The sequence below is a fragment of the Glycine max genome, chromosome 16, assembly GCF_000004515.6.
Source record: "Glycine max cultivar Williams 82 chromosome 16, Glycine_max_v4.0, whole genome shotgun sequence".
In the NCBI taxonomy this organism is placed as follows: domain Eukaryota; kingdom Viridiplantae; phylum Streptophyta; class Magnoliopsida; order Fabales; family Fabaceae; genus Glycine; species Glycine max.
The window spans coordinates 16793797-16865885 of NC_038252.2; the positions used below are offsets into that span (position 1 = coordinate 16793797).

The window sequence follows — 72089 nt, forward strand, 5'->3', positions numbered from 1 at the left end:
AGCTCTCGAGAAATTCAAATGGTCATAAAATTTCACACGAATGTCCAATTTTGGATATAATATATCGAGACGCTCAAAATTGAACATTGAAAGCTCTCGAGAAATTCAAATGATCATAACTTTTCACTCGAATGTCCGATTCGGGGACATAATATATCGAGACGCTCGAATTGAAAAATGAAAGCTCTCTAGAAAATCAAATGCTCATAACTTTTCACATGGATGTTCGATTTGGGGAGATAATATACTAAGACGCTCGGAATCAAAGAACGGAAGCTCTCAAGATATTCAAATGGTCATAACATTTCACACGGATATCCGATTCAGACGCATAACATATCGAGACACATAAAATTGAACAACAGAAGCTCTCGAGAAATTCAAATTGTCATAACTTTTCACATGAATGTCCGATTCTGGGACATAATATACCAACATGCTCGAAATTGAAAGACAGAAGCTCTCGAGATATCCAATGGTCATAACTTTTCACTCCGATGTCCGACTCAGGCACATAATATATCAAGACGCTTGAAATTGAACAGCGGAAGCTTTATAGAAATTCAAATGGTCATAACTTTTCACACGGATGTCTGATTCAGAGACATAATATATTGAGACACTCGAAATTGAACAACGAAAACTCTCGAGAAATTCTAATTGTCATAACTTTTCACACGGATGTCCGATTCGAGGACATAATATACCGAGACGCTAGTAATTGAACAACATAAGCTCTCCAGAAATTCAATTGGTCATAACTTTTAACTCAGATGTCCGATTCGGTGATATAATATATAGAGACGCTCGAAATTGAACAACGGAAGCTCTAAAGAAATTCAAAGCGTCATAACTTTTCACTCGGATGTCCGATTAAGTTGCATAATATATCTAGATGCTCTAAATTGAACAACGGAAGCCCTCGAGAAATTCAAAATGGTCATAAATTTTCACTCGGATGTCCGATTCAGGCGCATAACATATCAAGAAGTTCAAAATTGAACAACGGAAGCTCTCGAGAAATTCAAATGCTCATAACATTTAACACGGATGTCCGATTCAGATGCATAACATATCGAGACGCTCAAAATTGAACAACAGAAGCTCTCGAGAAATTCAAATGGTCATAACTTTTCACACGGATGTCCGATTCGGAGAAATAATATATCGAGACATTCGAAATTTAACAACGAAAGCCCTCAAGAAATTCAAATGGTCATAACTTTTCACTCGTATGTCCGATTCCAACACATAACATATCGAGACGCTCGAAATTGAACAATGGAAACTTTCAAGAAATTCAAATGGTCATAACATTTCACATGAATGTCCGATTAAGGTGCATAATATATCGAGACGCTCGATATTGAACAATGGTAGCTCTCGAGAAACTCAAATGGTCTTAAATTTTCACACGGATGTCCGATTCGGGGACATAATATATCGTGACGCTCGAAATTGAAAAACGGAAGCTCTCTAGAAAATCAAATGCTCATAAGTTTTTACATGGATGTTCGATTCGGGGAGATAATATACTAAGACGCTCGGAATCAAAGAACGGAAGCTCTCGAGATATTCAAATGGTCATAACATTTAACACGGATATCCGATTCAGACACATAACATATCGAGACGCACAAAATTGAACAACAGAAGCTCTCGAGAAATTCAAATTGTCATAACTTTTCACATGAATGTCCGATTATGGGACATGATATACCGACACGCTCGAAATTGAAAGACAGAAGCTCTCGAGATATCCAATGATCATAACTTTTCACTCTGATGTCCGACTCAGGCACATAATATATCAAGACGCTTGAAATTGAACAACGGAAGCTTTATAGAAATTCAAATGGTCATAACTTTTCACACGGATGTCCGATTCAGAGACATAATATACTGAGACGCTCGAAATTGAACAACGAAAACTCTCGAGAAATTCTAATTGTCATAACTTTTCACACGGATGTCCGATTCGAGGACATAATATACCGAGACGCTAGTAATTGAACAACATAAGCTCTCGAGAAATTCAATTGGTCATAACTTTTAACTTAGATATCCGATTCGGTGATATAATATATAGAGACGCTCGAAATTGAACAACGGAAGCTCTAAAGAAATTCAAAGCGTCATAACTTTTCACTCGGATGTCCGATTAAGTTGCATAATATATCTAGAGGCTCTAAATTCAATAACGGAAGCCCTCGAGAAATTCAAAATGGTCATAAATTTTCAATCGGATGTCCGATTCAGGCGCATAACATATCTAGACGCTCAAAATTGAACAACGGAAGCTCTCGAGAAAATCAAATACTCATAACTTTTCACACGAACATCCAATTCAGATACATAATATATCGCGACGCTCGAAATTGAACAACGGAAGCTCTCGAGAAATTCAAATGGTCATAACTTTTCACTCGGATTTCCGATTCAGGCCCATAATATATCGAGACAGTTGAAATTCAAAAACGGAAGCTCTATAGAAATTCATATTGTCACAAGTTTTCTCTCGAATGTCCGATTCGGGGACATAATATATCGAGATGCTCGAAATTGAACAACGGAAGTTCTTGAGAAATTCAAATGGTCATAATTTTTCACTCGGATGTCCGATTCAGGTGCATAACATATCTAGACGCTAGAAATTTAACAACGGTAGCTCTAGAAAATTTCAAATGGTCATAACTTTTCACACTGATGTTCGATTCGGGGACATAACATATTGAGACGCTCGAAATTGAAAAATGAAAGTTCTAGGGAAATTCCAACGGTCATAACTTTTCACTCGGATGTCCGATTCCGGCGATAAATATAGTGAAATGCTCGAAATTGAACAACGGAAGCTCTCTAGAAATTCAAATTGTCATAACTTTTCACATCGCTGCCCCATTCAGGGACATAACATATTTAGACGCTCGAAATTGAACATCGAAAGCTCTATAGAAATTCCAACAGTCATAACTTTTCACTCGGATGTTCGATTCAGGCAAATAATATAGCGAGACACTCGAAATTGAACAACGGAAGCTCTCAAGAAATTCAAATGGTCATAACTTTTCGCTCGGATGTCTGATTCAGGGGCATAATATATCGAGACACTTGAAATTGCACAACGGAAGCTCTATCAAAATTCAAATTGTCACAAGTTTTCACTCGAATATCCGATTCGGGGACATAATACATTGAGACGCTCGAAATTGAACAACAGAAGCTCTTAGGAAATTGAAATTGTCATAACTTTTCACTCGGATTTCCGATTCAGGCGCACCACATATCTAGACGCTCGAAATTGAACAACCGAAGCTCTCGAGAAATTCAAATGGTCATAAATTTTCACACGGATGTCTGATTGGAAGACATAACATATTGACACGCTCGAAAATGAACAACGGAAGCACTAGAGAAATGCCAACGGTCATAAATTTTCACTCGTATGTGCGATTAGAACGAATAATATTGCGTAATGCTCGAAATTAAAGAACGGAAGCTCCCTAGAAATTCAAATTGTCATAAATTTTCGCATGGATGCCCGATTCGGGGACATAATGTATTGAGACCCTTGAAATTGAACATCGAAAGCTCTATAGAAATTCCAACGGTCATAACTTTTCACTCGGATGTCCGATTCATGTGAATAATATAGCGAGACGCTCGAAATTGAACAATGAATGCTCTCAAGAAATTCAAATGGTAATAACTTTCCGCTCGGATGTCCGATTCAGGCGCATAACATATCTGGACGCTTGAAATTGAACAACAGAAGCTCTCAAGAAATTCAAATGGTCATAACTTTTCGCTCGGATGTCCGATTCAGGCGCATAATATATCGAGACACTTGAAATTGAACAACAGAAGCTCTATCAAAATTCAAATTGTCACAAGTTTTCACTCGAATATCCGATTCGGGCACATAATATATCGACACGCTCGAAATTGAACAACAGAAGCTCTTGGGAAATTGAAATGGTCATAACTTTTCACTCAGATGTCCGATTAAGTTGCAGAATATATCTTGATGCTCTAAATTGAACAACGGAAGCTCTCGAGAAATTTAAATGGTCATAAATTTTAAGTCGGATGTTCGATTCAGGCGCATAACATATCTAGACGCTCGAAATTGAACAACGGAAGCTCTCAAGAAAATCAAATACTCATAACTTTTCACACGAACATCCAATTCAAATACATAATATATCGAGACACTCGAAATTGAACAATGGAAGCTCTCGAGAAATTCCAATGGTCATAACTTTTCGCTCGGATGTCCAATTCAGACGCATAATATATCGAGACACTTGAAATTGAACAACGGAAGCTCTATAGAAATTCAAATTGTCACAAGTTTTCTCTCGAATGTCCGATTCGGGGACATAATATATCGAGACGCTCGAAATTGAACAACAGAAGCTCTTGGGAAATTCCATCGGTCATAACTTTTCACTCGGATGTCCGATTCAGGTGAATAATATAGCGAGACGCTCGAAATTGAACAACGGATGCTCTCAAGAAATTCAAATGGTAATAACTTTCCGCTAGGATGTCCGATTCAGGCACATAACATATCTGGACGCTTGAAATTGAACAACGAAAGCTCTCAAGAAATTCAAATGGTCATAACGTTTTGCTTGGATGTCCGATTCAGGCGCATAATATATTGAGACACTTGAAATTGAACAACAGAAGCTCTATCAAAATTCAAATTGTCACAAGTCTTCACTCGAATATCCAATTCGGGGACATATTATATCGAGACGCTCGAAATTGAACAACAAAAGCTCTTGGGAAATTGAAATGGTCATAACTTTTCACTCGGGTGTCCGATTAAGCTGCAGAATATATCTAGATGCTCTAAATTGAACAACGGAAGCTCTCGAGAAATTTAAATGGTCATAAATTTTCAGTCGGATGTTCGATTCAGGCGCATAACATATCTAGACGCTCGAAATTGAACAACGGAAGCTCTCGAGAATATCAAATACTCATAACTTTTCACACGAACTTCCAATTCAAATACATAATATATCGAGACGCTCAAAATTGAACAATGGAAGCTCTCAAGAAATTCCAATGGTCATAACTTTTCGCTCGGATGTCCAATTCAGGCGCATAATATATCGAGACACTTGAAATTGAACAACGGAAGCTCTATAGAAATTCAAATTGTCACAAGTTTTCTCTTGATTGTCCGATTCGGGGACATAATATATCGAGACGCTTGAAATTGAACAAAAGAAGCTCTTGGGAAATTGAAATGGTCATAACTTTTCACTCGGATGTCCGATTAAGTTGCATAATATATCTCGATGCTCGAAATTGAACAACGGAAGCTCTCGAGAAAATCAAATACTCAAAACTTTTCACACGAACATCCAATTCAAATACATAATATATCGAGACGCTCGAAATTGAACAATGGAAGCTCTCGAGAAATTCCAATGGTCATAACTTTTCACTCGGATGTCCAATTCAGGCGCATATTATATCGAGACACATGAAATTGAACAATGGAAGCTCTATAAAATTTCAAATTGTCACAAGTTTTCACTCGAATATCCGATTCGGGGACATAATATATCGAGACGCTCGAAATTGAACAACAAAAGCTCTCCGGAAATTGAAATGGTCATAACTTTTCACTCGGATGTCCGATTAAGTTGCGTAATATATCTCGATGCTCTAAATTGAATAACGGAAGCTCTCGAGAAATTCAAATTGTCATAAATTTTCACTCGGATGTCCGATTCAGGCGCATAACATAGTAGACGCTCGAAATTGAACAACGGAAGCTCTCGAGAAAATCAAATACTCACAACTTTTCACACGAACATCCAATTCAGATACATAATATATCGAGACGCTCGAAATTGAACAACGGAAGCTCTCGAGAAATTCCAATGGTCATAACTTTTCACTCGGATGTCAAATTCAGGCGCATAATATATCGAGACACTTGAAATTGAACAACGAAAGCTCTATAGAAATTCAAATTGTCACAACTTTTCTCTCGAATGTCCGATTCGGGGACATAATATATCGAGATGCTCGAAATTCAACAACAGAAGCTCTTGAGAAATTCAAATGGTCATAACTTTTCACTCGGATGTCCGATTTAAGTGCATAACATATCTAGACGCTCGAATTTGAACAACGATAGCTCTAGAAAAATTGAAATGGTCATAACTTTTCACACTGATGTTTGATTCGGGGACATAACATATTGAGACGCTCGAAATTGAAAAATAAAAGCTTTAGAGAAATTTCAACGGTCGTAACTTTTCACTCGGATGTCCGATTCTGGCGATAAATATAGTGAAATGCTCGAAATTGAACAACGGAAGCTCTCTAGAAATTCAAATTGTCATAACTTTTCACATCGCTTCCCGATTCAGGGACATAACATATTTAGACGCTCGAATTTGAACATCGAAAGCTCTATAGAAATTCCAACGGTCATAACTTTTCACTCGGATGTCCGATTCAGGCGAATAATATAACGAGACGCTCGAAATTGAACAACGAAAGCTCTCAAGAAAATCAAATGGTCATAACTTTTCACTCAGATGTCCGATTCAAGCGCATAATATATCGAGACACTTGAAATTGAACAACGGAAGCTCTATAGAAATTCAAATTGTCACAAGTTTTCTCTCGAATGTCCGAATCGGGGAAATAATATATCGAGATGCTCGAAATTGAACAACAGAAGCTCTTGAGAAATTCAAATGGTCATAACTTTTCACTCGGATGTCCGATTCAGGCGCATAACATATCGCGAAATGCTCGAAATTAAAGAACGGAAGCTCCCTAGAAATTCAAATTGTCATAAATTTTCAGATGGATGCCCGATTCGGGTACATAACGTATTGAGACCCTTGAAATTGAATATCGGAAGCTCTATAGAAATTCCAACGGTAATAACTTTTCACTCGGATGTCCGATTCAGGAGAATAATATAGCGAGACGCTCGAAATTGAACAACGGAAGCTCTCAAGAAATTCAAATGGTAATAACTTTCTGCTCGGATGACCGATTCAGCGCATAACATATATGGACGCTTGAAATTGAACAACGGAAGCTTTCGAGAAATTCAAATGGTAAAAAATTTTCACTCGGATGTCCGATTTAGGTGCATAATATATCGAGACGCTTGAAATTGAACAATGGAAGCTCTATAGAAATTCAAATTGTCACAACTTTTCACACGGATGTCCGATTCAGGGACATAATATACCGAGACGCTCGAAATTGAACAACATATGCTCTCGAGAAATTCAAATGGCCATAACTTTTCACACGGATGTCCGATTCGAGGATATAATATATCGACTTCCTCGAAATTGAACAACGGAAGCTCTAGAGAAATTCAAAGGGTCATAACTTTTCGCACGGATGTCCAATTCGGGGATATAATATATCGAGTCGCTCGAAATTGAACAACGGAAGCTCTTAAGAAATTCAAAGGGTCACAACTTCTCACACGGATGTCCGATTCAAGGAAATAATTTACCGAGACGCTCGTAATTGAACAACATAAGCTCTCGCGAAATTCAATTGGTCATAATTTTTAACTCGGCTGTCCGATTCGGTGATATAATATATAGAGACGCTCGAAATTGAACAATGGAAGCTCTTTGAGAAATTCAAATGGTCATAACTTTTCACTCGGATGTCCGATTCAGGCGCACAACATATTGAGACGCTCGAAATTGAACAACTGACGCTCTCGAGAAATTCCAATGGTCATAACTTTTCACTCGGATGTCCGATTCAGGCACATAATATATCGAGACTCTCAAAATTGAACAACGAAAACTCTCGAGAAATTCAAATATTCATAACTTTTCACATGGATGTACGATTCGGGTACATAATATATCGAGATCCTCGAAATTGAACAACGGAAGCTTTCAAGAAATTCAAATGGTCATAACATTTCACACGGATGTTCGATTAAGGCGCTTAATATATCGAGACACTCGATATTGAACAATAGAAGCTCTCGAGAAACGTAAATGGTAATAACTTTTGTCTCAGATGTCCGATTCGGGAACATAATATATCGAGACGCTTGAAATTGAACAACGGAAGCTCTCGAGAAATTCAAATGGTCATAACTTTTCACTCAGATGTCCAATTCAGGTACATAACATATCTAGACGCTCAAAATTGAACAACGGAAGCTCTCGAGAAATTCAAATGGTTCTAACTTTTCACACGGATGTTTGATTCAGGGACATAACATATTGAGACACTTGAAATTGAACAACGGAAGCTCTAGAGAAATTCCAAGGGTCATAACTTTTCACTCGGATGTTCGATTCAGGCGAATAATATAGTGAAATTCTCGAAATTGAACAACGGAAGCTCTCTAGAAATTCAAATTGTCATAACTTTTCACATCGCTGCCCGATTCGGGGACATAACATATTGAGACGCTCGAAATTGAACATCGGAAGCTCTATAGAAATTCCAACGGTTATAACTTTTCACTCGAATGTCCGATTCAGACGAATAATATAGCGAGACGCTCGAAATTGAACAACGGAAGCTCTCAAGAAATTCAAATGGTCATAACTTTTCACTCATATGTCCAATTCAGGCGCATAAGATATCTAGACGCTCAAAATTGAACAACGGAAACTCTCGAGAAATTCAAATGTCATAACTTTTCACACGGATGTTCAATTCAGGGACATAACATATTGAGACGCTAGAAATTGAACAACGAAAGCTCTAGAGAAATTCCAACGGTCATAACTTTTCACTCAAATGTCCGATTCAAGCGAATAATATAGCGAAATGCTCGAAATTGAACAACGGAAGCTCCCTAGAAATTCAAATTGTCATAAATTTTCACATGGATGCCCGATTCGGGGACATAACATATTGAGACGCTCGAAATTGAACATCATAAGCTCTATAGAAATTCCAACGGTCATAAATTTTCACTCGAATGTCCGATTTAGGCTTATAATATAGCAAGACGCTCGAAATTGAACAGCGGAAGCTCTTAAGAAATTCAAATGGTAATAACTTTCCACTCGGATTTCCGATTCAGTCGCATAACATATCTAGACGCTCGAAATTGAACAATGGAAGCTCTCAAGAAATTCAAATGGTAAAAAATTTTCACTCGGATGTCCGATTCAGCCGCATAATATATCGAGATGCTTGAAATTGAACAACGGAAGCTCTATAGAAATTCAAATTGACACAACGTTTCCCACGGATGTTCGATTCAGGGGACAAACACACATTGGGCGCATGATGGCATTTTCCAAAACTTCAAATCAGCACTCTTACACCAACAAACTTAACCAATTTTAATCATGCAGAACATTCCTAGTATTGAGCACATCACGTTATAGCAACAACAAGCTCGTACCATTATTGATAGTTAAGGCACATCTACATTAACTAAAGATCCACACACATAAAAATTAACAAGCAAACATCAAGGCACATGAATCAACATAAAAGAAAAGGTTAGAAATCCTGGGTTGCCTCCCAGAAAACGCTTAGGACATAATATACCGAGACGCTCGAAATTGAACAACATAAGCTCTCAAGAAATTCAAATGGTCATAACTTTTCACATGGATGTCCGATTCGAGGATATAATATATCGACTCGCTCGAAATTGAAAACCGAAAGCTCTCGAGAAATTCAAAGGGTCATAACTTTTCACACGGATGTCCGATTCGAGGACATAATATATCAAGTCGCTCGAAATTGAACAACGAAAGCTCTCAAGAAATTCAAAGGGTCATAACTTTTCACACGGATGTCCGATTCGGGGACATTATATATCGAGATGCTTGAAATTGAACAACGGAAGCTCTATAGAAATTCAAATTGTCACATCTTTTCACACGAATGTCCGGTTCAGGGATATAATATACCAAGACGCTCAAAATTGAACAACGAAAGCTCTCAAGAAATTCAAATGGTCATAACTTTTCACACGGATGTCCGATTCTGGGATATAACGGATGTCCGATTCGGGGACATAATATATCTAGATGCTCAAAATTGAACGACGAAAACTCTCGAGAACTTCAAATGGTCATAACATTTCACTTGAATGTCCGATTCAGGTGCATAACATATCTAGACGCTCGAAATTGAACAACGGAAGCTCTCGAAAAATTCAAATGGTCATAACTTTTCACATGGATGTCCGATTCTGGGATATAATATATTGAGACGCTCGAAATTGAACAATGAAAGCTCTCGTGAAATTCAAATGGTCATAACTTTTCACTCGGATGTTCGATTCAGGCGCATAATATATATGGACGCTCGAAATTGAACGACAGAAGCTTTCGAGAAATTCAAATTGTCATAACTTTTCACACGGATGTCCGATTTGGGGACATAATATATTGGGACGCTCGAAATTGAACAACGAAAACACCCTCACGGATCACGGAGGAGGCTTATGGTGGTCAATCTCTCAATATTTCCACCATTGTAGATCTTCAACCTTTGGCCATTTATTATCCAACTACACTTTGGGTCAGTAGATGAAAGATCCATCAGCTTAATTGCTCCATAGGGTTTCACATCTTTGATTGTGAAAAGGCCAGACCACTTGGAATTGAGTTTTCCAGAAAAAAACTTGAGGCTTTCATCTTCTGCTTATAAATCTTGGAGGAATCATAGGCATTGAGCCTTATTTCTTCCAGCTCTAGCAGTTGCAACTTTCACTTTTCCCCTGATAAGGATTCATCAAAATTGAGGAATTTGAGAGCCCAGTAAGCCTTGTTCTTCATCTCTATCGGTGGATGACATGCCTTCCCATAGACCATCTAAAATGGGGACAAACCAATTGGAGTCTTGAAAGTAGTTCTATAAGCCCATAAAGCATAATCCAATTTCACAGCCCATTCCTTTCTTGAGGATGTAATAGTCTTCTCCAGGATTTTCTTTAATTCCTTATTGGATACCTCGGCCTGGCCATTTGTCTAGGGATGATAAGGAGAAGCAACCTTATACTTGACATTGTAGTGCCCCAACATATTCTGCAACTGTGCATTACAAAAATGTGACCCACCATCACTGATAAGTGTAGAAGCAAAGCTTCCAAGATTATTTTGATGATGCCAAAGATTTTTAAAAAGATACATTCAAACAAGCTTAAAGAATCAAGAAGATTCAAGTGAAGATTCAAGAGAAGACTCAAGATTTGCAAGAACCTCAAGAAAAGCATCAAGATAAGTATAAAAAGACTTTTTCAAAGAAAAGATTGAATAGAACAATTTGTCCAAAAGAATTTTTTAAAGAAAAATCTTTTACTAGAGCTTTTACTCTCTGGTAATCGATTACCATAAGGCAGCAATCGATTACCAGAAGTCCAAAATAGTTTTATAACTGTTTTACAATGTCATAATCGATTACCATGGGCACGTAATCGATTACCAATGTTTTTGGATGTTGAATTTCAAATCTCATGAGTCACAACTTGTGACAAAATATTTTCAAAATAGTGTAATTGATTACACAATATTTGTAATCGATTACCAGTGGTTTTTGAATGTTGGATTTCAAACCTCAACATGAAGAGTCACAACTTTTGATAAAATAAACTGTGTAATCGATTACACCATTATGGTAATCAATTACCAGTGACTGATTTTGAAAAGTAAATTGTCAAAGAGTCACAACTTTTAAAGTGACTGGTTTTTTTTAAAGAAATTCCAAGAGTCACAACTTTTAAAGTGATTGGTTTTTGTAGAAATTGTCAAGGGTCACAACTTTTAACATGGTGTTTTCAAGAGCCATCAAATGGCTATAAATATGTGACCATGGCACGAATTTCAGATAGCTTATTCTCAACATCTTTCTAAGAGTTTTTGTTCAAACACTTGCTTTGTCAAGAAAAGTTCATTGGGCAAAAACTTGTGCTATTCTATTTTCTTCCTCTCCTTCATTCTTACAAAAAGTTTTTCAAGAGACCTACTCTTGGTGACTGTTTTCAAGAGAAGGTCTTCTTGGTTACAAACACTGAACACAAGGGACCAACATTCCTTGGGTTTATTGCAAGAAACAGGATTTGCTGCTTGGTTTATCACTAGACACAAAAGACCAACGCCTTTTGGGTTCATTACAAGAAGTGGGTATAACTTCTTGGTTGTTATCATTGGACACAAGGGACCAACGTTCCTTGGGGTTCATTGCAAGAAGTGGGAATAACTTCTTGGTTGTAATCACTGAACACAAAGGAGGGAAGTCCTTTGTGGTTCATTGCTTGTAAAGGATTTTACAAGGATAGTGGAAATCTCAAGCAGGTTGCTTGGGGATTGGACGTAGGCACAGGTTATGGCCGAACTAGTATAAATCTGGTTTTGCATTCTCTCTTTCCTTAATCTCTTTTACTTTCTGTTGTGTTTATATTTCTTTAAGTTTACTTCTCCTTATTTGTTATTCAAGTAACTTACAATTAAAGAAATTATTGAATCTAGGGAATATCTAAGAAAGGGAAATTTTCAATTAGGAATAGTCAACAAAATCTTAATTCAATACCCCCTTGTTAAAATTTCTGAGGCCACTTGTCCAACAATAAGCACTCTTGGGACTTGATGATAGTCTTAGCATCATTCTTCTGAGCAGCTACAGCTTCCACCCACTTTGATACATAATCCACAGCCACCAAGATATATTCGTTACCATATAAAGAGGGCAGAGGACCTACAAAGTCAATGCCCCAGTAGTTAAATGTTTCCACTTTAATTATGTTCTACAAGAGCATCTCATTCCTCCCATAAATACCCCCAGTCTGCTAACACTTATCACAATGAAGCATGTGCTCATGGGCGTCCTTGAAAATAGAGGACCAAAAGAATCCATACTGTAACACCTTTGCAGCAATTTGATCCCCACTATAATGTCCTCCATAGGGAGAATTGTGACAATGCCACAATATACTCCTAGCTTCCTTTTTAGTGACACACCTTCTCAGCAAATTATCTGCTCTAAGTTTGAACAATGTGAATCATCCCAAACATAAAAATATGCATTATGGAGAAACTTCTTCCATTGATGCCAATTAAGATCATCTGGAATGATTCCAACTGCCTTGAAGTTGGCAATGTCCGCAAACCAAGGCCTTTCACCCACAGACAATAGGGATTCGTTGGGAAACTTGTCCCAAATTTCTTGCTCCTCTTGAGTGACTTCTTCATTCACCAACCTAGATAAATGATCAGCCACCAAATTCTCGCACCCCTTCTTGTCTTTGATTATGATATCAAATTCTTAGAGCAGTAGTACCCATCTAATCAACTTCGGCTTGGAATCAGCCTTAGAATCATTACATCAAGAGTGTTTAGTTGTTGAGTTCCCAATAATGGGTGGTTTAGCCTCTCATTGACATGACTATCCACTTGATCAAGAGAGAATACATATGTGAATATAGTATAGTATTTGACTCAACTTATTTTAGACATTTTTTCCTTCAAAAAGTTATTATTATTATTATTATTATTATTATTATTATTATTATTATTAAGCTCAAAATTATAAGTTAAGACGTTTTGTTCACTCGCACGTAACATAAAGTTGTTGAGATAAATTCATTAATACCGTTTAACTATGGAATGAACCCAAATTGATCTAACAAAATTGCCACCTTCCTATCCTATTACTAAATGCATATACAAATTTGACACTCTAACTTGCCTAGGTGGGTATAACTTTGTATCATATTAAAGGAAACGATTAATAAGAAATGGCATTATTGAGGATAAAAATGAAAATTTACAAGCTAAAACTAAGCACTACTTCAAGTAAAGTCCTTAAATAGAGTGAAATACAGTTAAAACAATCAAATAAATTATAATCTAGTTTAAACGATTTACCACACATTTTCGTCCCTTGACTCCTAAATACCCCATCTTTTTCCAAGACCTCATAAATTTTACTAAAACAAGTTCAGAATCCTCGCCTGCAAAGAACACGTGTGAATGTGCAAACCTGGAAACATTAGGGCCCATTGGCCCAAGGATAAAATGGGGTTACACACTCAATGATGAGGACATGACCAAGAGCAAGGGCAAGGATCCACTTGAAGGACTTGGAGGACCTATGACAAGGGCTAGAGCAAGGAAAGCCAAGGAAGCTCTTCAACAAGTGCTGTCCATACTATTTGAATACAAGCCCAAGTTTCAAGGAGAAAAGTCCAAGGTTGTGAGTTGTATCATGGCCCAAATGGAGGAGGACTAAATGACACCACTTTATTTCAATTTTAGAGTGTTTAGTTTGTCTAAATAATGGCCCAATCCTTGTAAAGTTGGCTGACCAAAAATATGTTTTGGGTTAATCAACTAAAAGGGCTTTAGTTCAAGTTGTAATAAGGGCCCAATTGGCAACCTAGGCATCAGCCTTTTGGGAGACCAAATGGTGGCTGACTTGTTGGCTGTTGGGGGTGACTTTTGGTTGCCACAATTTCAGTTACACTCAGCCATTAAGTTTGTTTTAATTCCCTAGGTTAATGGCATTAAGTTATTTTAATTCTAGGTTAGTGGGTCATTACTAAAATCTGCTGTAAAGCTTCTATATAAGCTGAACCATTTTATCAATAAACACAAGTTGAGTTTTATTCAGAAAATTAGAGTTTATCTCTTTTATCTTAGTGAGAGTGATTCTCCTAAATTCTTAAGTGATTCAAGAACACCTTGGCTGTATCAAAGGACTTTCACAACCTTTGTGTGTTGCCCTCGCTGGAAAGAGTGATTCTTTCCTTCCTTTCATCATCACCCTTGTTCTTTCAAACCACAATTCCAGAAAATCCACCTCTGCCCAGAATTATCTCGTGGCCATAACTCCCATTTTACGCACTCAAATTGAGTGATTCTTGAGCCTAAATTGACTTTCAAAACGAGACCTTTCACCTCGTTTTGGAATCACCTCATTTAGAGCCCTGTAGCTTCAGTTATTGCCATTTCTATATTTCTGTCCAGCCACCACTTAACCTACATTTTACCATCCCATTCATCCATTTTATGCCAAGAACCACCTTATTAAGACCCACGAAATTAACCACCTTATTTTCCATCCTTTCCTTAATCAATTTCCGCATTTTCCATCAAGGTTTAATCCTAGACGATCCTAAGTCAGCTCTTGTGCCATGAGGGTTCATATCACTCGGTATCAAACTTTCGGTTATAATCACTAACCTTGTGTTTGGATTAGGAATTTCAAAATTTCAAGGAATTTGAAATGTCTTGAATTTGAATTGCTTTGATTTTAATTTCCTTTATTTTTCAAATGTTTTGTTTGGATAAATCAATTCAAATTTCTTCCATTTTAAATTCTTTGTTTGGATAGGGCAATTCAATTTCCTCCATATGCAAAATTTCAATTTTATATTTTAAATAGATGAAATTTTAATATTAAACTTTATAGAAAATAAATACAATCTAATTTTGAAATATTAATTAAAAATATTTTTAATTTTTAATAATTTATAAATACAAAATATTGATAATTTTAACTAGGGTTGTTTTGTTTGACCACAATCAGTGATGTTTTTAAACCGACATCAACCAAGGCTATTTTTCAGTTGATATCAAATAGGGGTTTTTTTTGTCAAAGTATGTCAGGAATATTTGTCAGCTGACATCAGTCGGGGCTATTTTTTGGCTAATGTTGGTTGAGTCTATTTTTCAGTCGATGTTAGCTAGATTTTTTTACCAACGTCGGATAGGGTTTGTTTGGCCGACATCGGCTAAGGTCTTTTCGAACGACATTGACCAAGGCTATTTTTAGCCAACGTCGGCCTAAAAAATCCTAGCAGGCATTGACAAAAAAATCTATCCAATATCGGCTAAAAAATAGCTTAGTCAATGCCGACCAATAGAACCTACCCGATGTCGGCTGAAAAACATCATTGGTCGACGTTGGCCAAAAAATCCCTAGTTGAAGTTGGCTAAAAAATAGCCTTGACCAATGTCGGACATAAAACCCCACCCAATATCGACTATAAAATAGTCTTGGCTGATGTTGGCTAAAAAATAGCTCTGACTAGCGTCGACCGAAAAAACTCTAGTGGATGTCGACTGTAAGAACCTAATCGATGTCAACTAAAAATAGTCATGTCTGATGTCGGTCAAAAATACCTAGCTGGTGTTAGCAGAAAAATCTTAGAGAACATCAACCAAAAAACCTAGCTAATGTGGCTAAGAAATAGCTCTGGCTTATGTCATCCAGAAAACCCTAGTCGATGTCAGCAAAAAAATCCTAACTGACGTCGACTTAGAAAATATAGTTGACATTAGCCAAAACACCCTAGCTAACATCGGCTAAAAATATAACCATAGCTGATATTGGCTAAAAAATAGCTTTGGCTGATGTTGGCTGGAAAAACCTAGCTGGCATTGGCTGAAAAATCCTAACAGGTGTCTACTCAAAAGTTAGTCATGACCGATGTCAATAGAAAAAATCTAGCCAACGTCGGCCAAAAAATCATTGGTCAACATCAACTGAAAAAACCTGGATGACAACGACCAAAAAAATCTTTGGCCGACGTTTACAAAAATTTCCCATGACTAACGTCAGTGAGAAAATAACCCTAACCAACATCATCTAAAAAAAATCTTAACCGATATCGGCAAAAAATAACTTTGATTGACATCATACAAAAAAATTCTGACCGAAAAAACTTCAGCCAAAGTCAATGAAAAATAACTTATGTCGATATTGGCCGTAAAAACTTTGGTCACTCGTAGTTATGAATGTTGAGCGAGAAAGAGTCGTGAGCAAAAACGTGAGTTATAGTAAGCATCTCCGAAAAAAGAATTTCAAATTCTATATTTTTTGAGAGAATTTGAAATCTCACTGTTTTAGTTAATCAAAATTATTCATAAAAATACCAAAACTTAAATCTCCTTCCAAATATTTTATCCAAACAAACTATTTTATCATGAATCATTTTAAATTCCTTAAAAAAATGAATTTTTCTGTTAAATTACTCTATCCAAACACGCTATAAAAGAAAATCAATGCGTCAATTTGTTTAAGTTTTTTTATTTTAAAAAAAGTACTTTTTTAAAAAACAAAATAATTAGCTTTTTGTTTATTTTGTTTGTTTAAGGTGTTTTTCTTAATAAAAAATATTTGTCAAAAATAAAATAATAAAAATTACTTTTCTACTTTTTTTAAAAGAAACAACTCATTTTTTTCTTTTGAAAGAAATGGAATTATTTGATTTCATTCATAATAGTAGCTGAAATACATTGTTGAATAGTATGATGTGTGTTTGGACTAGCATAGTTTGTGGCTTGGAACGGCACGAGCGGCTACATTTGTCTGTCGCCTAGCAAACTTTACATGGAAGTTTGCGAAAGCAAAAAGGAAGTTCTTACAATAAAAAGATTACTAATAAACAACTACTGCTTAAAAAAATTACTTTTCAAAAATCACTTTTTTATGTTTAAGCAAAAATTACAATCAAATTTAGTTTTTTAAATTATTTTTGTTTTTTTATTATGCAAAAAAATACGAGAAAAGTCTTCTAAAATGTCCCTCAAACAAGATGGCATTTAGAGGTTTGAGAAGGAGCATGCCAAAAATCATTTTTTTTTAAAAGATTAAGCAAATTAATTTAATATTTACTTTCTTTATCATGTATATCAAATTTCACATAAATTAAACATATTCCTGAAATTTCATCTAACTAAATATTTTACTTATTTCACATAAAAGACATAATATATTATCTATCAAAATAAAGCATATTGATTAAGTATCAATTAGTTTTTGTTTTGTATGGAATTGTTTAAACTTAATCAATGGTGGAATTAGTTAATTTCGTGTAAATTATTAAGTGATGCAAGTGTTAAAGTTTTACGCCTAGTGTCAAATTGATCCTGTATATAAAATTTAATTCCATGCTTGAAAATATAGAATCAAAAGAATATAAAACAGGTAATTAAAGAGGAAAAACTCTTGGACAAGTTATAAACAATGCCACTAAATAAAAATAACCTGTATACTTCATTACAAAGCTATGGCAAGCTTAATGAAATTGTTTGTCAGTTGTAGAGCCGACGAATGGTGGGGACTAAAGATCTAACAAATACTATGATTCTCATTACATAAGTCAAAACAAAATCATGTATCCCCCCCAAAGAAGAGCTATAAGATTAACTAGACCCCGCTGGAAAGAAACACTAAGGTGGTGTAATATATGCATGTCAACAAGAGCAAAAAATAATTGCAGTATCAACTTCTATATCTGCCAGATATATTACAGAAAATGAGGTAAATCCCAACATTAAATATGGGTGAGAGACAACGTTAGTAGTCAACAATTTACGCCTAACCTTTAGTTCTTGTAATTGTGATGCTACCTTTTCCACCTTCGGTGCGAATTTTTGTTTTACCAACCACAGGCTTCCCTGAGAAGGCTGACTTGGGGTAAGCAGATGGATCATCATCATTGCTTTGCTTTGATTTCAAAGGAGGCGGTGTTTGAATGTGCTGATTTATTTCCTTCAGAGTTACGTCTCCATGGGCACCACTTGGTTTAATGAAGGCAAATGGATAGGCCACAGAAGAAGCCAACTTTGTCGGCATATGTATAAAAGATTTCCTACCTAAACATGGAAAAGAAGCCTGAATTTGTTATCATGACAAAAGAAAACAACTTTTGTAAATCATGCTTGCTTCTCACATCTTCTTGGAGCATTACTGTATACATACTTTATTTTTGGAATAAAATATGGGGTAGAATGCGGAGACACCCCCAATACTACCAGGCAGGGTGCCAATGGCATGTTGAAACGGTCAATAGAGGCCTGTAGAGGCCCACCCAAAAGATTATTACACAAATCTAAACCATAAATAATTTTGTTGAGTCCCAAAGACTCAGCTAGCTCTTGGGCGCTGAGGGATCTCCTTGATGAGGGTTACCCACCACCAAACAGAATTTTAGTGGTATTAGAGGAAATCAAATGCACGTCCATGGAAAGGATGAGAATTAACTCTGGATCCTTGACCACATGTGTCAACCTGGCCTATATATCATATATAATAGGATAGGATACCAGAGAAACTAAGTAGATACTTGGTAGAGTTACAACTAAAGAGGTACTATGTCAAGAAAAAGTCAAACCTTTGAAGATAATATTACGGGTGGTTCGAGGGATATGCGTTTGTTGAACCACATTTTGTTCACGTGATGGTTTGATGGCACTAACCTCTGCAGGAGGAAAAAAATATTTTGAATAAAACCCAATGCATGGAGGAAAAAGTAAAGAATGAAGGAAAAAACAAAATTAGCAGATAATAGTGGGTGGAAAACAATGTAAGCTACCTGTACCATCAATTTGAACATCATCTGCCACTGAAAATTTCCTGAGTCAAATAACATAATTGTCAGGTTACTTTGTATAGCCAAATTTTCAAAACAAATCAATGGTCCAGAGAAGCATACAATTCCTCGGGACTGATATCCATCTCAGCATCATTAAAGTAATCCGCAAGCCACGTTTCAGTTGATTCCAGGTCCACATAATCAGATGCAGATGCATTTCCTAAAGTGAAATCTATAATGATTGGGGAAACATCAGAATTAAAATAGAAATAAATTACAGAAGATATCTCTGAGTAAAATCATAAAACAGAATCCTGCCAAAGGTAAACCTGATGCCCCTGACACCCATTGCGACACCTCTGGAAAAATCTCCTTAACTGGGTCTTCCTTCCCCTGTATATGTAATGCAGTAACAGTCATAAATTAAAGCAAATCCACAAGAATAAAGATTGTTGATCAAGCCAACAAACAGAGTTTTCCCATTATTTAGGGTCAAATATCAATAGTCTCAAAGAGGATTCGTGTAAAACAGAAATCTACCTTAAATAATGATTACTAGAAACAAGATAAAAAGATTTCAAGCAAGCACACAATTAACAAACTCTGGTACCACATAGGCTTAGCAGTCATCCCAAATGTTTAAGTTAACATTATATGTTGACATTGAGCCATCATGTGCTTACAGTATACATACAGTGGAATAGTGAATAAGCCTCAATTCATATCTGAATCAGTGGAAGGAGGTAACAAAATGAAATGGTAAATTATTTCCCAAATTTCATCAAGGATGGTTCTGAAGTCTAACACCAGAAAAGATAGATCTAACAAAAAGAACAAGGATAAGCAAGTCAAAACATTGAACATAATACGTATTCGGCATTCCTTTTTCAATCATTTATAAAATATTAATATCAGTATATAATTTACTAGAGGAAAAGTTCAAAATGTTTGCAAGTTTTGCACAATAATAACAAATCTATATTTCTTAAAGCCCCATTTGAACCATTCAACATGCTACGAATGTGAAAACTTAATCCAAAAATAGCGCTACAACCACTGACATTTTTTAAATATGACAAAGACATCCCTTCATTGGATAGAGATTGATCGCTCTCTTGGCTGTTGAACTGTAGCATCCGCCGCCTCTTGGCTTGCGAATAAGTCTCCCTACATTCCTCCAGTTCCTTTTGCATATTATCTGGATTTAAGAATCAACCATTGTTTGAATTAGAAAAGGATAAATAATAATAATAATAACAACAAAGGAAAAAAGACAATTGATCGAGTTGGACATATTGTCAAGACGACTGTCTTACCAGCATTATTGACATTATATGCCAAATCACCACAAGCCTTAACTGGAGTTGTTTCATCATCTAACATGTATGAAAGATCTTCTTCATTTTGAGGGACATCATTCCACAGCTCTTCTGAAATTTCTGCTCAAAACAACACATTTTCCTCAGGCATCGGGTAGGTGGTAGTTACTTAAGTTGTGGTGGGACTTACCAAAATCAAAAGTCCTTCTGAGACTATATTTCTTTCCTTGCCAGTCCCATGGCTCCCTAGCACCACTAAGAATGAGGGCAGACAAGTCAATACCATTGTTGTGATTCAACATTGGTAAAGATTAACCAACAGAAAAGAAGACATGTGATAGCAAACACGAAAGAAGCCCACCACATTCAAGAACCAAGTAAATGCCCATTCCACAATGCATAAAGATTAACGCAGTCCGCAAACAATGTTTCTACACATCATAACTAGTACCATAGACAATGGAACATTGACATCATGGTAAACTGAAGCAATTACCACCAAACAAAAAGTTAGAAACATAATCATTAGATTATACATTAGAAATCATAGCAAGTACTTAAGCAGATTTTCTTCCATCTGTTGATTATATCAGCCAAGGAATAACATAAAAAGCAGAAAAGAGAAAAGAGAGAAGAGGCAAAAACAAAAAAAACATCAACACGGAAAAAGGGTAGAAATGATGACCCACCAATTTAATCAAACAGATGCTACATCCCAAATCCTATACATTCTTTATCCATAAATAACCCAAAAAAATCAAACAATCTCTCTCTATAGCAAATCAAAACCACACACCAGGAAAAAAGAAACAACACAATCAACCAAAATAAATCATCTTCCAGCACCTGATTCCATTAATCAAAACAAAATGTACCTTGCAACACTAACATAAACACCTCCAAATCATACCATCTGAAGAGGCTAGTCTCTCACAATCTGACGAACCAAGGTCGAATTCTCGGCTAAGAGAGGTGCCGCATTTAGTGTCCGACGGTGTCTCAAACAAGATTACCTCCCAAAATGGATAGACGTAAATGAAAAAAAAAAAAAAAGAAAGAATCCCCATTCCGTCCAAAAACAAAATCACCCACAACCAAAAATTCACTAAAAAACACACCAAAAAAAAAATCAAAACCCACAACTATAATCTCACAAATTGACTTCCTGAACCACCTAATATCCATTAGCCATACCAATCACAACAAAAATAAAAATAAAAAGTAAAATAAATAAAAACAGATAAACAAGAAACAAATGATTTACTGGTCATTATTGTTGTAATCCATCTGAGCAGCACAGCAAGGATGAAACCAAACTCTCCGATCGCTCACTGATTAGAGAGCCTCTACTCTATTTTTATTTTCTTTTTTCTTTCTTCTCAGACACCAAAAGTAAACGTTAAAGAAGAGATCTGTGTGTTGTGTTGTGGTGTGCCTATCAACTGAAACACGCAAGTCGGTCCACTCTGCCTCTCTCTCTGCCTGCTTGAGATGTGTGCAGTGTGCTGTGCATCGGATATCAATATTTATATTTATATATTTATCATAAATAAATAAATAATATAAAAAGTGGTTTTTATCAATTTGCAAGCCAAATACTCCTACCCTTTCTTCACTCTTAGACATGGAAACGGGACGGGTCGGGTACGGGTATTGTCTTCCCAATCCCTTACCCCGACTCCTTAACATATTCTCATACTCGTACCCGATACCCGATGCCGTACCCGTTGGGTATCGGATATCTCCAACCCCGTTCTACACACCATTTAAAAAAATATTTTTTTTTTTGTAAAAAAATATTAAAAATTTGATTTTAGAAAAAAATAAATTGATTGTTAAACATTTATTTTTAACTACTTATATATCAATAAATTTATTATAACGCGTGTGTCTACATAAATAGTTAAGAAAATAATATTAAATTATGTAAAAAAATTAAAATAAAATTAACTAGTAATAAAAATTATATGTCTTTTAATTAAATTATGCAAAAATTCTAAAGATTTTAAGTGGTGGGGCGGGTTCGGGTTCGGGGTCGGGACGGGTCTAGTAATCTCATACCCGTACCCGTACTCAACTTTTGGTTATCGGGGAAAACCCGAACCCATACCCGGTCAACTCGGGTATTACCCGTCAAAGTCGGGACGGATTCGGGCGGGTACCCACGGGTACGGGTTTTCTTGCCATATCTATTCGCTTCCTATATATCCTCGCTATCTAGTGTCCAGCTTTACTATTTTCCCGGTTTTCTCTTTATTATTGTTTTTATTTATTTAATTAATTCCCTTTTTTCAGCATTAATTCATTAAAAAGCGGAAAAGAAAAAAAGGGGAATAGTTAGACCAATGTTATGGAGTCATTATTATAGCGTGTTATTAACTTGCTCCGAATATTGGGTCGTGTTATTATTGGTTCAATCACGTGAATAATGAGTATTATTATTAAAAAAATTTAAAATGTTTACAAGTTATAAATTTCTTACTTTAAAAAATTATAACAAAATGCATATTGTACTTTAAATATCCCAAAATATTTATAATACTCCGATTTACTTAGAAGCGTTCATGTTGATCCATATTTGAACGTTTGAGTCATTTGGTTTGATAAAAAAATAAAAATAAAAATAAATTATAATTTTAATCTTTTTATACTTTTAAATTTACGATTTTGGTCTATTTATTTTTAAATCAAGAAAGGAGTTAATATGTTAATCAAATATACAATTTGTTTTTTTTTTTATACTTTTAAATTTTAGTCATTCTATTTTTTAGAATAAGTAATTTTGATAAAATATCAACAATCACACTTGAAAGGGGTTAATGTGTTAATCAAATATACATTTTTTTCATAAATAAGGAGTTTTATCACAAGTTCAGAAAAATATATGCATTATTGATAAGGAAAATCAACTTTGATGAAAATGGAGGTTGATCGTCTAGTAAATATAAAGCAATATTTTTTAAAAGGTTTTTTAATTAAACACTTGGTGAGAAAATAGTGACAAAATATGTTAAGAGAATACTTAATAAAACTGCTTAAGAAATAGTAGAAACATTTTGTTTATACTGGTTCATTCAAACAAAGTTACGTCTAGTTTCTCTTTACATAATTATAAAGGGTTTCACCAATCAAAACATTGATTACTAAACAAGTATTTTTTCCTATCACTCCTAGCAATACAAATATTCTTCTAGTCACTTCTAACACATCCTTAAACTCCCCATGAATCTAAGAACACTCAAGTATTGTTTAACACTAAGTCACTTCTGGCTTTGACAAAAAAAAGTTTGGATGAATACAACAATTCAACAACACTCAAGGAGTGAATAAACAATTTAAGCTTGAATACAAATAACTTTACTTAGCAAATGATAGACAATATAATCTCAAGTGTATCGTCTAGTGATTGTTGGACAAGCAGCCTTAGAAATATTAAGAAGGGGGGGTTTAATTAAGATTTCGTTGACTATTTCTAATTGAAAATTTTCCTTTCTTAACTATTTCTTTGTTAACAAGTTACAGAAATAATAAATGAAGGAAAGTAACTTAAATAAATATAAACACAACAGAAAGTAAAAGAGATTAAAGAACTGTAAAGACAATAAAAAGTAAAAGAGTTAAGGGAAGAGAGAATGCAAAACCGGATTTATATTGGTTCGGACACAACCCGTGCCTACGTCCAATCCCCAAGCAACCTGCTTGAGATTTCCACTATCCTTGTAAAATCCTTTACAAGCAATGAACCACAAAGGAATCCCCTCCTTTGTGTTCAATGATTACAACCAAGAAGTTATTCTCACTTCTTGCAATGAACCCCAAGGAACGTTGGTCCCTTGTGTCCAGTGATAACAACCAAGAAGTTGTACCCACTTCTTGCAATGAACCCAAAAGATGTTGGTCTTTTGTGTCCAGTGATCAACCAAGAAGTAAATCCTGCTTCTTGCAATGAACCCAAGGAACATTGGTCCCTTGTGTTTAGTGTTTGCAACCAAGAAGACCTTTTCTTGAAAACAGTCAACAAGAGTAGGTTTCTTGAAAAGCTTTTTGTAAGAATGGAGGAGAGGAAGAAAATAGAATAGCACAAGTTTTTTCCCAATGAACTTTTCTTGACAAAGCAAGTGTTGAACAAAAACTCTTAGAAAGATGTTAAGAAAATCCATAATGAAATTCATGCCATGATCACATATTTATAGCCATTTGATGGCTCTTGAAGAAACCATGTTAAAAGTTGTGACTCTTGGCAATTTCTTCAAAACTAGCCACTTTAAAAGTTATGACTTTCTTCAAAACTAGTCACTTTAAAAGTTGTGACTCTCTTCAAAACTAGTCACTTTAAAAGTTGTAACTCTTGACAAATTCTTCAAAAACCAGTCACTTTAAAAATTGTGACTCTTGGAAATTTATTTTTCAAAACTAGTCACTGGCAATCGATTACCATTATAGTGTAATCGATTACACATCAATAGTTCTGACTCTTCATGTTTAGATTTGAAAAAACCAACGTTTAGAAACACTGGTAATTGATTACAAATGTTGTGTAATTGATTACACAAGTTTGAAAATGTTTTATCACAAGTTGTGATTCTTGAAATTTGAAATTCAATGTTCAAAAACATTGGTAATCGATTACATGCCCATGGTAATCGATTACTAAACAGTTATAAAACTGTTTTGGACTTCTGGTAATCGATTACGGCCTTCTGGTAATCAATTACTAGAGAGTAAAAACTCTGGTAAAAGATTTTTCTTTGAAAAATTCTTTTTATACTTATCTTGATGCTTTTCTTGAGGTTCTTGCATATCTTGAGTCTTCTCTTGAATCTTCACTTGAGTCTTCTTGATTTCTTTAATCTTGTTTGAAAAATCTTTGACATCATCAAAATAATCTTGGAAGCTTTGCTTCTACAGTGATTTCGCAGAGTTTCGCTTCAAAGATTTTGCTTGTTTCTTTTATGATTTTTTCGTGTTCTGCTTTTGAGTATAGAGGTTGTCTTTTATAGACTTCAATGAAAGATTTGTTATGGGATTAGCGTTGAGTCTTGATAGGATTGTTTTCTTACATGTGGAGGCAAGGCAACGTAGCATATTTTGATTGGAAAGGAAGGGAATAATAGTACAGATGACAACATGTGCTCCTTTTCTGCATTGAAAGCGACCTCTAGAAGAATATTTTGTAAATACTTTCTATTCTCTTCCATTTTGTCATTTCCTTAAATTCAAATGTTAGCAATTAAAATATTTACAAACAAAATTGAATATCGTAAAGAGAGATCGTCCACTTCCCTTGTGGCTAACATAGACTATTCGTACTCAATTGGACATCACTTCTAAGAGTATAAATGAGTATGTAAGTGATATATATTGTGTTCACAAGTGAAAAACAACTCAGTGTATAGACACAAGTTTTTACAATAAGCGGGTGCGATTGATTCTATAGTGCATTGGACGTTGGATGTATCTTAATAAAACATTTTCCACTTTAAGTATGGATGTGACTTACTAGAGTTGTAGATGTTCATTAAGCTCTTTTACAAAGATATTCTTGTGCACTTAACTATAACTCATTAGTTTATCAATAATATATATTTTTGTAAATATCAAAACTAAGGAGTGGTAAGTCGTCCAGTTTACTGAATCATTAAGACTTAACAATCTTCCTTTTTTTTTATGATGACAAATAGTATAAATTTTGACTAACATAAAAAATAATCAAGATGATAAGAAGATAGTAAGGCATGATTATGAGATATGTAGGGAAACATATATGTGTGAAGCCTTTATAAACTCCCCCTGAGTTCAACAGCTTTAAAGCATGATAAAAGATGAGAATGAGGATAGATTATGCAAGCATGTGTGTGTGCGTGCACATGTGTATGTGTGTGTATATGTATAGAAACAATGGAATAAAAATAAACATGCACCAAACCACATTTTCATTTATCAAGTTGCGCTTAAAATCAAAAGTTCTTTTTTTATCCCTCTTTTGTCACGATAAAAAAGACAACAAGTTTAAAGAAAGAAATATTGATAGACCATCATAGTCACTCTTGAACTTGGGGTGGCGGTAAAGGTTACGTAGGTGGTGGTGAAGATGGTGGTAGTAGTGGTTGATGGACAAGATCATAGGATGTCGGGGCAACAACTACTCCTAACATAGTTGTCGCAACCTACCCTTCGGCGGGAGGGCGACGCGGGTGCATCTTCCAAGGAAGGAAAACGCGCGGAGTCGCCACCGACGTTTATTCGAGGAAAACGTCGGAAAAATCGGAAAAGACGTGGTCTACGAACTTTAAGTGTGAAAGGTTCGGGAGTTGTATTTACGCACGAGGAAGGTATTAGCACCCCACGCATCCGTCACAAGGGACGACAACCTTTAATCAAGTGTGCAAATATAACTTCAATTTGTATTATCTTCCTTTTTTTACGCTTTTTATGTCTTTTTTATGCCTTTTATATTTTTTATCTTTCTGTCGACAAGGGTGTTTCCCTTGCTCCTACGTATTCCTCAATTGTGATAAGGAAATCAGACCTACATAGTTCTTTCAGAACTAAACGTTGGTTAAGTTGTTTTTATCTTTTTTGCAAGATATATTTTTGATTGAATAAAAGGTCATTTAAGGCGTTGGACCATCAAATGATCTTTCGATTCTTTTGGAAGGAGAGAAAACATTAAGGCATTGGACCATTAATGATCTCTTGGTTTTTTGAAAGACGTGACGAAGCTATGTGTTGATTTTAGGCTTTTAAAAATCCACGTTTAACCAATAAAAGCGAAAAGGACCATTTCAAGGCGTTGGATCTTTAAAAATGGTTTTTAGGTGATGATAAAAGTTTGATTTATGAATTGATTTTAGCCTTAGTTTCACTTTGGTTATTAGTCAATTCGATTAAGAAAGAAAATCCCTAAGAAAAAAAACGTCCGATTAATTTTTTTGATTATTTTATTTAAAGATATTTTTTTATTATTATATTATTATTTTGCCTCTTTTTGGTTTTGAATGTGGTTACGGCGTGAAAGATCGGTCGGATTTTATTCTAACAGAAATTAAAAGATGTTACAACTCAAATGATCGGTGGAAATTTATTTTATTTTTGATCAGGCGAGAAAATGACTTAAATAAATGATTAAAACACGTCAAAAGGGGTACGGAAAGCAAACAAAATAAAAATAAAAGCACGCGAAACAAGTGGGGACCACTAAGGGTACATAAAATGAATTGAAAGGTTCGATTTCGGGAACTTACCGGTTGAAGACCGAACAACGACGAAGAACGGTGGAAAATCTTCGCGAAATCGTCCACGGAAATGTCTCGGAAGCGCTACGGAAGCGCCTCGGCTTGAATTTTCTTCATGGAAACAATTTTTCTCTCTAATTTTAAGTGAATCTCAGATACCAGGAGGGTTGAACAAATTTGTTCTACCCTCCTTCCCCTATTTATAGGAGAAAAGAGGGAGGTGGTTGCCGCCCAGCTCACCCAGGCGAGCTGGGTTGCTTCCACCAGAAGGCACCGCCTTCTGTTGGAACATCCTGGAAGGGAAGGCCCAAGTGGGCCTAATTACTATTTGCGCACCCCTGTTTACTAAATACACCCCCTTTTTTCCTTTTTTGCTAATTCTTTTTCTGTAACGTTACGGAACTTTATGAATTACGTAACGATACTTGTTTTCTTTCCGTAATGTCACAAAACCTTACGAATTACGCAATCGTCCCCTCTTTGGCATCTAGAATGTTACGAAACTTTACAGATTGCGCATTAATGCTTCCTTTCGACTCCCAACATGTCGCGAAACTTCACGGATTGCTTAACGATGGGTGTCAAGTACCTCGAAGTGGTCAAGCGAAGGTCGCATCCCACCAAACAGATGGTCCCCAGATGAAATTAGGGTATGACAATAGTCATTTGAGCTTGTTGTAGATTTTGGAGTAGAACAACACTAAGGTTAGAGAACTGTGTGGTGATGACATTTTGCATTGAAAGCCTAAAATGCTCATTTTCTAGCATGTATTGTTCGACAAAGGAATCAATTGCTTGACCTATCATCTCTTGTACTTGATTTATGGTCACAATAGAGGGAGAAGCATAATTGAGTGAGGTAGGAGTTGAACTAGTTGAGTAGACAATAAAACATCAGGTGCACCCTTCTCCCTTGGCGTTGCTTCATTTTGAGGTTTTGGACTGCTTGGACACAGGTTCTTTGTCTTGATGGACAACCTCATTGGCCAAAGTTGTGTTGGGCACCTCTGGAGTTTCATTCATAACACCAGTGTTCGTGAGATCAATAATGACCTCATTAATAATGTTGTCATCCACAGCTTTGATAGAAGCTTCAACTTGGATTGTAGCAGCTTCCTACTTAGTTGTAGCAGTAGAAGCTAGTTCTTCTTCCACATTGGCTCTTTTTTCTTTCTTTCTAAGCATCATGGAGCTTAATCACATGATCTCTGAACTCTTCTTCTTGCATTTTGTTGAGATCGTAAGTGATCTCATAAAGAATGGTAGGAAGTGATGCAATCCTATCCCCCAAGGGTATTGGATAGAAGACTCCAAGAGGATTGGGCTAGAGCTGCTAAAGAAGGCCTTAGGATTCTCATGAACCTCAGGGTTTTTTTCTAAGCCCATGGGCCAAGGTTGGGTCCACTCTTCTTTGTAAATATTAGAATAGGTTTTTCCATGTTTTGGGCCTTGTATTTTGGCCATTCTATTAGTATAGGGTTTTAGTCTTGTATTTTAGGGCATTTTGAGTAGTCTTTGTAGTAGGGTTTTTTTTTTGTATTTTCATGTATTTTGGCATAGGGGTGAGCTTAGCTATTGGAGGGTTGTGTCTAATCCCCCCCCCCCCCCCCCGTCTAGCTTCTCATGGAATATGCTAAGATGCATTTGGCATGTTCTAGGAATTTTCCTTTGGCATATTCTTGTGGCATATTTTTTTCCCATGTGCTAGAGTCACACCTTCCCTTCTTGTGGCATCTAAAAGCAATATGTTAAGATGCCTTTGGCATATTCTTGGAATATGCTAAGATGCCTTTGGCATATTCTTAGAATATGCTAAGATGCCTTTGGCATATCCTTGGAATATTCCTCTTAGATTCATATGAAATGAAAATGAAATTCACAATTAGTTAGTGACCTAGGCTATAAATAGAAACATGTGTAACACTTGTCACAACTTTGATGAATGAGAGTCTTGTGAGACACAACTCAAAGTTCAACTTCTCTCCCTCTTTTACTCCTTCAATTTCGTGCTCCCCCCTCTCTCTTTCTTTTCCTCCATTGAAGCATCCTCTCTAAGCTTCTTATCCAAGACACATTCTTGGTGGTGAAGCTCTTTCTTCCATGGCTTATTCCCTAGTGGATGGCGCCTCCTCCCACCTCTTCTCCTTTGTCTTCCGCTGCATCTCCATGGTGGAAAATAACTATTGAAGGACCTCATTGAAGCTCAAAGATCCAGCCTCCATAGAAGCTCCACAAGCAAGCTTCCATCAAGTAGTAATCAGAGCACAAGAGCTTCAAGTATGTGCTTCTTAAACCTCCATTGATTTTTAGTTTTACATTTTCCTCCATTGTTGTTTCTTCATTTTTCTCTATGTATCTCCTCACATGTCTTGTGCTAAATGTTGTTAACATGATTCTTTAGAATTTCCACCGATTAATCTTGCTATAGAAGCTAGATTTGATTTTCTATGGTTCAAATTTATTGTTCTTGTTCTTGAACCATGAATTGTGTTGAGTTTAGGTTCCTTTGAGTTTTGTCTTGCCATTTTTTGTGGCTGAAACCTAAGCCATAAAATTCTTACAAAAACATTAAAGTAGAAGAAAACCTTAAAAATCTAGAGTGACTTGTTCACCTACTGTAGTTTTGTCATAAAAGTCATGTCTAGTCATGAAACTTGTCACATAAGATTTCTTATGTTGTGCTGAATTTTATTTTTCTTGTTTCTTTGTCTAACTCATTTATTGATGAGTGTATGAAATTATTTTAGCCTATTAGTTGGTTTGAGTTAAATCTTGCATGTTAATTAGTCCTTAACATGTTAATGCAAAATTCTTAGAGAGTCTTTGATTGTGAACTTTTTCTTGAACTTTTAGGTTTCTTTATGATTGTGTCTATTGTGAATTTGAGTTTTGGTGATTGAATTGCTGGCTGAAATTTTGATCCTAAGTGAATATTGAAGTCCTAAAACTGTGGTAAACAAGCCTAGTGAGTTCAACATACATAGGAAGGTTGAAAGTAAGCCCAAGGCAACCAATATTCCATGCTTAAAAAAAAAATTCAAAGTCTGAAATCGTTGGTGCTGGAAGCTTGAACATACGAACTTGTAAAAATTATTGAGAATTGGTCACTGCGAATTTTGAGCTGAAATGTTTACTGAATTTTCTAGACATCTGGAAAAAAGTTATAAAAAAAACCAAGTTATTTGGATAAAAGAAAAAAAATATGAAAAATCAATATCCAGGAAAAAAAAGTGAAAGGGAAGTGTGCTTGTAGTTTTGGCTCGAAATTTGTTCTATAATTGGTGCCTACTTTATACCAATCTTAGTCCTGAAATTTCAATTGATAATTAGTGTGAAAACAAGTACCAATCTTAACTATAGGCTTGGCTTAGCGCATAGATAGGGTCGCTTAGCGAGGTCTGCAGATCAGAAAAGCTGTAACTCTCGCTAAGCCGGGCTCTAGGTCGGCTTAGCTAAAATGATGCATCTTGAGTACAAAGAAGTATGCGCTTAACTGATAAGGACTCACTTAGCGCTCACATTGCCGCAAGGAATTCAGCTTAGCCACCATGATTGGCACTTAGCTTCATGAACCCCAGTTCTGGCCGCAAAGAACTGAGCTTGGCAGAAAGGACTCGCGCTTAGCCAAAGTGTATGATGGGCTTAGCAATCAGACTGCAGCTTAACCGAATTCAAATCGAATTAAAGTTGGCTTAGCTCAGCCTTAGCCAGCTTAGCGGACCAAATCAGCCTTAGATGCAAGGGTTGGGCGCTAAGCGCTTGAGACTCTCGTCTTAGCGCATGACCAAAGATGCGCTTAGCGCGAGGCTTGCGTTTAGCGAAAGGACTGTTTTTCAAAAAAATGTTTTCTAAGTTATTTTTCAGTTCCTTCCTCAACAAATTAAAACCCTTATATCTAACATTCAAGGATAAGCTAATATACTCCAATGTACAGATTAAAAAGCAAGTTCCACATGATATATGCATGAAAAACAAAGATAGCAAAAATTAAAACTGGGTTGCCTCCCAGGAAGCGCTTCTTTAACGTCATTAGCTTGATGCATTTACCTCACTAGGTGATCTTATGTTTTGGTTCTTACTGTCAGAACCTCTTGTCCTCCTTCCATTACCTGTAAGCAAACATTTTGTTTTGGAGCAGGCTTGTCTTCATCAAATAAATCAAAATCAATTTTCTGATCTTCAAAACCCAACTCCAGCTTCCTCCTACCCATATCAACTATGCAGCTTGCGGTCAACATGAATGGCCTTCCCAATATTACAAGAATGTCAGTATCTTCACAGATATCCATTACCACAAAATCTGTCAGAAAGATAAAATGTTTCACTCTGACCAACACATCTTCAATTACTCTATATGGCTTGGTAATGGAGCGGTCAACTAGTTGTAAAGTCATTCTAGTGGGCATCATCTCGAACTCTCCCAATCTTCTGCACATGGGGAGTGGCATTAGATTAATGCTGGCTCCCAGGTCAATAAGTGCTTTTCCCACAATGACTTCTCTAATTGAACAAGGAATAGTTACATTCCCAGGATCTTTATGCTTGGGTGGAAGGATCTTTTGAATCACTGCACTGCAATTTCCTTCCACTATAATGTTTTCCTGGTGAATATACTTATGTTTCCTTGTTAACATATCCTTCAAGAATTTGGAGTAGAGTGGCATCTACTGCAAAGCTTCTCCGAAGGGCATGGTTATTTCCAGTTTCCTGAAAATATCTAAAAATCTTGTCAGATGACGATCTTTTTCCTTCTTGGAAGGTGTTGGACCTTGTGGCCTCAATAATCTTAAGAGGGATAGGCTTAGAATGCAGAAGAAGCAACGACAATCAATTTAATAATGTTCTATAAACATGCAAGGCAAAATTGATTGCAATAACATAAACAAGATAAGGGAAGAGAGAATGCAAACACAGTTTTATACTGGTTCGGCCACAACCCGTGCCTACGTCCAGTACTCAAGCAACCCACTTGAGATTTCCACTATCTTTGTAAAATCCATTACAAAGTCTGAACCACACAGGGACAACCCATCCCTTGTGTTCAGGAATCCTTTACAACAAGAGACTCACAGTCTCTTAACCAATCTCATTGAATAAGAAGAATGGAAGAAGAATTCTCTCTTCAAGAGAAGAATATTACAATGAAGATCATGTAAGAATCCTTATAGATTTTGCAAGTGTTTGATCAAGGATTTCTTGAGAGAGCATTTGACAATGAAGTTCTTTTGGAATCTCTCTCATTGTCTTTTGAGAGGATAAGACATTTTTTTCAAGCAAAACTCTCTCTCTAAAATTTGTGCCCAAGTCACCTATTTATAGGCCTTTGATGGCCATTCACAAATCTAATGAAAAGATGTGACTGTTGGCAGATTTTCTGAAAACTTTCCACTGGTAATCGATTACAATGTTTGTGTAATCGATTACACAGTTATAATTTGAAGGGTTATGACTTTTGAATTTGAATTTCCAAAGTTTCGTTGCTGGTAATCGATTACAGACATATGGTAATCGATTACATGTTGAAAATTCAAATTCAAAACATTTTTCAACAGCTATTTCTCAACCCTGTCTTCTGGTAATCGATTACACTTCCTGGTAATCGATTACCAGAGCCTTGCATGTCTTGAAAGCACTTTGTTTTAAGGCAAGGCTTGGTCTTTAGTGAATCTTGAAACAAGGCTTTGTTTGTTGAAGCAATCTTGAATTATTCTTGAAGCAAATGCTTATCATTTGAAGCAGCCTTGTTAGATTCTTCTTTGACATCATCAAAATCATGTATACATACATTCACATTCTCCCCCTTTTTGATGATGACAAACATGTGATTTCTTCTCGACACCATCAAAGCTTGCATGATTTACATCTCCCTCTTTCTCAAGCAAATTCTTCTTGATATCATCAAAATCTTCATGATTTACATTCTCCCCCTTTTTGATGATGACAACCACCTGTAGGTTAGGAGCAACAACAAAGAAAATATCTATTTGCATATAGTTTACTCCCCCTTGGTTTTACAATGATTGCTTATATGAGACAATTGAAGATTTCATATTTTTCATATATAAAAAGTTGTCTCATAAAACAATAGATAATTTTTCTTACTATTTTATCTTTTATCTTTCTCTCCCCCTTTGTCAACATCAAAAACAAATCATGAATAGAGAGGAGAAAGATGTTACCACTTGTTGCAATGTATGAGAATCAAGTGATACCAAAAGGCATTAAAACAATCATTCAATATTAATCAAGCAAAAACAAGTACAATAACACATCAATCAAACACAATCAAATACAATCAATCATCAAATATTTCAAATCAAATTAATTAAATTAACAATCAACTAACTATACACAATAATTTCTATTATTAAAAAAAATTCAAATTTCAAATTTCAAATTTCAAATTTCAAATTTCAAATTTTTAAAATTTAAATTTTAAATTTTAAATTTTAAATTTTAAATTCCAACTTCCAATTTCAACTTTTAGTAACTTCCCCTTCCAACTTCCAACCTTCATTTTCAACTTTCAACTTCCAATAACTTTCATTTCCAACTTCCAACTTCCAGTAACTTCCACTTCCAACTTCCAACTTCCATTTTTAACTTTCAACTTCCAATAACTACTTCCAACTTCCAACTTCCAAATTTTAATTTCAAATTTCAAATTTTAATTTTCAATTTTCAAATTTAACTTTTCAAATTTCAATTTTCAATTTCAAATTTCAATTTTCAATTTCAAATTTCAATTTCAAAATTTCCTTTTCTAAATTTCAAATAGTTTTCTTAAAACATGAAACTAATTTGAAAAGTTTAATAGATTCTTTAAAAACAATCAAAAACTCAATCAGGAGCAAACATCAAAGACAATCAAACACACAATAAAAAATACAATCAATCAATCATCAAACACAGTCAATCAAATTCAATCACAATCATCAAGAACAGTCTAAACTCAAGTAGAAAACAAGCATAAAAAGTAATCAATCAAAGACAAGTGACCTGTTGGTATCATTTGATATTACTTGTTGGGGTTTTTGATCAAGTGGTCTTTGTTTGTTGTCTCCATATATCACATATTCACTTTTCTTGGGGAGAAATATGGCCTTCGTTTGTTGTCTCCATAAATCACATATTCATTTATCTTGGGGAGAAATATGAATAAACTTTGATGCATGCCATGTGTTTGGAGAAATTGCTATCAATGTATCGACTTTGTTCTTCTCCATTTTCATAGTCTTTCATCATGATACCCAAACTTATGATTTTCTTTTCTGAATCACTTGAATAATTTATGACATTATCTTCCCAAGTGATATATCCTTTCTTTTCTTTCTTCTCTTTGAAATTCATCTTGTCGGATTTTTCCATTCTTCTTTTAAACACAGGACAATTGAATCTCATGTGCCCAAGTTGATCGCACTCAACATTTTGGGGCTAAAGAGGAACCTTCTTCTTTCTTCTTTCATCATCATTTTCTTTCTTCTCTAGTTTTTTTTTTTTTTATGTAGTTGCATTTCTCTCAACCATTGTAGGAATGAATGAATCAAATTCAATGGCTTCCCATATCTTTAGATCTATGGCTTCTATAAAGATCTGCATTCAGGTTTTCCAATAATGATAACCCTCACCATTGAACATAAGAGCCTATAGATAGAATTTTCCTCAGAAAATGGAAATTTGGATGAGGCCATATCTATTCTTGAAGTTTTTAAACTTTATACAAGAATCCTGCTCTGATACCACTTGTTGGACCTTGTGGCCTCAATAATCTTAAGAGGGATAGGCTTAGAATGCAGAAGAAGCAACGACAATCAATTTAATAATGTTCTATAAACATGCAAGGCAAAATTGATTGCAATAACATAAACAAGATAAGGGAAGAGAGAATGCAAACACAGTTTTATACTGGTTCGGCCACAACCCGTGCCTACGTCCAGTACTCAAGCAACCCACTTGAGATTTCCACTATCTTTGTAAAATCCATTACAAAGTCTGAACCACACAGGGACAACCCATCCCTTGTGTTCAGGAATCCTTTACAACAAGAGACTCACAGTCTCTTAACCAATCTCATTGAATAAGAAGAATGGAAGAAGAATTCTCTCTTCAAGAGAAGAATATTACAATGAAGATCATGTAAGAATCCTTATAGATTTTGCAAGTGTTTGATCAAGGATTTCTTGAGAGAGCAGTTCTTTTGGAATCTCTCTCATTGTCTTTTGAGAGGATAAGACATTTTTGCCAAGCAAAACTCTCTGCATAAAATTCGTGCCCAAGTCACCTATTTATAGGCCTTTGATGGCCATTCACAAATCTAATGAAAAGATGTGACTGTTGGCAGATTTTCTGAAAACTTTCCACTGGTAATCGATTACAATGTTTGTGTAATCGATTACACAGTTATAATTTGAAGGGTTATGACTTTTGAATTTGAATTTCCAAAGTTTCGTTGCTGGTAATCGATTACAGACATATGGTAATCGATTACATGTTGAAAATTCAAATTCAAAACATTTTTCAACAGCTATTTCTCAACCCTGTCTTCTGGTAATCGATTACACTTCCTGGTAATCGATTACCAGAGCCTTGCATGTCTTGAAAGCACTTTGTTTTAAGGCAAGGCTTGGTCTTTAGTGAATCTTGAAACAAGGCTTTGTTTGTTGAAGCAATCTTGAATTATTCTTGAAGCAAATGCTTATCATTTGAAGCAGCCTTGTTAGATTCTTCTTTGACATCATCAAAATCATGTATACATACATTCACAGAAGGTACCACAGGATATGATACTTCCACACCTTCATCCACAACTTTTTCACTTCTACTTTTCTTTGCATTCTTATTTTTTTCTTTTTTTCATTTTTTTTCATTTTCTATTTCTTTTTCTACTTCTTTTTCTTTTTCTTGGTCCTTCAATTCTTTATTCTGGACCATTATTTGTTTCCCTTTTTCCTGATTGCCTTCACCTCTCACATCATTTTTCTTAACTTCAGTACCTTTCTTTTCAGCCGCTTTCTCCTTCTGCACTACACTTTCTTCATCCTCAGCTTCCACAAACCTCTTACTCCTTGTCATCACAGCTTTGCATTCCTCCTTGGGATTCTATTCTGTATTTGGCACAAAACTGTTGGATAACTTGTTAGCTATCTGCTTGGACAGTTGTCCCATCTGAACCTCAAGGTTCTTCAGTGCTGACTCAGTGCTTTTATGATTTGACATTGTTACCTGCATAAACTGAGTCAAGGTCTCCTCCAGCTTAGTAGTCCTCTGGAATATGTTAGGCCCTTGTTGGATTGTCCTGTTTGAAGGCCCACTCTGGTCTTTGTTGAATTGGTTGCCAGGGTGTGTCCTCCACTGTCCTTGTTGATTATAGGGACCCTACTGGAAGCCTGAAAATCCTCCTTGAGTATAGCCTTGTCGCTGTTGATTTCCCATATAATGAATTTCTTGAGTGTTTTTTTCAGTGGGAATACATTGGCTTGTTTCATGAGCCTCACCACAGATGGTACAACCTATAACTTGCAAAACAGAAAAGTGCGTAGGTTGACCAATAGACAACTTAGTTGGCAGCTTACCGAGTGTTTCTGTTAAAATCTCAAGTTGCTTAGAAAGCAACTTATTCTGTGCCAATAAAGCGTCATGTGATGATAGCTCTAACAAGCTTTTCTTCATGGGTTGATGGGTTCTGTCTCGTAGAATGGCATGATCATTGGCTGACATGTTCTCAATTAGCTCAGTTGCTTCTTCCCGGGTCTTCAATTTTATCTTTCCCCCTGCAGAAACATCTAGTAGTTGCTTGGTTTGTGGTCTCAGCCCATCTATAAACATATTCAATTGAATTGGCTCAGAAAACCCATGGGTAGGAGTTCTTCTCAATAAACCTTTGAACCTCTCTATTGCTTCACTCAGAGATTCATCAGGGAATTGATGAAATGAAGAGATTGCAGCTTTCCCTTCTGCAATCTTGGACTCTGGGAAGTATTTCTTTAGGAACTTTTCAACAACTTCATCCCAGGTTTTCAGACTGTTACCCTTAAATGAGTGAAGCCACCTTTTGGCCTCTCCTGCCAATGAGAATGAGAATAGGCTGAGTCTAATAGCTTCATCTGGCACATCGATAATCTTAACCGTGTTGCATATTTCAATGAACATTGCCAAATGTGCATAGGGGTCTTCATTAGGTAATCCTTGGAATAAATTCCCCTGTATTAAATGAATTAAAGAATGCGGGTAGTTGATGTTGTGAGCTTGTGCTTTAGAACGTGCAATGCTAGTAAAGAATTGTGGTACTAGGCTACTTGAATAATCCTCAAGGATGATCCTCTGGTGTTGCTTGTCTGCCATGCTAGTGGTTCCAGGCAATTGAGTAGCGGATTCCCTTGATGATGGTGAATAAGGTGATAATGAATTAGAAAAATGAGTTTCTTCCTCAAGAATGGATGCAACTGTTCTGTCTTCTAGAAGTTTCCTTCTCCTCTTGGCCCTGTTCCTTCTCAATGTAGCAAAATTTCTAAGTCCAGAGGAACTAAATTGCCCGTGGGAGATCTATGCATATAAAATACTAACAGACACACCGGTTATCCAATCCAATAAGAAAAGACAAATATGAATTAAGAACAAATATTAACAAATAATCAAAGAATAACTAATAAAGAATAGACACCTAAAAACGATCTAACTTTCCAAATAAAAAGAAGTTCCCCAGCAACAGTGCCAAAAACTTGTTCACTTCCGGCAAGTGCACTGAATTGCACAAATAGTATAAAACGGTAAGAACCAAGTATCAAACTCTCGGGGAACTTGTGTTACTTGGTAAGCTATTTCAGTGAATAGGTGTCTGGTGTGAAAATCTAAGTGTGAATATGAACAGGTATTTAAACTATCTATGCAAAAAGGAAAATCACACGAGAGAAATGATGTGTAAAAACAAGTAGAAAACACGTTGGTCTTCCTAATAGGTGCCTGATGCTAAATGGATATTTTCTATCTAACAATGCTCATCTGTTCCAATAGTGTCTCCTGAGATGCTAAACCCCGATTCCTCATGATAGTTTAGCCTATTCCTGATCAAGCATCATCCTCAGATTCCTCTTGTTGGACTAAACTCAACCAGGACCACATTAAGACAAACAAACATACAACAACTAAATTATCGCACCCCGATTCCTTGTGATAGTACAACAACTTATCCCTGTCCTATCAGGGTCCTCAGAATTAGACTAGTTTCCACTGTTGAATGACCCTAACAAAGCATGCATCTATGTGATCAAGGTAAAGGCATACTAGAATGAAAAGCTGATAGCACAGAGAACACACAAAACATCATTAAATAAATAGAAAAATATTTACATCAAGTACCTACAGGGAAGATCCAATAGATGATTTTAGCTTTCCATAACCAGGAAGCCTCCTTTACAACAAAGAATAGAACAAGATGAAAGATTGCAAAAATACAAGTGGTGAGGATGTCTCCTTCACCTCTAGGATCTCACAACCACTCACAAACTCATCTCAAGCTCTCAGAACAACTTCCTCTTCAAGCTTTGGTCTCTGCAGATCTTCACATAGCAAAATCTCTCAAAACTCTCTGGAACTTGGACCTTTCTCTCTCTAGAATCACTAGACATGCAAAGCTTCAGCTCTCAGCCCAAACTCCCTTCACAAAATCTGATTTTAGGCTTAAATAGGTGGCCTTGTTCGTGCTCGTGCGCTTAGCGCAATTCTGAACCGCTTAGTGCACATTAGTGAATTTCGGCTTAGCGCGTGCGTTTCTCTCTCAACGGATGGACTGAAGCGGTGCACTTAGTGAGATGAAGCGGTGCGCTCAGTGAACCTGTACAGCTCATCTTCTTCCAGATTCTTCCTCACGCTTAGCCAATGAGTGTTGCGCTTAGCGGACGCTCGCTAAGCCAGCAGATTGGCTTAGCGAGAAGGTGAAAAGCAACACTTTTCAAAGTCGCCTAATTAACCTGAAATTGAGAGAAAATGATTACTAAACACACAAAATGGAAGTCATAAGTATTTATTACCTATACTTAACAGAAAGTACTTATAACACTGCAAAATAACCATAAATTGGGGAAGTTTGATACAATTTACATAGGTTTTATACACAAAAGTTAGTCGTATTCATCAACTAACATGGAGCGATAAGCTAACTGGAGGGTCATGTGTGTGGGCATTATCTCTATCTCTCCAAGTCTCCGACACATGGAAAGAGGCATTAAATTGATACTGGCTCCCAAGTCTATGAGAGCTTTGCCTATAACAACCTCACCAATAGAACATAGTATTGTGATAACTCCCGGATCTTTGTGCTTGGGTGGAAGAATGCGCTGAATAACAACAGTATAGTTACCTTCCACAACAATTCTATCACTATGGATGTACCAGTTCTTCTTGGTTAACATATCCTTCAAAAATTTGGCATAGAGGGGCATTTGCTGAAGTGCTTCTCCAAATGGAAAAGTGTTGACTCCCCAATGCAATTACTTTTTGTTCATTTATGTCTCAAGGAAATTTCAATGGGGGTTTACCAGAAAGCGCACCAGATCATTAAGTATTTAACATTTAAAATGGATGAATCCGAGTATCGAACACAGGGAACTAATGTTAGCCTGAATTAAGTTCAGAATTGAAGCATTATTGAGAGAACATGTATGAGTGATAATTTCAAACAAAATTTAAACTAAACTTTTATGCTAAAAACTATAAAATGCAAGGTAAATAAAATGACAGCAGTAGGTAGAAATGTTGGGTCTTTCTAACAAACAAGTTGATGCATAGAAATATATTTCTCTAATCAATCGTGCTCTTGTGTTCTATGTTGTAGCCTAAATTACTAAACCTTTGATCCCTTGTCAGGCCGAATTAATCCAACCTTCATCCGTAGATCCCTTATTTAGAAAGCCCTCTTAGGTTTAGACTAACTTAAACTGAGTTTCGTTCGCAGATCCCTCATTTAAGACTAGACTCAGCTCAAGTAGCTTACGAAAGTTTAGCCTAATTTAGCTCAAGCTTCGTCCGCAGATCCCTCATTTAAGACTTGGCCTAAACTAAACAACATTATTGTAACAACATAATTAAAACCAAAACTTAACTCGTTGATCCCTCATTTAAGACTAAGTTTCGATCCTGCTTCAATCAAGTTCAAAGGCAACAGTACATTTCCCAATGCTAAAGTCACCTAACTGTACACACAAATTGGTTATCAGACCAAAAGCATACAAACATTAAGCATTGAATGAAGCATTGAACACATAAAACACAATCAATTAGATATTATGTATTTACATCAGCTGTTCGTTAGAAATCCCCAACTAGAGTGTTTAGCCAGCCATTACAAATAAACCCTAACAATAAATGAGATTAAAAGTAGAGAATGATAGTTTCTTACACAAGAAGGGGGATTCCTCCTCCTCTTCTCAGCATCTCATACTCACTCTCTACTCAATAATCTCTCTCAAATGAAAAAACCTAGGCTTCAATGCACAAGTTGTTCCTCTTTGCTGCATTTAGGGCTCTTTTCCCAAAATGGGCACTGTGGTTGCTATGCCAATCATCTGCTTACCCTAAATTTGCACAAAACAAGCTTTAAATAGGCTCTGAATTTATGACGTTGCGCTTAGCACCACCATCATGCTTAGCGCGAGTAAGTGAAATTGGACTTAGCGCCAGTCTCGCGCTTAGCCTGGCTGAAGGCACCTGCTGGGCTTAGCGCACTGATCTTGCGCTAAGCGTGCGACTTTGATGCTGATGCTCTGCCAGATTCTCTTTTGCGCTAAGCGCGCTGAAGCTACGCTTAGTGGTGGATATGCGCTTAGCCCAACTGCTGAGCTTAGCCTAACTGTTACTTTTTGCAATTCAAAACTTAGCCTCTTTTTCACCTGAAAATGCATAGATTTCATCATTAAATCCAATGGAAATGTTCTAGAGACAACATTAACCATAAAACAATATTTATTTACAAAATTTACTCCAAAATAACCATAAATTGGGGAACTATACAAGCTTTGGAAAATAATTTCTATACAAAAGTTAGTCGTATAAAGCAACTAACACAAAGTAATTTCCAGTTTCTTGAAGATATCAAGAAATCTGGCCAAATGGCACTCTTTATCTTTCCGGGAGGGTACCAACGAATAAGGCACCTCCTTGCATTCAATAGGAATAACCTCTTTCTTCTTTTCTAAGTTAGCCTCACTCTTGCCCTTATTCTTTTCAGTCTCAACAACCTTCTCTTTTTGTTTTTCATTTTTTGACTTTTTTTCTTTTTCTTCTTTTTCTTTAATTTCTTCTTCTTTTTATTTTTCTTCCTTCTTCTTTATTTTCTCTTGACAGTCTCTTATTGGTGTCTCTCCTTCTTCATCACCTTCTACTTCCTCAACAATTTCTTCAAGTTCAACTAAATCATCAACTGGTTCCAGTGCCAATTCATCTGCCAGTTCTTGTTTAAATCCCTCCACCTTTTGATCAGCTCTACTTTCCTCCGCTTGAATCGCCATTTTGCTTCTACTCATCACAGCTTTACACTCTTCTTTAGGATTTTTCTCTGTGTTTTCTATAAAGCTATTTGATGATCTTTCAGCTAACTACTTTGCAAGCTGGCCCACTTGGACTTCCAAATTCTTAATTGCAGACTCAATGCTCTTTTGGTTAGACATTGATACTTGCATGAATTGAGCTAGAGTCTCTTCCAGCTTCGTGGTTCGGTCATAAAGACTTAGCATCTGCTGTTGTGCCCTTTTAGATGAACCACCCTGGTCTCTGTTGAATTGGTTACCAGGGTGATTTTGCCACTATCTCTGTTGTTGATATTGATGGTTGTTTTGAAATCTTGGAAATCCACTTGTATTGAAATTGCCTCTGGGCTGATACCTCATATAATTGACTTCATGTGCAATTTGCTCTTCATTAGGGATACAACATCCAGATTCATGAGCTTCACCAAAAATTGTACATCCTGTAACCTGCAAAATAGAAGAATGTGAAGTTTGTGCAGAATGAAGCTGAGTCGGCAACTTACTGAGTGTTTTTGTTAATGTCTCTAGTTGCTTGGACAACAACTTGTTTTGTGCCAACAGAGTGTCCTGTGAGGTTAGCTCCAATAAACTCTTCTTGGTAGGAATGTGGGCTCGGTCTCTCAAAATGGCAATGTCACTAGCAGCCATGCTTTCAATTAAGTCCATTGCTTCATCTGGGGTCTTCATTTTGATCTTACCCCCAACTGAAGCATCCACGAGCTGCTTAGATTCTGGTCTCAACTCATCTATGAATATGTTGAGCTGTATTGGTTCTGAAAAACCGTGAGTGGGAGTCTTCCGCAATAAACCTCTGAATCTTTCAAGTGCCTCACTCAACGATTCATCTGGAAATTGGTGGAAGGAAGAGATGGCAGCTTTGCCTTCTGCAGTCTTCGATTCAGGGAAGTACTTCTTCAAGAACTTTTCTACTACTTCATCCCATGACTTCAAACTGTTTCCTTTAAAAGAATGTAGCCATCTCTTAGCTTCTCCAGATAAAGAAAATGAGAGCAAACTCAACCTGATTGCATCCGCAGGCACACCCGCCAACCTAATAGTATTGCATATCTCTATATAGGTGGCCAAGTGAGCATAAGGGTCTTCATTGGGTAGACCATGAAAAAAATTACTTTGAATCAGCTGTATCAAAGAAGGAGGATATGTAATTGTCTGAGCTTGAACTTCTGGTTGTGCAATACTAGTGAAAAATTGTGGCACAGTAGAACTTGAATAATCTTCCAGGGCTACTCTTCTTGGCTCTTCAGCCATGATTGGGTCTTCAACAGGTTCTATATGAGAATGACCTGCAATAGGAAAACTAGAAGATGCCTCGGAAGATTGAGGTTCTTCTTCTGGAGTTGCTACTGCTTCTAAATCCTAAAAAAATTTTCTAACTCTCTCTGAATTACGCCTTCTACAGGTGGCGTTAATCTCCAAATTGATGGGAATCAAATCACCTATAGTAGATCTTCTTTGCATACAAGAAAACAAAACAAAAATTATCCAGGTCAAAAGAACAATGAATGTATGGTAACTAAAATATGAACAAAAAGAATCAATGAATTTAAGAAAAAAAATAAATCAATGTCGTAAAACTGAACTATACTCTTCTTGAATCTAGTTCCCCGACAACAGCGCCATAAATACTTTGTTGGATTTCCCCTGCAATTGATTTTTGGTTCACTTTTTCTTTATACAAATATGTTCAAGGGAAATCCGGTTTGCCGGAAAGTGCACCGGATCGTCAAGTATTTAAAATTAAAATGGATGAATCCGAGTATCGAACTCAGGGAACGAGTCTTAGAAAAGGTTAAATTCAGAAATAAGGCATTGTTGAAAGAAACATTGATAATTAATGATTTAGAATAGAATTAAACTAAGTCTAGGCTAAAAACAGTAAAAATGCAAGTAAGATTGACAACAATAGGTAAAGATGTTGGGTCTTTCTAACAAACCAACTGATGTATATAAAGATGTTTCTCTAATCAATCATGCTTTTGTGTTCTATGTTGTAGCCTAAGTTACTAAACCTCGATCCCTAGTTGGACTGAATCAATCCAAGCTTTGTCCTCAGATCCCTATTGTTGGACTAGGCTTAATTTAGACAGCCCTCCTAGATTTAGACTAGCTTAAACTAAGCTTTATCCGCAGATCCCACTTGTTGGACTAGACTTAGCTTAACTAGCTTACGAAAGTTTAGACTAATTTAGCCTAAGCTTTGTCCTCAGATCCCTCTTGTTGGACTAGACTTAGACCAAACAACATTATTGTAACAACATATTTAAAACCAAAACTTAATCCGCAGATCCCTCATTTAAGACTAAGTTTCAATTCTACTTCATTCAAGTTCTAAGGCAACAATACATTTCCCAATGTTCAAGTCACCTAACCAGACACACAAATGGTTTATCAGACCAAGAGCATACAAAATTTAAGCACTGAAAGAAGCATTGAATACAAGAAACACAATCAATTAGATATTAAAGTAATTAAATCAGCTATTCTTTAGAAATCCCCAACAAGGTTGTTTAGCCAGCCATTACAGAAGAAACCCTAACAATAATGAGATTACAAAACCTAGGTATCTCTACAAAAGCTGCTCCTCTTGCTGCCTCCAGAGCTCTTTTCCCCAAACAGGCATTGTGGTGTGCTCTGGAATTCTGTGTTCAAGGTGTCAAATATGTACCCAGGGTGTACCATAATTCTGCACAAGACAGGCATTAAATAGGCTCAGAATTCATAACATTACGCTTAGCACGAGTAAGTGGATTTGAGCTTAGCGTCAGTCGTGCACTGAGCCTGGCTGAAGACAACTATTGCGCTTAGCGCACTGATATCGAGCTTAGTGCGCGGCCTTGATATTAATGCTCTGCCAGATTCTTCTATTGCGCTAAGTGCGCTGAAGCTGCACTTAGCGGTGGATGCACGCTTAGCCCACGGATGAGCTAAGCTCAACTATCACTTTTAACCCTTCATGACTTAGCCTTTTTTTCACCTGAAATTGCATATATTTCATCATTGAATTCAATGGAAATATTCTAGAGACAACTTTAACAATAAAACAAGATTTATTTACAAAATAACCATAAATTGGGGGAACTATACAAGTTTTGGAAAAAATTTTCTATACAAAAGTTAGTCGTATAAGACGACCAACAAGCTTCTTGGGATTTTCCTTGTCTGCTGATTGCTTGCAGACATATTGCTCTTTCTCGTCCTCATTGCCGATCTCGAGTCACCCTTGGTCTATCATCCGCTGCAACAGTTCCTCCACCGTTGAACATGTTTCAATATCATGCGGTACGCCCGAATGCATCAAGCAAGGGTCCCCTTTATGCCCACCGAGAAGAACCATGCCTGTCTCTTGCAGGGCTTCAAACATAAACCTCCTAGAGGTCATTACGTCCTTTAAATGGTTAGGCTTTTGTAGTTTACACGCCTCAATCGCATTTACATCTGATCCTCCATGGTTGGTGAGTGGGTTCGTCTTCACATTTGGCCCGTCTTCTGAACGTCAACCATCCCGCCTCGATCAAACTCTGGACCTTGTGCTTGAGGTCCATGCATTACTCGACTGAATGCCCTGGTGTTCTCCCATGATACGCGTAGGTCGCGTTGGGGTTGTACCACTTTGGGAAGGGAGACTGGTAAATCCAACCAGGGGTCACCACTACCAATTGTTTGGCGATTATGGATGGCAACAGGTCTTCATATGTCATTGGGATTGGGGAAAACTTCAAAAGCTTCTTCATCGAAGGGTTTCTTCCCATGTTAGAGCTCGTGCCAGGATTGGCATTGTTGGTAGGGCGAGGTTGCATCGAAGCTGAGGTTTGAGCAGGGGCCCTTTGCGATGGTGCAGACGTCCTTGGCTGGACGGGAGCTGAGCTGGAAGAGTTTTCGGCGCGGGCCGAAAAACTCGGGTGGTGTTGAGCGTACTGATAAGTACCATGCGAGGCTTGTTGAGGCTTCGGCCAAACAGGTGTCGAGGTGACGACATTGGCATCCCCTCCTTTCTTTTTGCCTTGGCTGCTCCGATCCTTCTATTTCTTGTGCCGATAGGGGAGACATAGTCAAATTTCTCTCTCTTCAAGCCCACTTCAATCCTCTCGCCCGCGAATACAAGATCCACAAAGCTAGAGGGCATGTAGCCCACCAACTTCTCATAGTAGAACACCGACAGAGTGTCTATTATCATGGTAATCATCTCTCTTTCAACCATGGGAAGTGCCACTTGAGCCGCCAAATCCCTCCACCTTTGGGTGTACTCCTTGAAGGATTCGTGTTCCCGTTTGCTCATGTTTTGTAATTGAGTCCTATCGGGAGCCATATCAGTATTGATGCGTGATGCTCCAAGTTGGTGCACCAAATGACTGTGACTCCGGCCAAGTTGTCTTAGAAGAAGTGCATGAGCCATTTCTTGTCCCTCGAGTATGCCCCATCTTTCGGCAGTACATCTTTAAATGATTTTTGGGGCAAGTCATCCCCTTGTACCTGTCAAAATCAGGTACCTTGAACTTTGGCAGGATGACGACATTCGACACCAAGCATAAGTCGGCCATATCGATGAAGGGGTAGTCACCAAACCCTTCAACAACCCTCAATCTCTCTTTGATGAGATCAAACTTTTCTTTTCCTTCCACTGCTAGAGGCGGCCCCCCTACGGAGAAGAGTAGTGGTTGCATCGGGCGGGGTTGAGAGACTCCCGCGATATTAGGTTGAGGCAAGGCATTGGGTGCCGGTCCCTCGGTGTTGAAAGGGGGGTATGAGTCGTTGTCCCCTTCGGCACGCTCCCGAGGCCCATCGCGGGTGCCCCCTACAGGCTGGGGAGGCTGCCTTTCGAAGGTAAAGGGGATGGCATGGTTTGTGTTCTGATGCATGGCAGGTGGCATAAAGTTAGGGGGTAGACCATAGGGGTAAACACTTCGGTTGTATCCCAAATGCGGGCTGTTGGTATTCCCTAATGTGTCTCTTCCTCATCCCACCATATCTGAGGTGAGTTGATGTGCTAGATTTGCTGTAGATGGAAGGACCAGGTCTACTTCAGTGGCGGTGCTGGCGACGGCAGCTGTGGCTGCATTACTCTCTATTAATCTTTTCATACCTAGCATGGCCTCCATCATAGAGGCCATTTGATCTTTCAGAGCCGACATGTCGACTTTCACTTGTTTTTACGCTTCCTCTACATCACCCATAGCCCTAGACTTAGAACGGGTTCGATATGGGTGCCTTGGAGCATGCTTAGTTATGGTGTTACTCCCTAAAGAAACAAATGTGATGAGTAATATGACAAGGAAATAAACATGAATGCATGTTAGAGATAAATCATCAAAGCATTGGATTCACACAAGTCTCTTAAGTAAACTCATGGGATTAGATCAACCTCATTTCATTTAGGGAACAAAAGGGGCCTAACTAGCCAAAATCAGAGCGACAATACAAATGCCTTAACGGCTCCTAATTATGTGAGCCATTAGGCCAATCATGTGCTGACAATAGTTGAGGAGCCCGTGAATTTCTTCGGGGGTCGGGTAGACGTCCGCCATTGCTTTGGCCTTAGCTAGCAGTCGGGGAAGCTCTTGACTCCCATTCAAGGTGGAGGCAAATCTATCCATCCACATCATTGCCTCTCCATGCAATGAATCGATTACCCTTCCCCTTGCTTCCTTTTCTGCTGATACCTTGGCGTACTCATCTACTAGCCTATGCTCATGAGCTGCCAACAATCAGAGGACTGTTCCTATGGGATTTGCAGGTGGTAGTAGTAGCAAATCCAATGCTTTTCTCACTCACATCACTTGTTAAAACTGTGGTAAGCCATGGCACATCTCCTCGATTTGTCCTGATAAAGGCACGACCTGTTTTAATTGTGGACAAAAAAGACATATTCAAAGAGATTGTCCATGCCCCAAGAAGGAGCGAAATGGTGGCGGCCTGAATGACCAAACTAGACATCCGAAGGCCACTAGAAGAGTCTTTACCCTTAATGGTGCTAAAGCTTCGAAATCCAAAGATCTAATCCAAGGTAGATGTTCTATAAATGGGATTCTATTACTTGTGTTGTTTGATTCCGGTGCATCCCATTCCTTTATATCCTGTTTGTGTATAGAACAACTTAAGCTTTTTGTGTCTTCTTTAAATAAAGGTTTGGTGGTAGAGACCCCTACTAGTGGTTCTGTGTTAACTTCTGATGTGTGTTTGAATTGTCCTATGGAAATTTCTGGTAGAACATTCTTGATTGATTTAATTTGTTTGCCTTTGAGCCAGGTTGATGTTATTCTTGGTATGAACTAGTTATCTTCCAACCATGTCTTGTTAAACTGTTTTGGTAAAAATGTGGTGTTTGATGATTCTGGGGTAAGTAAGGGTATGATGCTTATCTCTGCCAACCAAGTGGTTACATCTTTAAAAGAAGATGCTCAAGTGTACATGATCTTGTCTAGCCTGGAAGTAGAGACAAAGGTTTCCATGTATGACCTCCCTGTTGTCAAAGAGTTTCCTAAAGTGTTTCCTGAGGATATACCCAGTCTGCCACCCGAGAGAGAGATAGAGTTTTACATAGACTTAGTATCTAGTGCTGGACCCATATCCATAGCCCCTTATAGGATGTCTCCTATAGAGTTAGCTAAGCTTAAGAAACAGATAGAGGAGTTGTTGGATAAGCAGTTTGTTAGACCTAGTGTGTCTCTGTGGGGAGCCCCAGTGTTATTATGAAGAAGAAAGATGGGACCATGAGATTGTGTGTGGATTACCACCAGTTGAATAAAGTGACAATTAAGAATAAGTACCCTTTACCTAGAATAGATGACCTTATGGACCAGCTGGTAGGAGCTTGTGTGTTTAGCAAGATAGACCTTAGATCAGGTTATCATCAGATTAGGGTGAAGTCTAAAGATATACTGAAGACTGCTTTTAGGACCCGTTATGGTCACTATTAATATCTAGTCATGCCCTTTGGTGTGACTAATGCTCCAGGAGTGTTTATGGACTACATGAATAGAGTCTTTCACCCTTACCTTGATAGTTTTGTGGTAGTGTTCATAGATTATATTTTGGTATACTCCAAGACTAGAGAGGAACATGAAGAACATTTGAGGATTGTGTTGCAAACCCTTAGGGACCGACAACTTTATGCTAAGTTGTCCAAGTGTGAGTTTTGGTTAGAGAAAGTTAGTTTCCTAGGGCATGTGATATCTCAAGGGGGTATAACTGTAGATCCATCTAAGATAGAAGCTATTCTTGAGTGGGAGAGTCCTAAGTCTATTTTCGAGATTAAGAGTTTTCTAGGTTTAGCCGGATACTACCGGAGATTCATAGAAGGTTTCTCCAAGTTGGCTCTACCTTTGACTAAACTGACTTGTAAGGGTCAAGCTTTTGTGTGGGATACCCAATGTGAGCATAGTTTCCAAACCCTTAAGGAAAGATTGACGACCGCTCCAGTGCTAGTTTTGCCTAACCCGAGAGAACCTTTTGAGGTGTATTGTGATGCATCAAAGATGGGTTTAGGAGGAGTGTTGATGCAAAGTGGCCAAGTAGTGGCCTATGCTTCTAGACAACTCAAGACTCACGAGAGGAATTATCCCACCTATGATATGGAGTTGGCTGCTGTAGTTTTTGCCCTTAAGATTTGGTGGCATTACTTGTTTGGCTCAAGGTTTGAGGTGTTTAGCGATCATAAGAGCCTTAAGTAATTGTTTAGTTAGAAAGAGATGAACATGCATCAAAGGAGATGGTTAGAGTTTCTTAAGGATTATGCTACCATCTTGGCAAAGCCAATGCAGTGGCTGATGCCCTGAGTAGGAAATCGCTACATATGTCTGCCTTGATGGTTAGAGAGATGGATCTCCTAGAACAGTTTAGAGATCTTAGCCTTGCATGTGAGGTTACTCCTAATAGTGTGAGATTAGGAACTTTGAGGATCACTAGTGAGTTACTAGGAAATATCAAGGAGGGCCAGAAGATTGATCCTTTTCTAAGGACTTAGTTAGAGGCTATAGAGTCAGGAAGGGACAGTAGTTTCAAGGTTGGATCGAATGGAGTTTTGAGGCTTCAAGATAGGATTTATGTTCCCAATGTGCCTGAACTTAAGAAGATGATCTTAGAGGAAGGACATAGGAGTAATCTGAGCATCCATCCTGGTGCTACTAAGATGTATCAGGATTTGAAGATGATACTTTGGTGGCCCAACATGAAGAGAGAGGTTAGTGAGTTTGTCTATGCATGCCTAGTTTGTTAGAAGGCTAAGATAGAACATCAGAGACCTTTAGGGAAGTTACAACCTTTAGAGATACCTCAGTGGAAGTGGGACAGTATTTCCATGGATTTTGTGGTAGGACTACCTAGAAGCCCTAGAGGTTTAGATTCTATCTAGGTTATTGTTGATAGACTGACTAAGTCTGCTCACTTCATTCCCATTAATATCATATTTTCCTTGGAGAAGTTGACCTCTCTGTATATAAGTGAGATTGTCAGATTACATGGTGTGCCATCTAGCATAGTATCTGATAGAGATCCTAGGCTTACATCTAGATTTTGGGAGAGCTTGAACAGAGCGTTGGGAACCAAGCTTAGACTAAGTTTAGCCTACCATCCTGAGACTCATGGCCAAACTGAACGTACCATTCAGTCATTGGAGGACCTTTTGAGGGCTTGTGTCTTAGAGCATAAGGGAAGCTGGGAGAGTTTTCTTCCATTGATAGAGTTCACTTATAATAACAGTTTTCATTCTAAGATTGGCATGGCTCCTTATGAAGCTTTGTATGGTAGAAGGTGTAGGACACCCTTATGTTGGCTAGAGCCCGGAGAAGGCCTTACCTTAGGACCTGAAGTGCTACAACAAACCACCGAGAAGGTCAAGTTGATCCAAGAAAGGATGAGGACTGCTCAGAGTAGGCAGAAAAGTTATCATGATAAGAGGAGGAAGGATTTGGAATTCGAGGTTGGTGATCATGTATTCTTGAGAGTCACTCTGTGGACGGACTGGGGTTGGTCGAGCATTGAAATCCCGAAAACTCACACCTCGCTTTATCGTTCCTTTCCAAATTCTTAAGAGAGTTGGCCCTGTGGCATACCAAATTTCATTACCCCCGTCTCTTTCTAATCTTCACAATGTCTTTCATGTGTCTCAAATCCGTAAGTATATCCATGATCCATCCCATGTGATTGAATTGGATAACGTACAAGTGAAGGAGAATTTGACATATGAAACATTGCCTTTGAGGATCGAGGATAGGCGAACAAAACACCTAAGAGGGAAAGAGATTCCGTTGGTCAAGGTGATCTGGGGAGGTGCATCAGGAGAAGATGCCACGTGGGAACTAGAGAGCCAGATGCGAGAAGCTCATCCATCCTTGTTCGAGTCAAGTAAATTTCGAGGACGAAATTTCTAAAAGGGTGGGAGAGTTGTAACACCCTGAAATATTATTAGTAATTATATTTGATGTTTGATTATATTTGTTGTGTTATTTTATCCGTAATTATTTTCAAAGAGGTGAAATTAGTTAATAGAGGGGTGTGAGTAGATAAAAATCTAACTTCTCAAAGAAGCCTCTCGAGAAAGCTTCTCAAAGAAGCCCACGAGAAAGCCTCTTAATGAAGCTTCTCAAGGAAGCTACATGAACCTGTCTCGGTAAAAACGCTGCCCAGCCTTCGTTAACCATTGGATCTTCTCGAAATTTGGTTTGGCAGTTCATAGGACATAAGTCCACGATCTGACCGTTGTGATCTTTAATACAATGTCTGGTGTGTGAGGAACGCTTCCTTTCCCGCGAGTAGAAGCACTTGAGTGTTTCAGCCTTTGCTTTTCGTGTAGCCTTGGAAAAACGCCATTTCTTTCTCCTCCTTTCTTCCAAAACCATTTCCAACGTCCCAAGAACTTTCTCCATCACCCACAGCCACCAGTAGCCACCACAAACTGTCATTGTTCTCTGTTGAAACCCCACACCGAGAGGAACCCTTCACCCGAAGCGGAGTCTTCCAACTTGCCTCGCGGTTTCGGTTGAGAACGAAGCCCCGATCTGACCTTCGTGGCTTTCCTTGAGGTAACCGTGATTCTATGGTTGTTCCTTGTTAGTTTCAGCTTGTCATTGCATCTTTTCTAACTTTGGAACCACCATTGTATGTTTTGTTCTTCCTTTGAAAAACCATAGAGAAAGAGACTTTGTAAACGTTATCTTTTCATGAAATGGGTGTTATTTTCGTGACCTTCACTGAACCCCGGTCACATTGGCATGATCGGAATTTCAAAATGATGTTCCTTTTCTAATACCCGAAACGCCCTTTAGTCCTTACATTTTGACTCAGAATATTGTCACTAGCTTTATTTCTGAAATCCATAGTAATTTCCTTCATTTTGGCGTAATAGAAACTCGCGTTGGACCAACAAGCGTGAACGAGAAAGAGGTCTCTAAGTGACGCAAAGAGAAAACCTACAGGAAGCTCACAATAGGTGAGGGGAGTTTATTATAAAAATTTACCGTTTTAATACCATAGTTAGGGTCAGGGAACCTAGCTATGAGAATAAATGCTTGTCCCTGTTGCATGCTGATTTTTCCTTTATAGAAAATAATGTTTTTAACTAATGGGATGCAATATAATTGTCGTTGATGTGCATGCAGGTTTTCCAAGAGAAACGATGTTTTTAACTAATGGGATGCGATACAATTGTTATTGATATGCATGCTGGTTTTCAGGAAAAACTATGTTTTTGATGAATGCGATGTGATATATATCTATTGTGATGAATGAAATTGTTGTCTTTATTTGACTTGTGTTGTTTCAAGACCTGGGGAGTGTGAATCTCAGGCATGAAAGAAATATGTATGCGCGGAATGCGATTTCTTGTTGATGTTGCTATTGATGATTTTAATTGATGTATGGTGATGTTGATAATTATGATAGTATTGATTTGAGATTACGTCGTTAGTAAAGACCAAGTCAACATGAATTGGTGTTATTTTTTATGATTATGTGAATATGAAATGAGGTTGTTGTTCTTGTTGATAACGTCATTGAGACGAGATGATGTCTATGTTGAGAATGATATGAAAATGGAATGTTGATTGATGTTGGAAATGCATTGGCATGTGCATGTTGTGTATGTTCATGGGGGGGTGCATTGACCTTGTCGGACGGCCCACTCATGGGGGACTAGTGTGGTTAAAGAATCTAAGCATTCGTTGTGGGGATGCTTAGGCGTTTTAATTTGTCCATGGTCATAGCATTGGATGGTGCCCATGTTCGATACGTTAGATGTTGTTTATGTTCGTGGGGGGGGGGGTGCATTGACCTTATCGGATGACCCATTCGTGGGGGACAAGAGTGGTTAAAGAATTTAAGCATTTATGAGGGGAAACTTAGGCACTTTAATTGGTCCATGGTCAATGCACTTAATGATGCCCACGTTCATACGTCGTATGTAGTGTATGTTCATGGGGGGATGCAATGACCTTGTCGAATGGCCCATTCGTGGGGGACTAGTGTGGTTAAAGAATCTAAGCATTCACTGCGGGGATGCTTAGGCGCTTTAATTTGTCCATGGTCATTACATTTGATGGTGCCCATAATTCATACCTCATACGACATAGGAAATAGAATAATTGTGGCAGAGTGTACTTCGTACTAAGGGGACGCGTCACCTGGTAAGGAACTCTTTGTGGCCCCAGGCTGATCACCTAGGGGGGCAGGGGAAGTTACGATGCACGACTGGGTGGTCTCAACGAACTCTGCATGGCTTCCTAAGTGAGGTGTTGTGTGGACACACTTAGGCTATTTCCTAGGATTAGGTTGTTGGTTTGTACCACATTGCATCTGAGAGTTGAGTCAGGTGCATGCATCATTCCAAGTAGTATTGATTGGATCTAGGGATGGATGTTGAGTGATTGTGAAATGTAGGTGTTGAATAATGAATGTTGTGTGAGCTCATTATTTTTGGCTATGTTGTATGTTAATTGAGAATATTTGGATTTGGTATTGGTTCTTTTTATAATGAACTCACCCTTGCAATTTTGTATCATGTGGTTGATACCTGTGATGATCGCGAACATTGTTCGTGGGAGCAGAATGACAGCAATAGGGTGCAAGATGGTGAGATTCTGTTGAGGAGCCACCGAGCCAACGTGGTGACATTGGAATTAATTGGGAGAGAGTTGTATTTTGTTTGTCAACTCCTCCATAGTTGGGTCATGAGTCATTTTGTTGAATCAAAGATGCAAACTTCAGATGTTAATTATATGTATGAACAGATTTAAATCTTCCATTATGTGGATGACATGTACTAAGTTGTTGTTCCTATATATATATATATATATATATATATATATATATATATATATATATATATATATATATATATATATATATATATATATATATATATATGTATTCACCTAAGAATATGTGTATGGTTTAGCGAATGTATGCTGGGACAAAATTACTTCTATTTTCATAAGCAAATTAAGGGAGTTTATTTTTATAAAAATTGAAATTATCGCATATTATTTTGTGTTGATTTTAGGTTCTATCATTTTTCATTCATAATATTCTTGTGCTGAACCTTTAAATCTAAATTTTCTTCCAAAATATTGATTAGAAAAAAAAACACAAAAATCTAAGTGTAAATCACTTAATCCATGTTGTCTTAGAGTCATGTTTAGTCATAGTAATTGTCACATTATGTTCTAAGTTTGTGTTGAATTTTTATTTTGTTGATTGATTCTAGATACATTTGTTCATGTATTCTTGTCATTCTTAGCCTATCTTTTTAATTTTGAGTCTAATTCATGAATGTTATTTAGTTCATAACATGTTCTAAATCAATTCCTAGAAGTAGTCTTGTTGTTGAACTCTTTTTGTTTTCTGAGTTTCCTACATGATGCTTATGATGAAATTGAGTTGTGGTGCTAAGTTGTGGCTGGATTTGTGAATCAAAATAAGTCTTAAGCTCTCTTGAATTGTGTTATTCAAGATAATTGAGCATAAGCAAACACAAATTGTTACTATCCAAGCCTTAAGCAACATAAACACTACTCTTGATTTCTAGGATGAAATTGCTAGTGCTGGCAGCTTGAACATACGAACTTGTATAAATTACTGGGAATTTTTCACTACGTGTTTTGAGCTGAAATTTTTACTGAATTTTCTAGACATCTGGACTAAAATTATGAAAAAATAAACAAGCGATTTGGATTAAAGTAAAAAATAAGAAAAATAACACAAGTTGGCAGAAAAATAAGTGTCCAGGAAAAAAAAAGTGAAAGGGAAGTGTGCTTGTTGTTTTGGCTCAAAATTTGTTTTATAATTGGTGCCTATTTTATACCAATCCTAGTTCTGAAATTTAAATTGAAAATTAGTGTGAAAAAAAAAGTTCCAAAACTAGAGGTTTCTTGAGTCTTTTTATTTTAGTTTTTTTACTCTACTCTGGAGCCATTCTAATATTCTCTTTGAGTCCTAGCTTGCTTTTATATACTTTTGATTGCTTTAATTGTTGAATAATCCTTGAAAATTTGTCTTGTTAAAACTCTATTGGTTTAACTTTCATTTCATTTTTTTGGTCTTTGGTTATTGCTTCTCTCTTTGTTTCCTTGTTTGTGAGTTGCCATATAAGGAATTGGAAAGGAGGATTGGTGTCATCCCTTGAAGAATTTGAGTCAAGAAGCAAGGGGAAACCACCTTAAGAGCTATTGGACTAAGAAGCACTCCAAATTGAGTGAATCACCAAAGAGAGAACAACCACCAAAATTGAGGACCTTGTTGTAATTTTGTAATTGACAATTTACTTACTTTCATTGCTTTCAAATTTTGTAACAAAAAGGCCTTTCATTGGAAGTGTGTTGGGAGCCTCCAATAGGTTACCAAACTTCCATTTGTGTGTAATAATTTTAGGCAATTTTTCCTTAGGATAGTGAGTGTTTTGTTGGGAACCTTGAATGTGGTCATCCAAACACTCTTAGGATTCGCCTGGTTTACATTTCTTGCTTACTTTCATAGCTTATTTCCTTTACCTTCCATTGTCAAACCGCCTAGATAGCTTACCTTTTACCAATTAGTTTTTACCTTATCTTTCACACCTCTTTTAGTGTTTATTTTGACTAGTTTCAACCATAGTTTCTTTTACCTTTTATTTTCAAATCCCCAACAAGAAAGAACCATAACTTAGGAACCAACATGAGTCTTTATTCTTCATCTAGTATTAATGGTGAGGGTTCTACTCCTAAGGACCCCTTGTATAAAATATTAGATGAGTTGAGATCCATTAAGTTGTGGAAAGAAAAACAAGAGAGAAAAGAAAAAGGAAAGAAAAGAGTGGAAGAAATAAGTCAAGATGAAAGAGAGAAAATAAGAAAGGAAGAAAGAAGAAAAATAATGAAAGAAATGAAAAGAGAAAAACATGCCTCCTATAGTAGTTATAACTCTTGCAAGAGCCTAAGTGAAGAACTTCGTGACTATTATGAAGGAAGGCATAGGTCACATCTTAGACCTCACTCCCATAGGAGAGAAAATGAAAGAAAGCCTCAAGAGGCTAACATTAACCTCCCATACTTCCATGGGAAGGACAATGTAGAGGCTTACTTAGATTGGGAAATAAGCGTAGAGCAAAAACTTAAAAGAAAGTATACTTTAAAATCTTATGGCTCTCATTCTTATCCAAAGAAAGACCAAGGTCTAGGCATCTTAGTGGCAGCACCTTCTAAGCCCAAAGATGATAAGGGGAAGACAATAGAAAAGCAACCCCCCAAGGCTAGTATGCAAGAAAAGACTAGCTCTATAAAGTGCTTTAAATGTCTTGGAAGAGGACACATTACTTCTCAATGCCCCACCAAGAAAACCATGATTATGAGGAGCCAAGACATTTATAGTAGCCAAGATGAGGCTACTACTTCACCTTCCTCTAGTGAAAGTGAAAAAGCAAAAGGGGAAGAATCTAATGAAGAAATCTACCCCCAAGAAGAAGGACAATCTTTAATGGTTAAGGAGGAGTGTGAGGAGGTAAGTGTCTCCTCCACAAGATTAGCTAAGAAGGAAAGACATTTTGAAATAAAGACAAATATTAAAGAAATTTCCCCTCTTAGACAACCTCTACATTTTCTCCTTTGTAAAAAGACACTTGTTAGCATTGCCACACCTCTTGGGCTTGAGTTTATTCCTCAAGTAAAGGAGTTGTTGGATGAGGTTTGGTTCGTAAGAGCTTCAATCCTTATGTTTTGTTGGCGCCCAAAATAGGTATTATTAGGCACCAAATCCCTAAAATAGGTGGTATGATGAATGTTTTGAGTGGTGCAACCCTCTTTTGTAAAATCACTCGTGCACCCAACATCTTTATGATTTGTGTACATAGGGACTCATTAGGTAGGTTTGTTCTTATCTTTAGTTTCAATACAAACTTAGGTACTCATATGGGACACCTTTAGTTTCAACATGAAAATATAGAAAAAGGTATGTTTTGTTGCATTAATTTTCTTAATTTTTTAAATAGTGATCAAAGGGTTCCCATGTGTGGCGTCCCCAAGATAATGATTGGTTTATTAGTAATGATTTAAATAACAAAACATGGGAATTTTTTTTTCCGTTTCTTTCTCTATTTCACAGTAATTAAGTTCAGAAGGAAAATCATCGCCATGGAGTCCTGAATGGCCAGTTCACAACTCTATTCGGAGTCATTTCTTTCTGATCATGCATAACATCTAAAATATTTTGCTTTTTCAAAGGAAAGGTATGCCAGCCATTACTTTAGGTCGTCACGTGAAAACAATAAAATAAAATACGGTCGGTAAACTCCTTTGCAAATAAAGTTTGCTAATGCTTTCTTTTCAAATAACAAGATTAAACATAAGTGCATTCATCATTTAAAGATGTCCAAAATATGGGAGTTTTGCAAAATACATAGTGTCATCTAGAGCAAAGGTGTCCACTGTGGTGGCTTCAGCCACATGTATACAATCATCAAATTCCTATACAATAGGTCTACCCATACAAAAACAAAAGAGTAAACCTAACAGTCAGTCGTAGATACACCCACCCTCAAAAGGTATATAAAACTGGTCCAATGAGTTGTCTACTATGATGAAGAGCCTCCACTAATCGCCATCTCTCCAGGGCCACTATTCTCCGTAGAGTCTGCCTCAGATGCTGACATGACGTCCTCGGGAGAATCCACCTCAGGGAGTGGGTCCTCATCACCCTCTAGAAAGTCAAGAGCATCCACAGCAGGCTCAGGAGGTAGCTCCTTAGGATCCTCCTCAGGGTCTTCCTCGGATGACGTCACCTCGATCACCTGGACTGGCTCCACTAGACGGTATGGTGTAGGCGTGGGTAGTATCCACTCCACAGTGCGCTGAAGCGTGCGCGCGGGTTCATCTGGATGCACCAATGAAGTAGTCGTGAATCGAATCGTGCCCCGAAATCGGCACCTCGCATTGCCTTCGAGGGTCTCCCAAGCTCCCTCTAGGCACTTCATCTCCACTCGATCATGGATTAGTTGCGCCGCCATCGCGATCTACAAGAAAGAAAATGAAAGGGGTAGACTCTTTCAAGAGAGATCTAACTGCGGTAGCCACACAATGCATCCCATAACCACTACATGCAAGTAAAAGGGATATCTCAAGGCTTTTCATCTCTGGTAATCGATTACACCTCATTGGTAATCGATTACCAGAGGCCAAACTCGAATTACATAGCTTTAGGACGTGAAAACCTGCAAAATGCACTGTGTAATCGATTACACATGACTGGTAATCGATTACAAGTGGCTTATTCCTCTGTGTAATCGATTACACAGCCTGGTAATCGATTACCAGAGGCCCCTTCAACATTCCAGTCCCATTTCTGAGCCTGGTAATCGATTACCAGAAGCCCTCCTAGCTTCCTTATCTCGTTTTCAAGCCTGGTAATCGATTACACTCCCTTGGTAATCGATTACCAGAGGCCATCTTAGCTCCTGTCTTCACTTTTAAGCCTTGTAATCGATTACCTACCCTTGGTAATCGATTACCAGAGGCCATATCCCAAATCTCACTCAAGACTCATTGCTGGCCAGCCACCACACAAGCCTCCCTGCTTTGTGGTCTTTGTTCTTTTATCGGTTGACTGCCAGGAGCTCGCCTGTTTAGGTACATCATAGGTTCTCACTGATTGACTATGCCCGGGTTGGGTCGGGATTGGTCAAGCTTGGTTTTGGGCAATAGCACCCCACCTGACATCCCCAAGGTCTCCTGACCCCCGCGACATATCTCCAGGTACCACTCTGTGGTCAACGAATAAAAGTAGGAAGTCTCACCCTTCCACACTTCCTCATTTCAAGCTTGTAGGATTATGGGGTACCCATCACATGTGGTACTAGGTGGCGGTCGGGCGATGGTGCAAAAAAATTCTCCACATCCACAAATCACGTATAAACCCACCATCCCCTGTTGCCCACCTCAACTGAGCTCACGTACTCCCACGTAGCCCTTATCCTCGTTCCTCTCAACGCCGGGTCCCCATCAATCCTCCCAAGCTTCCACAACATCCAAGTAATTCAACATCCAAGCATCATGAACTAACACAGCCAAGAAAACAGGGCAGAGGCAGAAAACTCTGCCTAAAACACAAACCAACATCATAGCTTTTCACACTCAAATACCACAGTAATATTCTCCTCGTTCCAATTCGTTAACCGTTGGATCGACTCGAAAATTTTACTGGAAGTCTCTAGCACATAAATCTACATTATGACCGTTGGGATCTGCTAGAAAACGTTCAAAACCAAATCTGTACTACTCTTTCCACAACCAGCAAATACACAACACTTTTTGCACAAAGCCAAAATTCTGCTGCACCTATTTGACAGCAAAATTCTGCATAAAGTGCAGATTTTCGAAATCACACTTTCCCTCATCCAATTTTGCCTAAATTGAATCCTACAAGTCCCAAATCATGTATCAATCATGTCTAAACCAAGGACAAGCTTTAGACCAAAGCAACTCAAAATCTAGGTATCTAAAACCCCTCAATTTAGTGGATTTTCAAGGTTTGAGAAGTGAAAATGAGAATGGGGTAAATTTTGAGCAAACTCTCACCTCACACAAGTCTATAACCTTAATCTAAACTTGCTCAAACTGGTTTTATGCCTAAAATTCCACCAAATCAAAATTTGACTCCTCAACACCCAAATTTTACCCTAGAAATGGCTCTTGCCTTCACTTTGGGTCTTTTGTTTTTCTCTCTTGCACAGCCCAAGCTTTCTCATAAGTCCTAAATGACACTTCAAACTAGGACTAACTCACTTTAACCTCCAATTTCTACTGAATCCAGATTTAGCCTTTCAAACCCTCAAAGCATCACACTTTTTCCACTCATAACACTACATTCTCACTTTCTAACCCTGGGTTAACTCTACCCTTCATCCCTAGCAGTTTTCCATCAGCAATTTCAGCACATAAACATCACAAGCATCATCATAAAAACCCTAAAACAGAATGGGTAAGCTTGACTCACACCAAACATGGCAAGTTCAACATGCTTTCAACAAATCTCTTCACAAATAACTATCACAAAGCATAAACCAAGTAAAACTACCCATCATATCTCCCAAAGCCCCATACCCATGAAAATTTAGGTGAGAAGAAGTCTACCCAAACCTGAGATTTCGAGGTCCCACACGTAGAGATGCGCTTCACGACTCCGAAAATGCCTTCCTTTCGCGATTTGGAGCAGAAATGGTGACCAAAGGTTGGAGCTTTAATGGAGGCTTCAATGGAGAGGAAGAAGAAGAGAATGACAACGTGAGAGAGAGAGGGAGAAAGGCTTCTGAAATTTTGGGGCTGAGTGAGGAGAGAGAGTGTTGCTTTTTGGTTTAAAAAAAAGGCTTTTCTCTTTTCTTATTATTTTATTTTTCAAAAGCACTTGCCACTTGTCCCATTTTGAGTGGAACAAAAAGGGCCCACCTTTTTCTCTTGATGTGACTCATGCACAGTCACAAGAAGAAGAGAAAAATCTGACCTTTGAAACGCTAAAATCCTGCCTCGGTTTGCGTGCCATTTCTCTGGTTCCAGTCCCTCGCGTTTCTCTGCACCCGTCGGGGCCAGTTTTCGAAAGTAGGCAATATATATATCAAAACGCTTAGAATGAAACCCCGAGCGTGGTTCAGAGGTTGGTTTTGTTAAATTTTAAGTTGCACGCAAAACGATGATTTTTAGACTAATTAATTGAGGGTTAACCCATAACCATCCAGTTATGGATTTATCTTCGTTAATTAGCCTAACCCGCGTATCTTTTCCCCCAATATACTTACTTCTACCAGGAGTATATACATATATACATACGCTGAATAATACTCATATATATATAACCATCCAAAATGCACTGTTTACAAAAATTCCGGGTAGAAATTTTCAGGATGTCACACCATGAACCCTAAGAGAATAAAGGTTATTCCTGAGTGGCCCACTCCACCAAGTATAAAGAAAATTTGGGGCTTCCATGACTTAACGAACTTTTACAAAATGTTTGTCCCATATTTTTCTATACTTGTATCACCACTCATTGAGTTGGTGAGGAACCATGTTCCTTCATGGGAAGATGCCCAGGAAATGGGTTTTTAGACCTTACCTTACTTCAACATACCAAACACCATAATATATATGTTTTTGTTCTTTTTACTGGCGTTGAGGAAAAAAGCCCAGAGTTTCAAGAACCTCAGGATTTGAGGTCAAATCCTTTTCAAGGGGGAGGGAATGATGCAATCCTACCCCGCAAGGGCATTGGATAGAAGACTCTAAGTAGATTGAGCCAGAGATGCAAGAGAAGGCCCTAGGGTTCTCATGAGCCTTAGGGTTGATTTTGGGCCCATGGGATAAGTATGAGCCCACTTATCTTTGTACATATTATATTAAGGTTTCATTATTTTTGGGCCTTGTATTTAGGGTTCCATAATGTAGGTTGGGTACCCTAGAAATGTAGGATTTTCCAGCCCTTGTATTTTAGGGCACTTAGACTAGTTTTTGTATTAGGGGCAGCTTTGTAATTTCACATGATTAAGTGAATATTTGATGTGTGTGTTGGAAAATAAATTTAATTGAATTGGGAGAAGCCCAATCCAATTAAATTTTAGAGGGGGAGGTGAGCATTTGCTTGCTACACCCCATTGCCATATCATATAGTCACACTTTGTGAATGTCCTTCATGCTTTACATGCCTCATGACACCTAAGTACACTTAGTGGAGAATCTTGAACTTGATCTTGGATTAGTGGGATGAACGATAACTAAAATTAACTAATCATAATTAGTGAAAATTTGGCTCCACAAATTCAATTTCAAATCCAAGTGAAATTTGAATAGAAATTCAAATTTCCCTCCAATTTTGTGTGACACTTAGGCTATAAATAGAGGTCATGTGTGTGCATTTTTTTTTAACTTTGATCATTTGAGAATTACACTTCAAAGTTCAGACCTCTTTTGAGGCACAAATTTCATGCTCCCTCTCTCCTTCTCTCTCCATTCTTCTTCTCCTACTTCCAAGCTCTTATCCATGGCTTCCTATGGTGGTGAGCTTCTTCTTAACTCATCTTCTCCTTGAAGTGGCATCTCCTCTCAACTCTTCTTCTTCTCCCTTCCGCGGCCATTAAAATTCAAGAAGCAAAGGACTCCATTGATGAAGAAGATCCAAGGCCTACAAGCTCCATAAGAGCTACATCATTTGTTGAGTCTTTTTTTTTAGTTTTTTTTACTCTACTCTAGAGCCATTCTAAGTTTCTCTTTGAGTCCTAGCTAGCTTCTATGTCCTTTTCATTGCTTTAATTGTTGAATAATCCTTGAAAATTTGTCTTGTTAAAAGTCCATTGGTTTAGCTTTCATTTCATATTTTTTGGTCTTTGGTTATTGCTTGTCTCTTTGATTCCTTATTTGTGAGTTGCCATATAGGGAATTGGAAAAGAAGATTGGTGCCATCCCTTGAAGAATTTGAGTCAAGGAGCAAGGGGCCAACCACTTTAATAGCTATTGGACTAAGAAGCACTCCAAATTGAGTGAATCACCAAAGAGAGAACAACTATCAAAATTGAGGATCGTTTTGTAATTTTGTAATTTGCAATTTACTTACCTTCATTGCTTTCAAGTTTTGTAACAAAAAGGCCTTTCATTGGAAGTGTGTTGGGAGCCTCCAATAGGTTACCAAACTTCCATTTGTGTGTAATAATTTTAGGCAATTTTTCCTTAGGATAGTGAGTGTTTTTTTGGGAACCTTGAATGTGGTCATCCAAACACTCTTAGGATTCGCCTAGTTTACATTTCTTGCTTACTTTCATAGCTTATTTCCTTTACCTTCCATTGTCAAACCGCCTAGATAGCTTGCCTATTACCAACTAGTTTTTACCTTATCTTTCACACCTCTTTTAGTGTTTATTTTGGCTAGTTTCAACCATAGTTTCTTTTACCTTTTGTTTTCAAACCTCCAACAAGAAAGTACCACAACTTAGGAACCAACATGAGTCACCATTCATCTAGTGTTAATGGCGAGGGTACTAGTCATAAAGACCCTTTATCTAGAATCTTAGATGAGTTGAGTTCCCTCAAGTTATGGAAAGAAAAACAAGAGAGAAAAGAAAAAAGGAAAAAAAGAGTGGAAGAAATAAGTCAATATGAAAGAAAGAAAATAAGAGAGGAAGAAAGAAGAAAAATAATGAAAGAAATGAAAAGAGAAAAACATGCCTTCTATAGTAGTCATAACTCTTGCAAGAGCCTAATGAAGAACTTCATGAATATTACGAAGGAAGGCATAGGTCACATCTTGGACCTCACTCCCATTGGGATAAAAGGAAAGAAAGCCTCAAGAGGCTAACATTAACCTCCCATACTTCCACGGGAAGGACAATGTAGAGGCTAACTTAGATTGGTAAATAAGGATAGAGCAACAACTTAAAAGGAAGTCTACTTCAAAATCTTATGGCTCTCACTCTTATCCAAAGAAAGACCAAGGTCAAGGAATCTTAAGGGTGATACCTTCTAAGCCCAAAGATGATAAGGGGAAGACAATGGATAAGCAACCCCTCAAGGCTAGTATTCAAGAGAAGACTAGCTCCATAAAGTGCTTTAAATGTCTTGGAAGAGGACACATTACTTCTTAATGCCCCACCAACAAAACCATGATTATGAGGGGCCAAGACATTTATAGTAGCCAAGATGAGGCTACTACTTCACCTTCCTCTAGTGAAAGTGAAGAAGCAAAAGGAAAAGAATCTAGTGAAGAAATCTACCCCCAGGAAGAAGGACAACCTTTAATGGTTAAGGAAGAGTGTAAGGAGGTAAGTGTCTCCTCCAAGAGGTTAGCTAAGAAGGAAATTCATTTTGAAATAAAGACAAATATAAAGAAGCTTCCCCTCTTAGACAACCTCCACATCTTCTCCTTTGTAAAAAGACACTTGTTAGCACTGTCACACCTCTTAAGCTTGAGGTTATTCCTCAAGTAAAGGAATTATTAGATGAGGGTTTAGTTCGTAAGACCTTAAATTCTTGTGCTTTGTTGGTGCCCAAAATAGGTATTAATAGGCACCAAATCCCCAAAATAAGTGATATGATGAATGTGTTGAGTGTTGAGACCCTCTTTTGTAAAATCAGTCATGCATCCAACATCTTCATGATTCATGTACATAGGGACTCATTAGGTAGGTTTGTTCTTATTTTTGGTTTTAATACAAACTTAGGTACTCATATGAGACACCTTAGGTTTGTCGTATTTTTTTGTAGGAATAATCAACATGAAAATACAGAAAAAGGTACGTTTTATTGCATTACTTTCCTTAATTTTTTAAATAGTGATCAAAGGGTTCCCATGGACCTAAGAGAATAAAGGTCATTTCTGATTGGCCCACTCCACCAAGTATAAGGGAAATCTGGGGCTGCCATGAATTAACAAACTTTTACAAAAGGTTTGTCCCATATTTTTCTATACTTGTAGCACCACTCATTGAGTTGGTGAGGAACCATGTTCCCTCATGGGAAGATCTCCATGAAAGGGGTTTTCAGACCCTACCCTATTCTAACATACCCAACACCACTAATACATATGTTTTTATTCTTTTTACAGCTGTCGAAGGAAGGAGCCCAGAGTATGAAGAAACTCGAGATTGGAGGTCAAATCCTTTCCAAGGTGGAGGGGATGATGCAATCCTACCCCCCTCCCCCTAAGGGTATTGGATAGATGACTCCCAGAGGATTGGGCTAGAGCTGCTAAAGAAGGCCCTAGGGTTCTCATGAATCTAAGGGTAGATTTTTTGAGCCCATGGGCCAAGGTTGGGCCTACTCTTCTTTGTAAATATTAGAATAGGTTTTTTCTTCTTTTGGGATTGTTTTTTGTGCCATTCTAGTAATATAGAGTTTTAGCCTTGTATTTCAGGGCATTTTGAGTAGTCTTTGTAGTAGGGACTTTTTTTTGTATTTTCATGTATTTTGGCATGGGGGTGAGCTTAGCTATTATAGGGGGTGTGTAGCTAAGCTCTAGCTTCTCATCTCAAGGAGGTGAGCTTAGTTATTAGAGAGGTGTGTGTAGCTAAGCTCTAGCTTCTCTAGGAATCTTCTTAAGGAAGCTTTTTAAGAAAGTTTCTCAAGGAAGCTTCTCAAGCAGGTGAGCTTAGTTATTAGAGGGGTGTGTGTAGTTAAGCTCTAGCTTCTGAAGGAAGCTTCTCAAGAAAGTTTCTCAAGAAAGCTTCTCAAGGAAGTTTCTCAAGGAAGCTACCTAGGCTACAAATAGAAGCATGTGTAACATTTGTTGTAACTTTGATGGATGAGAGTCTTATGAGACACAACTCAAAGTTCAACTTCTCTCCCCATTTTCCTCCTTCAATTTCGTGCTCCCCCCTCTCTCTTTCTCTCTCTCTTTCTTTTCTTACATTGAAGCATCCTCTCCAAGCTTCTTATCCAAGGCACATTCTTGGTGGTGAAGCTCCTTCTTCCATGGCTTATTCCCTAGTGGATGGCGCCTCCTCTCACCTCTTCTCCTTTGTCTTCCACTGCATCTCCATGGTGGAAAATCACCATTGAAGAACCTCATTGAATCTCAAAGATCCAGCCTCCATAGAATCTCCATAAGCAAGATTCCATCAAGGGGTATCAGAGCACAAGAGCTTCAAGTAGGTGCTCCTTAAACCTCCATTAATTTTTTGCTTTACCTTCTCTTCCATTGTTGTTTCTTCATTTTTCTCCATGTATCTCCTCACATGTCTTGTGATAAATGTTTTTAACATGATTCTTTAGAGTTTCCACCAATTAAACTTGCTATAGAAGCTAGGTTTGATTTTCTATGGTTCATATTTCATGTTCTTGTTCTTGAACCATGAATTGTGTTGAGTTTAGGTTCCTTTGAGTTTTGTCTTGTTATTTTTTGTGGCTGAAACCTAAATCATAAAATTCTTACAAAATCATTAAATTAGAAGAAAACCTCAAAAATCTAGAGTGACTTGTTCACCTATTGTAGTTTTGTCATAGAAGTCATGTCTAGTCATGAAACTTGTCACATAAGATTTCTTATGTTATGCTGAATTTTATTTTTCTTGTTTCTTTGTCTAACTCATTTGTTCATGAGTGTATGAAAGAGAAGATAAAAATGAAGGAGTGAAGAAATACAAGTAGTGGGGTTGTCTCCTCCACCTCTAGAACCTCACAATCACTCATAGACTCATCTCATGCTCTCAGGATGACTTCCTCTTCATGCTCAGTTCTCTGCCAGTCTTCGCACAGCAAAAGCTCTAAAACTCTCTGGAACTTGGACCTTTCTCTCTCTAGAAATCTCAGAACATTCAAAATCTTCGAGAATTGCCCAAACTCACTCTCCATTTTTTATTTCAGGCTTAAATAGGTGGCCTTGTTGGTGCTTGTGAGCTTAGCGCAAATCTGGACCGCTTAGCGCACATTAGTAAATTTTAGCTTAGCGCGCGTCTTCTCGCTCAGCGGATGGACTCAAGTGGTGCGCTTAGTAGGATGACACCTTGCTCAGTGAACATGCACAGCTCATCCTTCTTCCAGATTCTTCCTCTTGCTCAGCCAAAGGAGTGTTGCGCTCAGCGGATGGCTCGCTGAGTCAGCAGATTGGCTTAGCGAGCAGATCAAAATCAACACTTCACAAACTTGCCTAATTAACCTGAAATTGAGAGGAAATTATTATTAAATACACAAAATGGGAGTACTAATTATTTATTACCTATCTTTAACAAAAAGTAATTACAACACTACAAAATAACCATAAATTGGAGGATGTTGATACAATTTACACATGTTTCTTACATAAAAGTTAGTCGTATTCATCGAATAACAGTTCCCCATATAATTAACTTCATGAGTTGGTTCTTCATTGGGGATACAACAGCCAAAATTGTGAGCTCCACCACAGATGGCACACCCTGCAACCTGCAAAACAGTAGATGATAATGATAGTGCAAAATGTATTTGAGTTGGCAACTTAGTGTTTTGGTCAATGCTTCCAATTGCATGGATAACAACTTGTTCTGTGCCAACAGCGCATCTTGTGATGTAAGTTCCAGAAGACTTTTATTTGTTGGTATGTGAGCTCTATCTCTAATAATAGCAATGTCACTTCCAGCCATATTTTTAATAAGATCCATGGCTTCTTCGGGAGTCTTCAACTTTATCTTTCCCCCAGCAGAAATGTCTAATAGCTGCTTGGATTATGGTCTTAACCCATCAATAAAAATGTTGAGCTGAATTGGTTCGGAGAATCCGTGAGTGGGTGTCTTTCTCAATAGACCACAAAATCTTTCTAAGGCCTCACTCAGGGATTCATCTGGAAATTGAACGAGTGAAGCCACCTCTTAGCTTCTCCAGACAATGAGAATGAAAACAAGCTCAATCGAATTGCATCTTCAAGCACACCAGCCAATCGAATAGTATTGCATATTTCAATGTAAGTGGCCAGGTGTGCGTATAGGTCTTCATTTGGTAGACCATGAAACATATTATTTTGAATAAGCTGTATCAAAGAAGGAGGATATGTGATTGTTTGTGCCTGAACCTCTGGTTGTGCAATGCCGGTAAAAAATTGCGACACACTTGAACTTGAGTAATCTTCTAGGGTCACTCTCCTTGGCTCTTCAGCCATGATAAATTCTTCAATTATATCTGTATGAGATTGCCTTGGAATAGGAAAGCTAGAAGACGCCTCGGAAGATCGAGTTTCTTCTTCTGGAGTTGCTGCTGCTTCTAAGTCTTGCAAAAGTTTTCTAATTCTCTTTGCTTTGCGCCTCCTGCAAGTAGCGTTAATCTCCAAATTGATGGGGATCAAATCACCTGCAGTAGATCTTCTTTGCATACAAGAGAAACAAAACAACAATTATCCAGTTCAAAAGAACAATAAAATGTGCAGTAACTAAAATATGAACAAAAAGAATCAATGAATCAAAGAGAAAAATATAAAGCAATGCCATAAAGATGAACCGAACTCTTCAAATGAATTAAGTTCCTCGGCAACGGTGCCATAAATACTTTGTTCACTCTCCCTTATGGTTCCTTTTTCGCCAATTTTCAACAATTATATTTAAGGGAAATGAAACACCGGAAAGTGCACCGGGTCATCTAATATTTAAAATTAAAACGGAATGATCCGAGTATCGAACTCAGGGAACTTGCTTATTAGACAGAGTTTTATTCAGTAGTAAGGCTGATGTGTCATTATTTTCTCCTATTTCTTAACCCTTTTTGTCACCATTTTAATTACTGATTAGCCTTAATTGTCAAATTAACTATGCAATTTTATCATTTGGGCCTACTTGACTAATTTTGTGTTTTTAATTTAATTTCAGGAGAATTATAAGCAAATTGGGCTTGAATTCGGAATTGGGCTTGGACTTGAAGAGAGCAGACAATTTTATTTTATCAAATCTTATCTTATCCAGATTTTATTTCATCTAGATTTTATTTCGTCCAGATTTTATTTCATCCAATCTTATCTTATCTTGTCCAGATTTTTATTTTATTTCATTTATGGGCTTGGACTTAAAACATATTTGTAAGCTTTGGGGCTGAGGACCTATATAACAACACCAGGGTTTTTGTTTAGGGAGATTTTTTGGAGAGGAGAATAATTTTAGGGTTTTGCTATTCCAATTTTTACTATTCATGCGCAGTGTTCATGTAGCATTAAAATTCGTTTTCTACAATTTCGTTTTCAGCTGATTAATGGAAGGCTAAGTCTCCAGTGTTGTTTTCTCGTGAGGATCAAGCACAACTCTCTTTGAGGTTTTGTTATTACTATTGAATTCTGATAAGTTTTTCCTCTTCACCAATTGCTCTGTATTTGTTGTTATTAATCCATGCATGCTTAGTGTTTGATTAATTGTCTCTGCGCTTAATTTACGTTCATGCTTAATGATCAGTTTCTTTCATGATCAATTGGTGTATGTGTTGCTTAATCACATAATGACAGCCTTATATTAATTTTTGCTTAGTAATTTAATTTAGGGTTGGATTAAGTGGTTGAACTGATTAAGGGTAAATTCTCGTAACCTAGGATAAGAGACTTGCTTGTGAATCAAGGGGAAACAACATGTTTTAATTATGTTATTTTCTAATTCAAATTTTCTTGCTGTTTAATTCACAAAAACAAACAACCCCCCCCAATTCGTTACTATTTTATCACTATCTATTATGAATATTGGTTGACCATTGCTCGTTGGGAGACGACTTAGGATCACTTCCTAGATATTGCATTTTTAATGTTTATTTGATTCGGGTATGACCTCAATCAAATTTGGCGCCGTTGCCGGGGAGTAGTGGTCCAAAGGTTCATAATAGTGTTTAGTTGTTTTGAGTGTAGCTCTAATGTTTAGTGTTGTGAGTGTGTGTTGTTTTGTTTTGTGTAGTGTTCTGTTTTGCATTTCAGTCGCATCCCCTGTTTAGCGCTTCCCTGTTTCAGTTTTGTGTAATGTTGTGAATAGTGATTAGCGACTGAACAAGCAACTGATTTTGCAATTTAATAGGCGATTTTTGTTTTGATAGTTAGAGTTGTTATTTTTGGCTGATTTTTTGTGTGGTAGTTTCTTTTGGTCCATATTTTATGTAAAAAAGACTAGAAGCACTTGGTGTGACTGAATTTGAGAGAGGCAAAAATTTTGGGGACTTGTTTTTAGCAAAACTTAAAACGGCCATAACTTTTGCTCCGGTTATCAGAATGACTATTATTATATATGCATTTGGGGTAGAAGAAAATTTCCCATGCTGTGGCAACCAACTAGGGATCCGTTGCCGTTTTAAACTTGAAAAATCAGCCGTTTACTAAGTTTTTTTTTTTCAAGTATTATTGTCCTATTTTTATAAACTTTGCTTAGGTAGTTTTCATAGTTAGACTTTGAATTTTTGTTTGAAATTTTTTGTGCTATCTTTTCATCATTTTAGGGTGTTTCTCACAAAATTTTAGCTCATTTGGATATCGTTTGACTATAGCTGTAGTTTTAACCCTCCCTTGGTGCTTGTTTGAGAAACACATGATTTGCTGCATATAGTGCATGACTAGGGGAAATCCATGCGATTTACAACCCTTTGATCCTGAAATAGATAGAACCTTTCATAGATTAGTTAGGCATAGTGTGCATCCCGATCAACCTGGTCATTTTGAGCATTTTGAGCATTCTGAGTATTCTGTTGTTGGTGATTCTGAATATTCTGATTTTGAGCATTTGACTACTAATTTTCATACTGAGAACATGGCTCAATCTCCACCTTATGAGAGGACTCTTAGGGAGATGGCTACACCTTATTTCACTTATGAAAGCTTGTGCATTCAATATCCTGATGAAGGTGTTCCATATGTTCTCAAGACTGGACTAATACATTTGCTGCCCAAGTTTCATGGTCTTGCAGGTGAAGATCCTCATAAGCATCTTAAGGAGTTCCATATTGTTTGTTCCACCATGAAGCCCCCTGATGCCTAGGCAGATCATATCTTTCTTAAGGCTTTTCCTCATTCTCTAGAGAGAGTGGCAAAAGATTGGTTGTACTACCTTGCTCCCAGATTCATCTCTAGCTGGGATGACCTTAAGAGAGTGTTCTTGGAGAAATTCTTCCCTGCATCTAGGACCACTGCCATCCGAAAAGACATTTCAGGCATCAGGCAACTTAATGGAGAGAGCTTGTATGAGTATTGGGAAAGATTCAAGAAAATGTGTGCAAGCTGTCCTCACCACCAGATTTCTGAGCAACTCCTTCTGCAGTATTTCTATGAGGGACTTAGCAACATGGAGAGGAGTATGATTGATGCTGCCAGTGGTGGAGCCCTTGGTGATATGACTCCTGCTGAGGCTAGGAATTTGATTGAGAAGATGGCTTCCAACTCCCAACAATTTAGTGCAAGAAATGATGCTATTCTCCTTAGAGGAGTCCATGAGGTGGCCACAGATTCATCTTCATCTGCTGAAAATAAAAAGCTTGAGGGAAAACTTGATGCCTTGGTCAACCTAGTAATTCAGCTTGCTATGAATCAGAAATCTGCATCTGCACCTGTTGCAAGAGTCTGTGGTCTATGTTCTTCTGCAGATCACCATACAGATCTCTGTCCTTCTTTGTAGCAATCTGGAGTCAATAAGCAACCTGAAGCTTATGCTACAAATATCTATAATAGACCTCCTCAACAGCAAAACCAACAACAACAGAATAATTATGATCTTTCAAGCAACATATACAATCCAGGTTGGAGGAATCATCCAAATCTGAGATGGAGA

At 37.5% G+C, this 72089-nt stretch overlaps 2 protein-coding genes across 4 annotated transcripts; both read right to left on the bottom strand.

Annotated features, from left to right (window-relative positions):
• Positions 1-17984: 17984 nt before the first annotated feature.
• LOC100819560 (protein XRI1) lies at positions 17985-22157 on the bottom strand. Of its 3 annotated transcripts, XM_006599131.4 has the most exons (10): positions 21908-22057; positions 21005-21126; positions 20834-20898; positions 20641-20763; positions 20386-20522; positions 19654-19717; positions 19445-19556; positions 19325-19365; positions 19124-19210; positions 17985-18605 (listed from the first exon to the last, which is right to left on the bottom strand). In XM_006599131.4, the coding sequence occupies exons 2-10, from the start codon at positions 21007-21009 to the stop codon at positions 18328-18330; spliced, it is 912 nt and encodes a 303-aa protein (XP_006599194.1). In that variant the 5' UTR covers positions 21010-21126; positions 21908-22057; the 3' UTR covers positions 17985-18327. The 3 variants fall into 3 exon arrangements, with proteins under 3 accessions (XP_006599194.1, XP_003547810.1, XP_014624541.1); XM_003547762.5 differs by lacking the exon at positions 21005-21126 and having other exon boundaries at positions 21908-22157; XM_014769055.2 differs by lacking the exons at positions 21005-21126; positions 21908-22057 and adding an exon at positions 21519-21656.
• A 20309-nt stretch (positions 22158-42466) lies between these two features.
• Positions 42467-46116, bottom strand: LOC102661083 (uncharacterized). The gene is made up of 3 exons (XM_006599807.1): positions 45968-46116; positions 42753-43595; positions 42467-42641 (listed from the first exon to the last, which is right to left on the bottom strand). Exons 1-3 carry the CDS (start codon positions 46114-46116, stop codon positions 42467-42469), a joined length of 1167 nt encoding a protein of 388 aa, XP_006599870.1.
• Positions 46117-72089: the final 25973 nt, after the last annotated feature.

What these genes read in the sequence shown, in the direction of transcription:
- LOC100819560 (XM_003547762.5), bottom strand. Translation starts at nt 21,930, where the DNA reads ATGGATTACAACAATAATGACCA. An exon ending in GATATCAGTCCCGAGGAATT is followed by an intron (nt 19,366 to 19,444) that starts GTATGCTTCTCT and finishes TATTTGACTCAG; the next exon opens with GAAATTTTCAGTGGCAGATG. An exon ending in TGTTCAAATTGATGGTACAG is followed by an intron (nt 19,211 to 19,324) that starts GTAGCTTACATT and finishes TTCCTCCTGCAG; the next exon opens with AGGTTAGTGCCATCAAACCA.
- LOC102661083 (XM_006599807.1), bottom strand. Translation starts at nt 46,116, where the DNA reads ATGACATATGAAGACCTGTTGCCATCCATAATCGCCAAACAATTGGTA. An exon ending in ACACCAGGGCATTCAGTCGA is followed by an intron (nt 43,596 to 45,967) that starts GTAATGCATGGA and finishes ATTTTTCACTAG; the next exon opens with TATTGCACAACCAGAAGTTC. An exon ending in CATGAAGTCAATTATATGAG is followed by an intron (nt 42,642 to 42,752) that starts GTATCAGCCCAG and finishes CCAATTCAACAG; the next exon opens with AGACCAGGGTGGTTCATCTA.